Raw genomic sequence first — 72089 nt, forward strand, 5'->3', positions numbered from 1 at the left:
TTTCCTTCATGGCATCCTTTTATCTTGAACTATTTTGTACTGTGTTCTGTACTTACTACCCATTGTAAGGAGTTGGATTAAGACATCAGAACTAAAGTCCCATTCCTAGTCAGAATTTAGCATTTGACATATGCTATACTGTGGTTTACAGATGTGAGAAAGCTAACATTCACAATTGGGTCTGCTTTTCCACTTTGCCCTTCCAGAGGGCAAAGGAAATGGAAACAGCTTTGGAAACCTTGTCTAATTCATCATATGACTCTTCTTGGCTGGTCTCACCCTTTTAGCTGCTGACTCAGGAAAAGACACATTTTAAGACTTGTTTTCTGTATAATTAAAAAAAAAAGTCTCATTATAGTCAAAACACATTACAAGTATGTTTATGATTCCATTAATTTTGTTTTATACTTCTTAAAGTAGTATATTCATCTTGAGAAAATTGCAAAAAAAAGTTCTATGCAGGTTTCTGTTCTGGTTCCACAAAAGCATATCCTAACTTGTGTGAAGACCTATTTCTATTACTATATATATATATATATATATATTATATAATATATATATAATCTCTCTGAACGAGCTAATAGAGTTCCCCCTGCTTTTTTTTTCCTTTTAGGGTCATACCCAGCAATGTTGTACAGAGGTTACTCCTGGCTCATGCACTCAGGAATTACTCCTGGCGGTGCTTGAGGGACCATATGGGATGTTGGGAATCGAACCCGGGTTGGCTTTGTGCAAGACAAGCGCCCTACCCGCTGTGCTATCTCTCCAGTCCCCCCTTGCTTTTAAGGGTAGTTTGTGACAATGCATTCTGGAAACTTCTCTGTGTAATCTTGTTGAGCTTCACATCCACACTTCTAGAAATTGGGAAAATGGAATTCAATACTTTTATACAGAAGGTTTAGGTAATGAAATTTTATAATTTTTATTTTATTTGTTTCCCTCTTTTAATCAATGGATGTGGACAATGTGCCTGAGTTACATTGTAAGCTATCTTTATCTACTTGAGTAATATTTTTGTTTTGTGTTTGGGACATACCCAGCAGTGCTCAGGGGATCATCCTGGTGAGTCCCAGAGAACCACATGTGATGTTGGGAATTAAGCCCACATCAGCCATGTGTAAGGCTGACCTTACCTTTCATACTGTCTCTCGGGAGCTTGAGGAATTTTTGCTTATGTTCTCTTACACTTGATGCACAAATACTGGCCCTCAATTACAACATCTTGCCCTTAGAGTTAGTCGAGTTTTTCTCCTTAATGACAATATTGGGGGCCTTCTCAGACTTGTTTTTTAAATGTTGTTTGACTGGTTTAACAAGTCATTGGAGTTTCTAACTAAATTCCTTAAGTCATTTTTTATATGAATTCATGCTTCATTTTTTTGTACAATGGCCCTTCTGAGGAAAGCAGCCAACAGTAGATTGGCAGTGAAAGTCAGGAAGTCATGAAAACCAAGAAATGTTTGGAAACCATTCTGTCACTAGTGCAAGGCTCAAGACTGATGATCATTCCAACTAAAAACCTAAGTTTAGGACCCATCCAGAGGGCACATCAAGGGTAAACGATCACTGTACAAGTGAAATGCAAACACAAAAGTTCGTAAGTTTGTAACTGTACATCACAGTGTTCTCTAATAAAAAATTTTTTTTAAAAAAAGGGCACACAAGGAACACATGCTTTGCATGCCAGGAAAGTCCTGTGACTCCTGAGCCCATAGGATGAGCACATCACCCCTGGAAAAAAAAATTCACCAGAAATAGTGGTCTTAAAAAGACTGGACACCGCCATAATTCTAAGTCCTTTTCTTTTTCTTGAAAATATTCTAGACTCTTCCGCGCTCCCCTGAGATATAACCCTGGCAGCCGCACATGTGTGGCCTCTCTGCTGCTGCACGACCATGGCTCCGGAGGCCAGCTAAACTACTTTGGGCACCAGCAGCTTTTTGCAGAAATGTCTCTAGACTGTGAACTGAGCCCCGGCCGCCATCTTATGATGACCACAAAAGGGAGGTATGAGCTTGCAGTGATGCAATTTCTGGCAGAAATTTCCCTGGACTTAGTTACTAAAATGCAAAAATCCAAAACGACCTCATATCTCTTCATTGTCAGCAATGGAAAACAAATTATCAAATGCTTCCTCTTCAACAGGTCTGACTTTCGGGTGGGGGTGGGGGAACTCCAAACAATAATAGTGAGTTTTTTGTTGAAATATTGAATGTAATCAAAGTAAAGAGAAAAGTAAACTGAAATTTATCAGCCACAAAGGCAAGGGGTGGGGGCTGGGGTGGGGGGAGGTATACGGGGGTTCCTGGTGGTGGAATATGTGCACTGGTGAAGGGATGGGTGTTTGAGCATTGTATAATTGAGACTTAAGCGTGAAAGCTTTGTAACTTTCCACATAGTGATTCAATAAAAAAAATTTTTTAAAAAAACATTCTAGACTCTTCGTTTTTGGTTTTGGGCCACACCTGGCTGTATCAGAGCTTATTCCTGAGTCTGTGGTTAGGAACCACTCCTGGCAGAGCTCCGGGGAGCTGGGTATCAGACCCAGGTTGGCTGTGTAAGTTCAAGGCAAGCGCCCTACCAGTGGCTCTGTCACTCCAGGCCCCAGTTATTGTAGAGTCTTAACTGTGTTAGAGACCTGGGGATGCTAAGGCATCCTGGGACTTTCTTAGGCATTGCAAAACCAGGCTGGCTGCCCCCTTCTGGAGTTGCTGCACATCCTACCTCAGGGCACACAATTTCTTCCTTTACAGGAATCTCCTCTCATATTTCCTAAATAAATTAATTTTATTACATTTGTCATCACCGCCTGAAATTCCTATATACTTGAATGAACAAAGGACCTAATCTGGGTGGGAACTGGGACTCACTTCCTTTCCCTGCAAAGAGCTTAAACCTCACCTCAGTCTAGCACTGCCCCAACCCTGAAAATTCATGGGATAGAAACTGGCTCCCATGGCACATAGATCAAGTGGGTCACAAGTGTCACAATGTGACAGCTGCTTAGCTTGGCTGGCAACATGCAGGAGCTGGAAAGGACTTATGGTCCTGACCATCCTCCCCCACTTTGGGAGTTTTAGATGCTAATTTTACATACAAACTTCAAGGACCCACCTAGACTGCCAGTTTCACATAGCAGTTGGATCAGGCTCAATTCCTGCTAATGAAAATAAAAATTTGGTAAGGTGCCAAGAAGACTTCAAGGAGGAAAACACACCAAAGTGATCCAACATACATTCAAGTCTGATCATGTTCCTTTGCTTACAACCTCTCAGTGTTTTCCCCCACTGTTTTTAAGATATAAATTTGACATCAAAGGGAAACCATTTTCTGGCTTTCCTCTCCTACTCTCATCTTCTTTATATTCGAAACGAAACTCACCTCTTAACTCGCACACAATAGATCCACACTTTCTTAGAAACATATTGGCAGCAAAATAATGAAGAGCCTAGAGGCGTAGCTGGGCTTCCTGGGTTCAGATTTTCAGGTCTGTTCTTCCCTAGCTATGTGGGACTCTGAGATACAAATGTTATGGAGAACTGCAGAGTAGCAAGATGGAAAGATTTGCCTGGACCCATACCCGTTGGCACTTACTGGGTTTTAGAAATAGCATGCCTTGTGAGCTTTTAGTTTTCTCTGATGCTTCGGGTGGAAGAGGCAGGGGGGTGACATTTGAGCCACATTTGGCAAGACGTAGTGCCCAGGAATCAACCCTGGCATTGCTTGGGGACCACCAGGTGATGCCAGGGATCAAAACAGGACTAAAGGCACGTGCCTTAACCCATGACTATCTCAGCCTTTTCTCATTATGCCCTTTATTTTCATTAACTGGAAAAGATAAGACAGGATTACCTTCTAGACTGTGATATTAAATATTTCTTTTAGGGGGCTAGAGAGCAAATTCAGTGGGCAAGGTACTTGCTTGCCTGCGGCTTAACCTAGGTTTCTCCCCGGCACCCTGTATGGCCCCCCAAGTCCACCATAAGTAATCCCTGAGCAGAGAGCTAGGAGTAAGCCCCATGCACTGCTGGTTGTAGCCCCAGTGCTAAATTTATCTTTATAAATAAAGATAAAAACTTCTCTTTTCACCTCCCTCTCTATAAGATACCTTTTTTTTTCTTTTTGGGTCACACCTGGCAATGCCCAGGGGTTACTCCTGGCTTTTCATTCAGGAATCACCCTTGGCGGTGCTCAGGGGACCATATGGAATGCTGGCAATCGAACCCGGGTCGGCTGCATGCAAGGCAAACGCCCTACCCGCTGTGCTATTACTCCAGCCCCTCTATGAGATATCTTTAAATTTGACCCAACTTTCTTGTTTCAACCATTTTTATGAGTGAAATTTTAAGGCTTTTTTACAGGACTTCAAATTCGGTTCTCTCATCTGAATTGGTGCATTTGATTCTTAAACGTACTTCCTTTCCCCCACTTTATAAAGTGACCTTTTCAGAGTCAAGAAAATAACCTCAGTGGACTGAGCACATGCCTTGCATATGGAAGGGTCATGTTTGATCTCTAGCACCCCACACATTGTCCACACACCCGCATCACCACCAAGCACTGCCAGGAGTGACACCCAAGTATAAAGCTGGGAAGTAGTTTTCAAGCATCGCCCAGTGTAGTTCCAAAGCCAGAAAAATAAAATGATCGTTTCAGACACAAGACACAGTCTTCTCATTTGTTTTCCAAAAACTTTTTAAATAGCCATGTCACCATGAAGGTCCAGGCCTGTACTCGGGACCATTTCATTGAAAGGATCCAGAAAGAGCTTTTTCCCTGGGACAAACCTGAAAGTTAGAAGATGACAAATTCCTGAACTCTCAGTTACTATCTTGTCTTCATTGTCACAAGGAGTGTTTTTTTTTTTTTATGTGTGTGTGGTGGAAAAGAGATTAGGTTTCTGGGTCACCCCCCTGAAGTGCTCAGGAGCTACTCCCATCTCTGTGCTTGGTGATTGCTTCTAATGATATTCAGGGGACTATGTACTGCCAAGGATAAAACCAGGGTCTCCTACATGCAAAGCCTTAATTCTTATATTAACTCCCAGTCCCCAAATTTTGTTCATGTTTTGCTTTGTTTTAGGACTGCACCTGGAAGTGCTCAAAGGCTACTCCCAGTTCTATGCTCAGAAGATTACTCCTGGGGACCATGAGGTTGGAACCCAGGCCTCCTGCATGCAAAGCATATACTCAGCTCATTAAGCTGTATCTCTCGCCTAAGAAGCAGTTTCTACAGGAAGTAAATAAAGAAAGACAGTTTAGACAAAGACAGTTTGGGCTTTGGCAATCTCCATCATTCCTGCAAAATCTAGATAAAGGTCCTCATTTTGGGCTGGGGGGTGGGAGAGCACAAGATAAGGGTGGTTGTGCCTACCCACAGTCGTTTTCTGGATTTTGAGTTTGACTAATTTCATCATGATAGTTTCAATTCCCTCTATCAGTTGTTCATTTTCACAGGCTTGTGAGAAACAGGGTGACTGCTTACTGGTGAACAGAATGTCTTGGGGGGAAGGAACAGAATAAAACATACTAACATGGTGAGGAACTAACCCTCCACAGGTAATATCTATTATGTCTGGAGGGCCCTTCCTGGGAAAGTGACCTTTTACCCAAGACTTAGGTAGAGGATGGCAGGTTTTGCTGCTCAGTGAGGCAGTCATGTAGGGTGGGGCCCTGGAATGAATTTCTGAAAGCCATAAAACCAAGGAGTATTTCAGTTGCCACCAGTCTGCAAACACTAACTCAAACCCTGAAGGCTTGGGCCCATTAGGAGACCCGGCAGGAACAAAGACCTGAAAAGACTGAATGAGTGGGCAGAGCAAGGCACAGTAGACAGGAAGCTGACTTCGACACATCAACCCAGGTGCCATCCCAGCACCTCTTATGGTCCCCCAAGCACCATCAGGAGTCATCCCTGAGCACAGAAGAGGAATAAGCCCTGAGCACAGCCAGATGTGGCCCCCAAAACAAAACAAGTCCCCAAAATCCACCCCTCCCCCCCGCAAAAGAGACTGAATGAAGATGAGCAGAGTTCAAAGTCCCTTTCTTTGACTGTGTGCTAAGTCATGACTTCTCTGCACAGAGAACTTCCAAGTTCTGGTGGCCTAGAAAGACCCCTCTGTGGTCAGTTTTGCTATGCCACCCTGACACTTCTTTCAGGACTCACCTGCATCCCTGCTATGGATATGCCAAGGCCTCAAGACTGTAATATCTGGAGAAGCCCATGTTCTATCTTGGATGTGTTTTTATATCTCTTTTTTTTTTCTCTTTGGGTCACACCTGGCAATGCCCAGGGGTTACTCCTGGCTCTGCACTCAGAAATTACCCCTGGCGGTGCTCAGGGGACCATACGGGATGCTGGGGATCGAACCTGGGTCGGCCGCGTGCAAGGCAAACGCCCTCCCCGCTGTGCTATCGCTCTAACCTGTTTTTATATCTCTTTAATAGACTTTTCACTTTGTAATCCAGCTTCTGAAATTCCTTTCTGCAAGAGACAGAAACCTAGTATTGTAGATGACTTTTATGAGTGGAGAGTGATAGAAATAACCTCGACAAGAGTGCTAGCACCTTCCACCTCAGGCACTTGGGAAGATGCCTGGGAGAATGAGGACCGATAATATCTGCCATGAGTACCAACATGGCACAGAAACTCGCCTCCCACAGATCCACTAGTCAGAAGTCTACTTGATCTGAAGTCTACTTGATCTACATGATGTTCCCAGGGTGTGTTGGTTCAGGCTGAAGCAAAGAAGTTCTCTCCACAGGAAAAGGAAAGCCAGACCTAATGTCTTCCCAGGTTATCCAGGGTCACTCTCTTCTCTCTCAGAAAAGAATTTCAGGAGGAGACGAATAGTGAAGTAAAATAGTTTCATTTTTGTTTGAGCTGGCTGACGGGGTAAGTCTGGCTCTCTACCTCAGGCTGATGCAAGATTTCAGATCGTTCCTTATCTCTCCAAGCATGTCTTACTTTGTATGGCTTCCTAGAATTCATTGCCCAGAACACACATCCTTCTCCTAGATGACTGTTCTTACCTCATTTCTTAAAACAGAAAAGACATAAGACAGCCAGGATGCCAGAGTACATAAAGCTGTGAGGCAATCATGAAAACCTCTCTACTGGATTCACAGACAAACCTGAGGATCACAGCATGAAACAGAACACGCCTGAAACACAGGACAGGAGAAAACATTAAAAATAAGGTCTCAAGCACATGAAAAAAATGCTCTATATCACTAATCATCAGGCAGATGCAAGTCAAAACAACAATGAGATATCATCTCACACCACAGAGACTGGCATACATCAAAAAGAACAAGAACAACCAGTACTGACACAGATGTGGGGAGTAGGGGACTCTCTTTCATTGCTGGTGGGAATGCTGATTGGTCCAGCCATTCTGGAAAATAATATGGACATTCCTTCAAAAACTAGAAATTGAGCTTCCATATGACCCCACAATACCACTTCTGGAAATATATCCTGAGGGTGCAAAAAAGCACAATAGAAATGACATCTGCACCTGTATGTTCATTGCAGCTCTGTTCATAATAGTCAGAATCTGGAAACAACCTGAGTGCCCAAGAACAGACAACTGGTTAAAGAAATTTTGGTACATCTACACAATGGAATACTATGCAGCTGTTAGGAAAGATGAAGTTTGCTTGTAAGTAGATGGTCATGAAGAGTAACAGTTTGATTGAAATGAGTCAGAAAGAGAGGGACAGACAGAATAACTGCACTCATTTGTGGAATATAAAATAACATAATATGAGACTGACACCCAAGGACAGTAGAGACAAGGACCAGGAGTATTACTCCATAGTTTGCACCCTGTCTCATGAGCTTGGGAAGAACACAGCTGGAATAGAGAATGAATCACTAAGTCAATGTTGGTTGGAGGAATTGTTCGGGATAAGAGATGTGTGCTTAAAGTAGAAAAAGGACCAAAGTATCCTCTCAGTATCTGTATTGCAAACCATAATGCCCAAAAGGAGAGAGAGAGTATGGGGGAACTTATTTGCCATAGAGGCAGGGGGAGCAATGGGATGGGGGAGGATACTGGACATTGGTGGTGGAAAATATGCACCGGTGGAGGGATGGGTGTTCAATCATTGTATGATTGAGACTCAAACATGAAAGCTTTGTAACTGTATCTTACGGTGATTCAATTAAAAAAAATTAAAAAATTAAAAATAAGGTCTCAAAATGACTGAAAGAAAAACACCAACAGAGCACCCAGGCGGCCTCATGCCACGATGTGGGAAGTAACATGGTAAAGAGAGCTCATCAAATTTTTCCTCTTGAAGGCATTCTGAGTTTCCCCACACTGTTAGCTAGTCACCAGACTCTGTTACTCTGGTCTCCAGCAATGACTCAGCCCGTCTATTGTTGGTTAAAACAGTTCAACCAGATTAAGTAAGCATGATAAATTTTACTTCAGACTATGGCAAGACCTCAAACTTCCAAGAGTCTCACAGGGTGATGAAGAAGTACTTTTTCAGATCAGAATTTCCCTTCCTAACTCTCCCTCCAGCACCAGAAAGCAACAGACTGAGAAATGGCCACACGGAGATGAATCAATTCACAGATCCCAGGAAAAGTAGTGTACCTCTGCCTATTCCAAGAGAGCACTTGCAGACGGATTGCTCCATGTCCCAAGGGCAGGGGACCACAGCGAAAGGAGAAGGCAGTTCTCAGGAATGAACCCAAGGTCACATTCCTCACTGGCACAGAAGTGGACACATACTTTACCCTTGGCCTCTGGAGTGGCTCATGTAAGAGGTGGACAGTATTAGAACAGCAGAGAGTAGGGACAGTACCGAGAGCAAAGACAGCACGTCTGCATAGGGATTTAATGTAATAGGCTAGTCCCCCAAATTATATTCCATTTTCATCTGTAAAAAAAAATAAATAAACGAAGCTTTCTGAGTAAGGTTTTAGCCTGTCCTTATTATCTTAAGCTTTTGGAAGAAAGACAAATTGTTTCTGCCCACACAAATTTAAATTTGCTGGCTTTCAATTTTGAATTGAGCTCTTAATTTCTTTTGGACTGATTTTACCCACAAATCACTAGTAAAAATAATGCAGCATCTGATTATAGATAAGGTACTTCTAATCCAGGCCTGGAAAAATCATCTAATCTTAAGCATTCCACAGAATTACTTTCAGGGGTCTGCAAGCACTGAATTTTGAAATTAAAATTTAAATTATATTTGAACTATTCTAGTAAGGCTAGTATGACCATGTGTACAGTGAATTGTGATATTTTTAATAAAAATGTTATCGATTTATCAATGATTTGCAATAGCTTTATTGCACCATAGTTTTGTACTTCAATATGTATATATAGCTCCTTGCACCTACCACTGAAGTTTTAGCACTATTTTCATTATCAAATTGACTGCCTCCATGCCATTATATTCAGCTCTCTTCCACTTTCCTTCTGGTAACCACTATATTTATATGAGTCTACAAGTTATTTTTGGTGTATTTTGTCACTTTGTTTGCCTTGTTTATTTATATGCCACATGAGTGAAACCACCCAGTATTTATTTTTCACTTTCTGACTTTATTTTAGCACAATGCCTTCAATGTCCATTCCCTGCCAACAGCAAGGTTTTCTTCTTTCTTGTTGCTGAATATTTCATTATGAGTGTATGTATTTAGATATGTGTGTGTATATATACTATGACCTGGAGTGATAGCACAGCGGGTTGGGCATTTGCCTTGCATGACGCTAACCCATGTTTGATTCCTCTGTCCCTCTCGGAGGGCCCAGTAAGCTAACGAGAGTATCCCACCCACATAACAGAGCCTGGCAAGCTACCCTTGGTATATTCAATATGCCAAAAACAGTAGCAACAATTTTCACAATGGAGACACTACTGGTGCCTGCTTGAGCAAATTGATGAACAATGGGACGACAATGCTACAGTGCTATATATACTATATTTTCTTAATCAAATACTCCATGCATGCTCTGCATGCAAGAAACCTAGATTTGTTTCCTGCCACTACATTAATGGTTCACCAAGCACCCAAAAGAGTGACCCTTGAGCCTTGAGCACAGAGCTGGAGTAGCCCCTGAGCACTTCTGAGTATGGCCTAAAAACCCAAAACAAACATTTCTCCCTGCATGAACTTATGCTGCTTCCATATTTTGATGCTCACAAATAATGCTACAATGAATATATAAGTGAATATACCTTTTATAGTTATTTTTCATTTTCTTCAGGTAAAGACCCAGAGGTAGAATTTCTGAATCATATGGTAGTCTTATTTTTAGTTCTTTGTGGAATCTCTTTAGTGTTTTCTACTGTAGAGTATATCAGTTTATCTTCCCAGTAGCAGTGCAAGAATGGTCCTTTCTCTACATTCTCACCAATATTTGTTATTTTCTTGCTGTTGAGAATAGCAAGTCTAATAGATATGAGATGATTTTCATTGTAGTTTGGATTTGCATTTCGAATCAAATGATGAGTAGTGATAATGAACATTTCTATCTGTGTGTCTTCTTTGGAAACATCTACATAGATCCTTTGTCCATCTTGTTTTGGGCCACATTCATGCTTTTGTTTCTTTCTCTCTTTTTTTTTTTTTTGGTGGGGGTGGATTTGGGTTTGGGGACCACATCCAGCAGTGCTCAGGGCTTAAACCAGGCTCTGTACTTAGGGTCACTCTTGGCAGTGCTTGGGGGAACCATACATGGTGACAGGTAGCATACCAGAGCCAGCCTCATGCAAGGCAGCAGGCAGCACCATAATTCCTGTCCTATCTCTTTGTCCTGCCTCTTTAAAATAAGTTATTGTTTGTTTTGGAGCTGGAGAGATAGTAGCCTCTAGGGCACTTATCATGCATATGACCCATGTTTAATCTCAGTACTTCACAGCAAAGAAACCCAGGTATATGGGACCCGGGGCTGAGATCTCCAAGCCTGCTCGGATCAGGACTGGGCATCTACCACCCAGATCTCCCATTTTCCAGTAGCTTGGAAGTCACACCCACAAACTGCCCCTGGCGCCATGTAATCCCATCAATGGCCAACATCCAGAGACTATAAAACCAAGCTTCCAGAAGAGAGCGATGCAGTCTCTTCCCCTCACGCCTGGCTGTCTTCACTGGGGTTCCTCGGAGGGGAGCAGGTTGAGTTTCCCTCCCCACCCCGAGAAGAGCCCTGGCAGCCAAAGATCTCCAGGACCCAGTCACAGTCATGTTCAAGGCCACTGTCCATATGCTTGGACGAGCCTCATGCATGAAGGAACCGGCAGAAAAATCCAGATGTGTGGGACCCAGGGCCGAGATCTCCAAGCCTACTTGGATCAGGACTGGGTCTCTTCCACCCAGATCCCCTGTTTTCCAGTAGCTAGGCAATCACACCCATAAACTGCCCCCTGCGCCATGTAATCTCATCAACGGCCAAAATCCAGAAACTATAAAACCAAGTTCCCGGATATAACTAGACATCTTATAGCCTGGTTCTCCCTCTCGGAGAACCTGGCAAGTTACCGAGAGTTTCCTGCCCACAGGGGAGAGCCTGTCAAGCTCCCTGTGGCACATTCATATGCCAAAAACAGTAACAATGATGGGTCTCATTCCCCTGACCCTGAAGATCCTCTAATGAGGCACCTTTGGGAAGGACGAGTAAAGAGAGGCTGCTAAAATCTCAGGGTTAAGATGAATGGAGATATTACTGGGCCCACTCAAACAAGTCAATGATCAACAGGATGACAGTAATGATGGTGATGATAATGACTTCACATGTAGCCGCCAGCCCTGCCAGGAGGAATCCCTGTATCAAAGCCAGGAGTAAGCCCTGAGCAGTATCAGGTGTGACCCTTCAAACAAAACAAAACAAAATATTCTTAGATCTTGCTATTGAGTTATATGAGTTCTTTATAATTGTTGGAATATTAACTCATTATATATATGCATAAATATATATGATTTGCAAATTTGTTCTCTTTGGTAGGTTGACTTTTTGTTGTATTGACAGTTCCATCACTGAAGCTTTAGAGTTTGCTTTAATCCCACTTGCTTATTTTATTTTTATTGCCTTTTCTTTTGGTGTTAAGTAAAGAAAAGAATAGTCAAATATGCTGTTATTTCCTACCTACCACCTATGTTTTTAGCAGTTTTATGCTTTCAGATCAAAATGGATTCAAATTTAATCCATTTTGAGTAAATATAGTATATTGTATAAGATAGTGGTCCTGTCTCAATCATTTGCATGAGATTTTCTAGTTTTCCCAGCAGCATTTATTAAAGAGGTAAGTCTTTTCTAATCAATATATCTGTGTGCCTTTACTGTAAATTAATATACCATATATGCCTTGGCTATTTCTGGGTCTTTAATTCTATTCACGGATCTATGTATTTGTTTTATGACTGTAATGAAATTTAACTAAGGCCTTTAAATTTGCCATCTTGCTGAAATGGTTAAAGATTATCATTTTTAACCATTCCTCTTTCACTTGGAAATCTCCATTATGATAAACAATCACATCAAAGGTGATGCACCTTTCTTTTTTTTCTTCATAAACGCCTTTGTAATATTATGCCTCTGAGCTTTCTATCAGTTTTAGTGTCAAAGTCTCCCAGTTTGCAAAGTGCTCTTTTGTGCACAGTAAACTCTTAGTAAATAGAATTTTACTGATCTGGTTTATAAGTGTTTCTATTTCTGGATGCTTAAAACTCTTGAGCCTAGCACTCCTTTTATTGTACTTAAAGCTCAGAAAATGTTTTCACAGTGCTTTGAAAAATAGAAAATCGTCCTCTGAACCCCAGACATCTCAAGAAATTGAGTCAGTTTCTTTAGTTCTGTTTTCAGGAACTCTGACATGACCAATGATTCAAGCATCTAGATTGTGATCTCAGAATTGTGCTTGTTAGTTTTGGCATTCCCGGTGTCTTGGAATTAATTATGATAAATGGTTTTTGTTTTGTTTGGATTTGGTCTGGTTTTTGGATTCTGGATCACATCTGGCTGTGCTCAGGCCTTACTCCTGGGCCTATGCTCAGCAATTCACTCCTGAAGTGCTCTGGGGACTGTATGTGGTACTGGAAATTGAACCCAAATCAGGTGCATGCAAGGCAAGCAAGGTGCATGCAACCTTACCCATGCTACTATCTCTCTGACCTCAATGTGTATTTTCTATTTTTTTCTTTTTGGGTCACACCCGGCAATGCACAGGGGTTACTCCTAGCTCTGCACTCAGGAATTACCCCTGGCGGTGCTCAGGGGACCATATGGGGTGCTGGGAATCAAACCCGGGTCAGCCGCGTGCAAGGCAAATGCCCCACCCACTGTGCTATTGCTCCAGCCCTCAATGTGTATTTTCAATGCTTGTTTGGGGGCAGGGATATGATTCCAAGTGATAGAACATATTCCTGGTATGTGTGAGGTACGAGGTCCCATCTCCATTATCACATGCCCTCCGGCACTGCAGGTTGCACTGAAGGTCGTAACTCTTGAGACTCACAGACCACCAAGCCCCAACCACAGAGCACTGCAGCTCTGGTCAGAGCCTGTGTTGTTGGGAGTGTGCCCTGGGCACCACCAACACCCTAGATACAGCCACCCTCAAGCAATACTTGATTGAACTGAGTTGCCCTTTCCTCTGTTCAAATACTAACCATGGTCTTCGATGTGTTCTTCATTTAGAGTGAATACTTTCTCCCAAGTCATGGGATGGTAATAATTATTTACATGTGCTGGGCTGGAGACACACGATAGTAGATAGGATGTTTGCCTTGTCCCTGGGTTGGCTCCTGGCACCATATCTTGTCCCCCAAACAATGGCAGGAATAACCCCTGAGCACAGAGTCAAGAGTAATCCCTTGCTGACTGGTCCAGCCTTTTTTGAAAGCAATTTGGACATTCCTCAAAAACTAGAAATTGAGCTTCCTTTTGACCCAGTAATATCACTTCTGGGAATATACCCTGGGGGTCAAAAAACACACAGCAGAAACACCACCTGCACTTCTATGGTTATGGCACTATTCACAAAAGCCAAAATCTGGAAACAACCTGAGTGCCCTAGCACAGACAAATTGATAAAGAAACTATGGTACATCTATGCAGTAGAATACTACACAGCCGTTAGGAAAAATGAGGTGATGAAAGTTGCCTATAAATAGATGGACTTGGAGAATATTGTGTTGAGTGAAATGAGTCAGAAGGAGAGGGACACAGGTATAGAATGACTGCATTTATTTGTGAGATATAATAAATAAATAAATATATAAAAACTAGTATGAAACTTATATCCAAAAGCAGAGAAAATGGGCCAGGAGGACTGGTCACTGGTTGGGAATTGCCACAAGAGTATGGGGATGGAGGGTAGTTAAGATAGAGGATGATCAGGGCTGGAGCAAGGGCAAAGCAGGTAGGGCATTTGCCTTGCATATGGCCGACCCGGGTTCGATTCCCAGCATCCTATATGGTCCCCTGAGCAATGCCAGGAGTAATTCCTGAGTGTATGAGCCAGGAGTAACCCCTGTGCATCGCTGGGTGTGACCCAAAAAGAAAAAAAAATATAGAAGATGATCCATTATGATAATACTAGTTGGAAATGATCACTCTGGACAAGAACTGAGTGTTGAAAGTAGGTGAAGGGATACACATGATATCCTGCTTCAGCATCTTTTTCAGATGATGAAGATGCAGCATCTTCAGCATCTGTATTGTATGCTACAATGCCTAAAGTGAGAGAGAGAGAGAAAGAGAAAGAGAGAAGAGCAGTGCCTGCCATAGAGGCAGGCATCAGTAAGGGGTGACTTGAAGGGGTTGGGTCGGAGAGAAACAGGGAACCCTGGTGCTGGGAGATTACACTGGTGGAGGATTAGATGAAACGCAATCATGACTGGCTTTGTAATGCTCTATCTCACAGTGATTCAATTAAAAAAAGAGAAAAAAAGTAATCCCTGAGCACCACTGGGTATAGCCCCAAACCCAAAGTGTTGTTTACAGTTGCATTCTCTTTTATCGATGTGTTGTGCTTATCACCACCCCTTAGCCTTTCTTCACTCAGAGCTTCCAAGGGAGTGGTCTTTTTGGTTTGGTTTGGTTTGGTGTTGGTTTTGGTTTTTCTGTTGTTTGTTTTTGTGGTACCAGGTTTCAAAACCAGGATCACACCACATGCAAGGTATGTGCTTTACCATGGAGCATGTCCAGGTCTATAGTCCTGGACATGCTAAATATAGTTCAATACTCACCTGTGCCACCAGTGTCCTTTTTAATCCACAGATAATATAAGATTGAAAGAATTGAAGAAGGGCTGGAGCGATAGCACAACGGGTAGGGCCTTTGCCTTGCATGCGGCCGACCCAGGTTCAATTCCCAGCATCCCATGAGCACCGCCAGGGGTAGTTCCTGAGTGCAGAGCCAGGAGTGACCTCTGTGCATCACCGGGTATGACCCAAAAAGCAAAAAAGAAAGAAAGAAAGAAAGAAAGAAAGAAAGAAAGAAAGAAAGAAAGAAAGAAAGAAAGAAAGAAAGAAAGAATGAAAGAAAGAAAGAGAAAGAATTGAATATAGTGATCATAAGTTGGTGAAAATAAATTATAAATTATTTCATACTGTCCTTTGTTCCAAAACTTTCCCTATTTTCATTTCTTTATTATTTCCTTCACTTCTTACATGTATTCTGTTTGGCCAGTCTCTTTCACAAGGAAGTAACCCAAACCAAGAGTGTTTATTTTGCAGCATAATCGCATTAGACATGCTCTAAACTAACCATTAATACTACAATAATATTTTCCATGGAAAATGTTGCAAAGAGATTCCAGTATCCTTTATTTTTATGTCCTAGTCCACATTTAATTTTGCTGCTCAGTAGGGTACAAGTCAGAGTGAGTTATGCATAGGAAAATGATTAATTATACTATAATATATCATTTTGAAAGACTTCTGTTACTACAGAGAAATTAAAATATTAAGATTGTGTGGACATGTTTAGAGCAAGTGTAACAGGTAAACTCAAATTGTATTCTAGAGTGATCTTAAAGTATGTTACCTATTTTCACATAAGGCCCCAAGACAAAAAACCCCACCCCCACACGTATATGATGTAGGCAAGACTGTCCTTTGCTTTCAAGGTTAAAACCATTCTACCATCTTTAACGTTGTAAAGCACTATGCATATAATTTGAAGTAGAAATTTGTATGCTCCAGAACATGCATGAATTACAAATAATGAAAAATCATAAAGATCACAGAATATTAGTGTATAACCAATCTTCTCCTAAGGTTCTTACTCAGAAAGGAGAACAAAACCTATCTTTTAAAATCTACTTTGTCTTGGGGGGTAGTTCAGAGAGCATATGTGCTTTTGTATGTGGTAGGTCAGGTTTAATCCCTGACACTGCTCTGAACACTGTCATGCACGACCCCTGAGGGACCAGCCAGGACCAGTCCCTGAGTTCTGCTGGATGTGACCTAACACACTCCATATACACTACTCTATGCCAGTCATATATCTACCACCGTCCTATTTCTCCCAGTGATTTTCCAAGCTCAGTCCAGTGACAAGCACCTCCATGGATTCCTTTTTGGACTGGCCATGCCATTAGATTAATCTATCAATCAATCTATCATCTTTGCACTCAGGAATGTTTTGTTTGCTAACACCAAGTGGAGACGCAGAGCAAATAGACATTCTACAGATTTAGATAAGACTGGAGAAGAGCAAAGTTCCAAGTCATGGCTCCTGTGCTGGGGTCTGGATGGTGTCTATTAGTGATTTACAAGAGGAGAGATGTTTATCGTGTTGATTCTTCTTTTATCTTCCAACATAGTAGCTTCCTCTCACAGAAGATTGCTACCTTCATATATAAGTACGTGTTGGGAGATGATCACCGCTATTTTCTTTCGGGCAATTAAAGAAAATATCTAGTGACACAGCATTTTTCTCCTGAAACACTGCTTTGGATTCACAGATTCAAACTGGAGAAGACAAAAGTTGGCAATCAAATTTGAAATATACATATAGCCCTCTATATTTTTATTTATTTATTTATTTGCTTTTAGGGTCACACCCAGTGATGCACAGGCGTTACTCCTGGCTCATGCACTCAGGAATTACTCCTGGCGGAACTTGGGATACCATATGGGATGCTGGAAATCGAACCCGGGTCAGCTGCATGCAAGGCAAACGCCCTGCCCATTATGCTATTACACCAACCCCAGTATGTATATTTAATATGAGGTTTACCCCAACATTTTTAACTTTGTGATACAGTATTGTAAACTATTGGCACTGCATTGAAAACGGACATCTAGAATTTGTTTATCATGGATAACTGAAATTTTTTATGTATTGAATAGCAATCTTTGCCCCTTTAGCCCATGGCAAATATCATTCTCCACTTGAATGATTTTATCTATTTTAAAGACTTCACAATAGGTGGTCTTGCGCAGTATTTAACCTTCTGTGATTAGGTTTATTAACTCAGCATAATATTCTCAAGGTTTATTCCTATTGTCTCATATGGCAGGATTTCCTTACAGTTCTTTTTTTTTTAACAATTTGTGTAAAACCATAGAAAAAATCTTTTTAAAAAAGGTTTTTGAAAGCTAGCCTTGTTTTTGCCATATGTCTCCGATGAGTCATTCAAGGAAGTTCACATAGTCCAACTTAACAAAGCCTATATATCTTTCCAGTACTTCATTCATCCATGGAAGGACATTCAGTCTCCTTCCACAACCTGGTTATTGTAAATAATGATGCAATGAATGTGAGAGTACACATTCAGCTTTCAGATCCTGTTATGTGTGGCTTGAATGCTCACACTCAAATTATACATAGTCTTTTAAAAGTTAATTAAAGGTTGTAGAATAGTTTAAACCTTGAAGGCAAAGTACAGACTTACCTACACCATATATATGTATGCAGGTAGTTTCTTTCAGCTTGGGACCATATATAAAAATAAGTAACATACTTATGAATATTTTAGAATACAATTTGAGTTCCACCTTTTACACTTTTGCTCTAAACATTTCCACAGTCTTAATTTTTTAATTTCATGGTAGTGACATAAGTCTTTCAAAATGATTATATTATAGTATAATCAATCATTTTCCTATGACTGCATATCTCACTCTGTCTTGTACCCTACTAACCAGCAAAATTAAATGTGGACTAGAACATAAAAATAAATGGTACCAAAATTTCTTAGCAGCGATAGCACAGTGGTAGGACGTTTGCCTTGCACGCGGCTGACCCAGGTTCAAATCCTCCGCCCCTCTTGGAGAGCCCGACAAGCTACCAAGAGTATCTAGCCCGCATGCCAGAGCCAGGCAAGCTACCCATGGTGTATTAGATATGCCAAAAACAGTAACAACAAGTCTCAAATGGAGACATTACTGGTGCCCGCTCGAGCAAATCGATGAGCAATGAGATGACAGTGATACAGTGATTTTTCTTGAAACATATTGTTAACTTCAAAAACACTCTGGAATTCAAACATCAAAGAATTTATTCAATAAAAAAGAAAACAGAAAAAAAGGGTCAACTGGGGAGTTCATAGTGAGACATTGGAGCACTTCCCAAATTCTAAGCTAGCAATCTTCGTATTACCCTAAGAACCTCCCCTTACTTCTGAATGAGAGGGAACCCATAACTTCTACTGAGAAATGTAGGCCATGTTGGGTCCTGATGCTTGCTCATTGATACAACTGTGGACATTTAAATATATACTTATCTACATATCCAGATAAATACATTTTGGTGTTGTACCTTAGATGTAGCATGTGTGTGTCTCTAAGTTTCTTTGTATAGCAAATTTTTAATAGGGAATATATTTATATGTGTAAAATAAGCTATATATCTATTTTTATAAGTAAATATAGCCATTTTAAAGCAGTAACAAAAATAATATTAAATATGTTAATAGGGATTTGATCTAGAAACATATGCTACATAGTTTATTAACTTTTTTGCTTTATTTAAGCACCATTATTCATAAAGTTGATCATAATACAGTTGCAAATGGGCTTTTGATTATATGCTGCATCATTAGTCTATGGACTTCGTTGGTCTATTAGCTAATCTGTGGATGAATCATTAGGTGTTTTCTCCTATGTGTCACTATTCTAAGAATCAGAGGTTCAGTGGTGAATAAGACAGATATGATCTTAGATGTTGTGTAGTTTAATTTTTGTCAGGAGTTTTAAACTGTAAACAGAAATACTTGCATCCTGTTCATATATTTTTAATGAGAACTAGAGTGTTAATTAACCCATGTATAATAGACTGACATAAGTGAGAAAAGGGTGTCCTGAAAGACTTTTTGTAGAAATTATTTTAAAATAAGAACCTTGAGGATCAGTAGAAGATATATGTTGAAGGGGAATCAGTGTAGTTCTTAAGAATATCTACTAAAGTACTAGGGAGATGAGAAATGAGATCCAGAATGAGTAAGTGAAGATGGAGTTGATTGTGTATGGTTTTTAAAAGTTTGCTAGGAATTGTAGTCTTGGTGCTATTTTGCCCTCTAGAGAAGCCCATCTTACCATCTTATCTCTTGAACATCTCTCTTTCTCTCTCTCTCTCTCTCTCTCTCTCTCGCTCTCTCTCTCTCCCTCTCTCTCTCCACACACATCTCTAAATTTACTTCAATAAGAACTAATTTGTTTCACTAAAAAATTAATAATAATAGAATAATTGTGATCCTGAGATCACTCAAAGGGCTGAGTATGTGCTTTGTATGCAATAGGTGAGGCTTTGGTTTGGCCAGCACATTATTCAAGCCCAAGCACCAACTGGAGCAAACCCTGAGCATAGCACTGGAACTATCTTTCAAGCATCACTGGGTATAGTCCAATCACTTCCCTGAAAAAAAAGAATTGTGGTCCATTTCCTAAAGGCAAAAAGAAGCCATTGAAAATGTGAATAAGGGATAAAATGATACAATATGAACTTATGAAATATTACTTCAGTTGAGTGTAAAGAATTTATAGTTATAAGTCTTATTTTTTTATTTAATATCATTAAATGATCTTGAAGGTGTACCACTCCGCTCTCTTCCTCCTGCGCAGTTCTGGCACCAAGAAGTTCCTCATGTTGAGTTCTCGACCCAGGTACACATAGCTGCTGCATTCGGAGATGTTCATTCCACTGAGAGCCAATGGACCATCAGGGACTAATTCATTTTTCGTGAGCATCGTCTTGTTGAGGTTCGGCTGCAGTCCTACCTTTCCACACTCGTGGTTGGAGTCGGCCAGCATATTTTGTGCTGCTTGGCTAATGTTTGGTGTTATGAGAACGATGTCATCAGCGAAGCGGAGGTGGAGTAGTTGCCGACCGTCTATCTTCACTCCCATTCCTTCCCATTCCATTCGTTGCATGACATTTTCAAGGGTGGCACTGAAGAGTTTCGGTGAAATGGTCTCACCCTGCCGCATCCTTCTCTTTACGTCAACGATCACTTCCTTGTAGAATGGTGAGATCTTGGTGGTGAATCCACAATACAGCTCTCGGAGGATCTTGATGTACTGAGTTTGAACACCCTGTTTGGCCAGGGCTTCGATGACCGCCTTAGTCTCAACAGAATTGAAGACCATCTCTAAGTCAATGAACGTTAGACAGAGCGCCATCTTGAACTCTCGTGAAACTTCAATGAGTTTGGTCACTGTGTGGATATGGTTGATCGTGCTGAATCCTTTTCGGAACCTGGCTTGCTCACATGGTTGTCCTTCATTTAGTGTTCTGCCTATTCTATTCAGGATAGACACGAGTGAACAACTTGTAGAAGACAGACAGCAGGCAGATTGGGCGATAGTTGCCGATGTGGATGTCTCTCTTCTTGTACAACAGAACAGTCCTGCTGGTTTTCCACTGGGACGGAACGTTGCATTAGGATAGGTAGCGTGTGAAGAGCTGAGCCAGTGCATTGACGAGTACTGGCAGCAGATTCTTCACGTGTTCCGGTCTGACCTTGTCTGGACCGGGAGCTGTACGCGTGTTTACCAATGAAATGGCGTGTCGAATTTCGGAAGGAAGGACGTTGGGAACGACATATCCATCCTGCGGAATTTGGTATGTGGGCAGGTAGACGTGGCTGTCAAAGAGATCTGAGTAGAAGTCGTGAATAATCATCTCCATTGCCTTTCTGGAAGATGTGATAGATCCATCAGGATGTTGGAGGGCAGTCATCTTGGTCTTGTAGTTGGCGAAGGATAGGTGAGCGTTGCAAATACTTTTCCCAGCTTCTGCCGCATCGGCCAACACTGCTTCTCTTCTCTCTTTGAGGTCTTCCTTTATCGCTTCTCTGCACAGATTTGCAAGCTCAGACATTAGATTGTGGTTGTCTGAGGCTCCCACCAAACTATGTTGACGAATGAGCTTGAGAGTTTCCAAAAACAGGCCTTCAAGAGCTTTGAAGAAGTGGTTAGGAGGACGAAGGACCTCCGACTCTGGACACATCTTTTCGATTCCACCGTTCTTCCTGCGCTAACATACTCCCTCAGAGACCCGGGCCCTATGCAAACAGGATGGGAACACTATTCGGGTATCCCAAAGAGGAATCTAAAGAGCTATGCTAGGAGTATCACGTCTCACTCAAGTGAGAGAAGGAATCCGGAGTTTCAACCTCCATTGACAATCAAGAATCAGGGATGCTGTCTCGTTTGCCAAGGCATCATAAATCAGATGGGCCGGACATGTAATGAGATTCAGAGACGACCACTGGACTAGAGCTGTTACTGACTGGATTCCACGGGATGTCAAAAGACCGCATGACCACCCACCAACGAGATGGTCAGACGTCTTCGTCAAAACCCTGAATGAATGGTTTGAGGCTCTTCCTGTTTCTGGAGTGAGCAGATGTCATCGGGCTACACTAGCAATCGACAGAGACAAATGGAGATGTTACTGGTGCCCGCTCAAGCAAATCGAAGATCAATGGGAAGACAAGTGATACAAGTGACTAAATGACCTATATTTATTGACACAAAAAATTGTTTACTATTTAATGTGGAGTGGGGAAAAAAAGTCAAAAATGTAACTATCATACCTGTAGAGATAGTACAGTAGGTAAGACACTTGCCTTGCACATCACCATCCCAGCTTCAGTCTCTGGTACCACATACAGTTACTCAGTCAGCTCCAGGAGTGATCTCTGAGCACAGAGCCAGGATCAAGACCTGAGCACAGCTGGGTGTGCCTAGAGAGCAAAATCAAAATCAAACATATATATGTATATCTATATACATATAATACCATGTGTCTATGTAAGTAGAACTATCAAGATGTGTGTATATATGAAAAAAGAAATGTAAAGATGAGTTTAAAGGCATTTAAATGTAGGGGCTGGAGTGATAGCACAGTGGGTAGGGCATTTGCCTTGCACACAACTGACCTGGGTTCAATTCCCAGCATCCCATATGGTCCCCTGAGCACAGCCAGGAGTAATTCCTGAGTGCATGAGCTAGGAGTAACCCCTGAGCATCACCAGGTGTGACCCAAAAACCAAAAAAATAAAAAATAAAATAAAAAATAAAAGCATTTAATGTATACATGATATATTTGTGGTATGTTTATCATATATACATATGCCAAATATTAATCATTCACTATTTGTTAGTGATTGGACATTGGGTGAAATTTGCATTCCTTTGTACATTAGTGAAGTATTACATTTTGAGGACTCATTTTATAAAATCAACAGCTCTTTTTCTCTACCCAAATACATTAAATAGAGTAGGAACAATGTCTTTTCTGTATCTCTTCAAACTCATCTGACCTTTAATGTAGTTCTTAGGCTTCACTAGGAGTCATGCAGACCAAACTTCAGGGTAAGAAAGTAGAATTAACTTGTCAAGAAGTACTTTTGGATCTGTTTTTGGTAAAGCAATAGGTTAAGAGTTCATCATTTGTGGGACTGGAGTGATAGCACAGCTGGTAGGGCGTTTGCCTTACACGCGTCGAACCCAGGTTCGATCCCTGGCATCCCATATGGTCTCCCAGCACTGCCAGGAGTAATTCCTGAGTGCAGAGCCAGGAGTAACCCCTGCACATAGCTAGGTGTGACCCAAAAAATAAAAAAGGGTTCATCATTTGTATGAATAGATGCTGGTTTGTAGAAAATAAAACTCAAGAATTCAGCTAATGCATCTGCCATAGACCATAGAGGTGGGGTGGGGGTTTGATGAGAGGGAACCTAGATCACTGGGATGGGAAATGTACTCTGGTGGAGGGATGGGTGTTGGAATACTGTATGACTGAACTCCAATCATGAACAGCTTTGTAATGGTCTATTTCACAGTCATTCAATAAAAAAGTTAAAAAAATTAAGAAGAATTCAGCTAATGACTTTGTACTTAGAATATCCTGGGAGGGGGCCAGAAAAAGTACAGAAGTGAAGACACATGCTTTGCATGAGGTCACATGTTCCCCCAAGCATCATGGGGTAGAGCTTTGGAGGCCTATCCATAGTGCCACTGGGGTGACCGGTGTAATCCCCAGCACCACAGGGCCTGAGTGTCACCACATCCTTGGACCCTCACATTGAACATTGAACCATCTGCTTGGTTGACTGAGAATTTCTGGGAAAAGTGGGGACATATGTGGGGGCTCACAACCATCATTTGGCCCACCCTCCAAAAAAGAACACTTAGGACACCTAATTGAGACACAGATATAAAATAACAAATAAAAAAGTATGTTATTATGATCTGAACTACTTTGTTGTGGCACCAGGAGGATCCTGCTCAGCCCAGATGAGCCACCTGGATCTAGAACATTCTACCTTCAAGGTCATTAGCCACTGAACTCTCCCTGGACCCCTAGAAATCAGTTTTTGTAATATCTATCTTGGCAGTTACCTACAAGAGCAAGAATCTAATTATTTGGAAACAAGAATGACATTCTTCGTATTCAATTTTTTTTTCCTTTTGGGTCATACCCAGCAATGCACAGGGGTTACCTCCTGGCTTTGCACTCAGGAGCTACTCCTGGCGGTGCTCAGGGGACCATATGTGATGCTGGGAATCAAACCCGGGTCGGCCGCGTGCAAGGCAAACGCCCTACCCACTGTGCTATTGCTCCAGCCCCTCAATTCATTTTTAATTAAAAAAATTTTTATGGGAGCCATACTTAGTGTTGCTTGTTTGCAACACCCAACGTTAGCCTGGTGGTATTTGGGCCTTTCTGTGCTAGGGTCCAGGAATTCAAATAAATGTGCACACATAACAGAGTCCTTCCTTGCATCTTATGAATTCAAAATGGATCAGATTTAAGTGTAAATTGTACTAAACCATAAAACTCTTAGACGATAAGGATAATTTTTGAGGTGATAGATTTTGATGTAACTCATCTTCAATATGATATAAAAAGAAAAAGTAGGATATCAGCAAGAAAGTGAAGTCACTCCTTGTACACTAAGAGAAAAATGGCAAACTTCATTTCTCATAAGGGATTTTATAAAACCACTATTAGAAATATATAATTTTATAAAACCACTATTAGAAATGTTATTCATAAATACATATGAATAACAATATAACAATGTTATAATACAAAGATAAAAACATAAAGATATAAAATATAAAGAACTAATATCAGTAATATATTTATACTAATTTATTTATTTACTGGAAATCCACCTGAAATGCAGTAAGATACCACTTCATATTCTCTAGAATGACAAGAATAAAAGCGTCAAATGATAACAAGTGAGTTATTTTTCCTTTCTTTGTTTTGATTAAATGGGGCGCCATATCTGGCAATCCAGAGCATCCCCTTATCTTTGGGTTCTGGGCTCAATCCTAGTGAAGTTCAGGGGAACATACGTGGTGCTGTTGATCAAAGCAGGGTCAGCTGCATGCAAAGATGCAAAGCTCTTAACTTATCAATGAAATATCTTTCCACCCCTACAAATCTTGAAGATGCTGTTAAAAATCATACCCTTCAAGATAAGGAACAAACAAAAAACAAAAAACAAACAAACAAAAACAACAAAAAAAATAATAAATAAAAAATTTTAAAAAACCAAAAAAAAATCATACCCTTCATATACTACTGGTAGGAAAGCAAAATGCCATATTCTCTCTGGAAAACAATCTGGCATTTCCTTATTTAAACATAGATTTGCCATATGGCACAGCAATTTAAGTCATATCCAAAAGAAATGAAAACATATGGTTCTATAAAACTTGTACAAGAATGTTAGTAGTTACAATCCATAATAGCCAAAGGTGAAAATATCCCAAATGGCCAACAATTGTTGTACAATAAACAAAATATGGTATAGCCAAATAATATATGACTTGTAAAGCAGTAAGTTCTGGTGCATCTCACAGATGTGGTTGAAACTGAAAGCAGGTTCTTTAGTCATGAATATGTTCTAAAACGTCTTGTAAGAATTAACAAAGTTAAAATAAGATATTGAAAGTTAGATTGTTTTGCAAAAATATTCCACATGTAATGAGATTTTTATTTTGTTCTGGGGGCCACACTGAGCATTGCTGGGGTTAGGAGTAACCTCCTCCAATCTGAGTATTAGGAACTATGCATGCCTTCCAGGGCTCCTATTGCAAAGTACATCCTCCAGCCTGTTTGACTAGGGATTTTTCACTTTAAAGAGGAGATGGTGACCGCTGAGATGTGATCCCGGGGGCCACACGTGTATGCGGCCTCTCCGCAGCTGCAAGAGCGTGAATCCAGACCCAACAAAACCTCTTTCGGCATGGGCAACTCGCAGAATGTCTCCAGCCTGAGAACTAAGCCTCGGCCCTGTGCCCGCCCAGGAGGGGAAAGAAGGTATTTCTCTCTCTCTCTCTCTCTCTCTCTCTCTCTCTCTCTCTCTCTCTCTCTCTCCTCTTTCTCTCTGGGGATGAAGGGCGCGGTGTCTGCCATATTAAGATGACCACAGATTGGGTTTTCAAGCTTGCAATGATCCAATATCTGGAAGAAATCTCCCTGGACTTAGTTGTTAAAGTACAGAAATTCAAAACCGCGCGGCCGCAGACCTCATTTGTCTTCACAGTATGTCTGAATCTAGTGGGGTACTCCTAACAACAGTAGTGAGGTTTGTGTTGAAATATTGAATGTAACCAAAGTAAACAGAAAGTAAAATGAAACTTATCAGTTACAGGGCGGGGGGGTGGGGGGGGCGGGATGGGAGGTGTACTGTGTGTTTTTTTCTTTTTTTGGTGGTGGTATATGGGCACTGGTGAAGGGATGGTTGGTTCAGCATTCTATAACTGAGACCTAAGCCTGAAAGCATTATAATCTTCCACATGGTGTTTTAATAAAATAAAATTTTTATTTAAAAAAAATAAAGAGGAGATGGTATTGTAATAAAACATAAAGAGATTTGATATTGTTTTTTTTGCTCATTTGTTTTGTTTTGGGGTCACACCCAGCAAGGCTCAGGGGTTACTCCTTGCTAGATAACATTGGGTTGTCTGTGCTCCTCCCGCAGGGAGTTTAGGTTTATTGGATTACTCCCACAACAGTGCCCCTGAGTCCATCCATCAGACACTAATTATCCTATACTGCTTTTCTCTTTCCTTTATGTTATTTGCATGATTTATTTAGTAATGTCCTTTTTGTATAGACACAGGAAGACAGTTGGTGCTATGCTTTTTTAACATGGGAGTTAATTGACTCCAAGTAATATTTAGTCCTGGGCATTCATTATATTTACTTGATTTAAGCCTCAGTTACCCTTAGTTTCTAGCACTCCAAAAGTAGGGTCCCGGCAAAGGGACTGGATGGACCCAGGGCAAAGCTGTAAGCTACCCTAGCATCTAAAGGAGACAAGCTAAGCTCCATAAATATAATAAGTTAAGAATATGGTCATTGGGGGCTGGAGAGATAGCACAGCGGGTAGGGCGTTTGCCTTGCACGCGGCCGACCCGAGTTCGATTCCCAGCATCCCATATGGTCCCCTGAGCACCGCCAGGGGTAATTCCTGAGTGCAGAGCCAGGAGTGGCCCCTGTGCATTGCCAGGTGTGACCCCAAAAAAGCAAAAAAAAAAAAAAAAACAGGACGAGAACATTATAAAAAAAAAAAAAAAGAATATGGTCATGGACAAATTCTGTCATGAACTAAAAGTAACTGACTAAAACCCCTGCTGGGGTTAGGAAAGACTGAAGACTGAAGTCTGAGATGTCTCCAGGAAGAGCCAAACCTTTAAGATTAATATATCTCTTACTGTGTTCATATATAATGACTAAGAATACAAGGAGTAAATTTACTATGATTGTTTAAATGGATTACTAGCTGAGGAAAGGAGAAAGCAATACACCCTGGATAGAATTCCACCCTTGAACGGATCTTCTAGTAATCTGGAGTGTTGGATCCTCAGAGTGGGTTTGTCCTTGAGTTAATCTCCTGAAGGAGTGACTTTACATCTGTTTGTTGTTATAATAATGTTCCACCCCACCCTTCATGGTTTCTATATGACTATGCTATAAGGGGTAAGAGGGGACTAGAAAGTCGGGGACTAGAAGATTAGAAGGAGAACTAGATGGTGATGATGACTGGAAGTAGAGAACTATGAGACTATGAAAAGACCAGGAAGAAAATGTAATGAGGTAGAGGACTTTGAGGTCTATAAAGAGACTAGGATGATGGAACTATGATGACGGGACTAAGACCAAAACTACGACTATTATTGTACTGTAAAGGGAGAGATTGGACTACACTGGGGAGGAGAAAGAGATAAACTGACTACCGACCAGCCTGGGGCCCAGGCCCAGTTTCTCCATTCCTCTGGTCCTTTTTCTGTCTGTCACTACCATGGACCGGCGTTGGGAAGTGGCTCTCTGACACAGAACACTTGAGTCCCACGCACACCTATGCTTTTTCCTTGGAAAGTCACAATTCCTGGCTCACTACTGAGAGTCTGACAAGCTACTGAGATTATCCCACCCGCACGGCAGAGCCTGGCAAGCTACCCTTGGCATACTTAATATGCCAAAAACAGTAACAAGTCTCACAATGGAGATGTTACTGGTGCCTGCTCAAACAAATCGATGAACAAAGGGATGACAGCGGTGATACAGTCATCTTACGGTCTAATTTTGTTTCTGTCTGTCAGAAACCAACAGAAAAATAATGCACAGGCACTCTAGGAGAGATAATTCCTTGCTTCTTCCAGTTTCTAGAGGTTACTCACAATTCTTGACTCATGGAGAGAGAAACCCCACTTCCTGATCTTCTAAGTCAACAACTGAACACCAAACCCATTAATATTGTATACTCAAGGAATCATCCCTAGGGCACTCAGTCTGCCGTAATGGAGCTCACAGTCTGAGGAAAGACACCAGAAGAAGCCAACTACAACTGAGACAAGTGCCAAGCAGCATGAAGGACTGAGCTCAGTTTACTGCCAAACTATGTGGCAATATTGTTATACAAAAGATTAAAAATGAATACAGAGCTAGAAAAAAACAGGGGCCAGGAGGGCTGGTCCATGTTTGGAAGCTTGCCACAAGTGTGTTGTGGGTGAAGGACAGTTAGGATAGGGAAGAGACCAGTATGACAATAATAGTCACTCTGGACAAGAAATGAGTGTTGAAAGTAGATAAAGGGATATGCATGATAACCTTTCAGTATCTGTATTGCAAACCATAATGCCCAGTATGAGAGAGAGAAAGAAAGAGAGAGAGATGAGAGAGAAAAAGAGAAAGAGAAAGAGAGAGAGAGAGAGAGAGAGAGAGAGAGAGAGAAGAAAAGTGCTTGCCATAGAGGTAGGTAGGGGTGGGGGCAGGAGGGCAGGCGGGAGGGAAACTCGGGACTTGGTAGATGATGGGAAATGTACACAGAAGAGGTGATTGTGGAAACATTGTATGACTGAGACCTGAAACGCAAACATGAACAACTTTTTTACTGTGTAAAAAAAAATTTTTAAGGGAAAAAATTTAATTGAACACAGGGCAGAAAAACACTCTTTGAAGATTAATTGGGTTTTGTGGAGTGGAAGGATGAGGAGCTCAGTGTTGTTTCAGGTGATCAGTCATGAGAAAGAGACCAGAGGGAGCTAAGATGATGGGAAAATTTCACCCAGGAGTTCATTAGATCAAAGATCCGTTATGGTGTAGAATCATGAGAGAACTGTGAAGCACATAGATACAGTCAGAGATTGAATGCTGGGGTATAGAATGACTGAGGTCCACAGCCAGATTGCTCTTCTACCATAGCATGGGGGCAATTTTATGATTAAGGCAGAGTTTTAGGTGAAGACAAAGTAAGTAACCCATAATTGCCTGAAGGTGAGGGAGGGAAATGAAGGCCAGTAGAGTGAAGGGAGTTATATGATTACAGAATATAAGTATCAGCAGATGAACTGAGTGATAATATTCGAGTGTCCCTGAGGTAAGTATACATTTTGAGGTAGTAGGACATTTATTAACAATGAAACCAAAGTTCCCAGATGCATTATGGGAAAATGTGGGAGGAAGATGACTGTAGCAAGAATCTTTTTGTTTGTTTGTTTGTTTTTTGGGTCACACCTGGCGATGCACGGGGGTTCCTGGCTCTGCACTCAGGAATTACTCCTGGCAGTGGTCAGAGGACCATATGGGATGCTGGGAATTGAACTCAGGTCAGTTGCGTGCAACTGCCCTACCCACTGTGCTATCACTCCAGCCCCTGTAGCAAGACTCTTATATAGGATGTTCAAAATAGTAAGGGTGATGATCTTGAAAGTAAATTGAAGATCATAGGGCTACCCTTCTCTGAGGCAAAAAAACAGAGGGATATGAAATGTAATACTGACCTCAAATTATTTAATCTGGAAATAAGATTTTGGGGGGTGAGAGTTCTGGGACACATCCAGTAATACTTTGGAATCCCCCTGGAAGTGCTCGGGGAACCATATATGGTGCCAAGGATGAAGCTGGATCAGCTGTATGCCAGGCAAGCCCTTACCCTGTGTACAATCTCTCTAGCCTCTAGACAAAACATTTGGGGGTAAGTAAAGTAAACTATATTTTCCAGAACCAATTTATTATAGTCAATAAAGAATGGGAAGAGAATAGTCTTGATTGAATATAAAAACAAGAAGTTTATTAAAGAATAGCACACTTTGTTTCCACATTTTCATGTCTGTTAATTTTTATCAATAAGCTGAAAAGAAAAAACTACAGCAGCTAAACTATGTACCTGGCCAAAGTACACTAAAATAATTATTTTAATCTTCAAAGTTAATATAACTAACATTATCCGATTGAGTGGGGAGAACTTTGACTTTAAAGATTAAATATTTAATGAAATGAAATGATGGATTTTCTTATTAACAAGAACAAAGTTATGTCATGATGGTTTTGGACTTGAATCTTGACTGAATGAATGACCAATCCATGTATATTTTCTCTTTGAAATATTTGTCTCATCATGCCTATCTCCCCTCCTCACTTAAACTAACATATTGGTTTAGATTCCATTTCTTTCTCTCAGTCTGTCTCTGTCTATCTCAACCTCTGTGTTTGTGTCTGTCTGTCTGTCTGTCTCTCTTCCTGCCTCTCTCTCTCTCTCTCTCTCTCTCCCTCTCCCCCTTCTCATCCCTGGATTACTGTAAGAGTCTCCAAATTAATCTTTCTTCCTTACATGTTCATGCTTCTCATCACCAATATATTAGAAATCTAAACAAATCATTAGCTTGAAAACCATTTTGGAGTCTCACTCCACTATCAACAGGAGACCATTCAAACTCTTCTCCATGGCATCCCAAAAGCTCCCTAATATGTCCCTTATCCCATTTCCCGTTTGGCTTACTGATACCAGTAGGTTTCCATGTAATCATATCCAGAACACAAAATATTTTAGCTTTTATTTATTTATTTATTTTAATTTTTGGACTACATGCTGCGATGTTCAGCAACTATTCTTGGTTCTGTGCTCGGATCCTTGGTGGTGCTGAGCGACCATTTTTTAAAAAAAAAATTTTATTTTTTTTATTTTTTTGCTTTTTGGGTCACACCCAGCATTGCACAGGGGTTACTCCTGGTTCATGCACTCAAGAACTACTCCCAGCAGTGCTCAGGGGAACCATATGGGATGCTGGGAATCGAAACCAGGCTGGCCACGTGCAAGGCAAATGCCCTACCCCCGCTGTGCTATCACTCCAGTCCCTGTGCGACCATTTTTAATGCTTGGGATTTTGAACTGGAATTGGCTGCCTGCAAGGCAAGCTTCTTACTTCCTCTGCTTTGTCTCTGGCTCATATTCTAGTTTTTAAAAGAACCATTCATTTCCCCCAATTTACTAGATACCCACCTAAAGTACATGTTTGTACTTAGCTAATTCCAAATCTAGTATCAAATAAATGAATTTTAAGTGAGAGGTAAGATCTCACATGACCATCCCACTGTTGATAATTGTTCTTTCAGTAATTATATATATGCATACATATATTTAGGAATTATTTATATATATAACATTGGGCTGGAGCGATAGCATAGCAGGGCGCTTGCCTTGCATGCGGCTGACCCAGATTCCTCTTCCCCTCTCAGAGAGCCCAGCAAGCTACCAAGAATATCTCACCCTCCTGGCAGTGCCTGGCAAACTACCCGTGGCATATTCAATATGCCAAAACCAGTAACAACAAGTCTTACACTGGAGACGTTACTGGTGCCCGCTCGAGCAAATTGATGAGCAATAGCATGACAGTGACAGTGACAGTGTGTGAAAGCATTGGTCTTCAGATTTATGAGTAGGAATTACTCAGACTAAATTTAAGTGCTCAATATAGTAAGCATTCTTTCTTTAAAAGTAATTTGATTCAAATGTATTTTATGTTTGATGTAATTGTTTCTCATGTTTTTCTTAATGGTTTATAGTATGTCCACAGAGATGTGCCACCCATACCACAGTCAATTTTAGTATATTTTTGTTACCTCAAAAAGAAGCCTCTTACCCTTCACTCCAAATACTCCTGAAGTCTAGACCACCACTGTGGAGTGAGTACTTACTAATATGGACTCATATAATATATTAATCATCTTTTGTACATGACTTATTTTACATAGCATGTTTATTGACTCGTGTCTGGCACATGTTGGTATGCCATTCCTTTTTTAAGTCTAAGTAAATTTCTGTTGTGGGCTTATATTACATTTTGTTTATCAGTTAATAGACATTAAATTGTTTCTACCTTTTGATGATTATAAATAATGCTGCCTTGAAGATTTTTGAGAAAAATTCTGTGTGGACCTTTATTTGAATATTCCTTGCATATGTTCCTAGGAATAGAATTGATGGGTCATATAATTACTCTATGCTTACTCCTTTATTTTTGTTTTTGTTTTGGGGCCACACCCAGCGATGCTCAGGGCCTATTCTGGCTCTTCATTCTGGAATCACTCCTCTCAGTGCTCCAGGGACTATATGGGATGCTGGGGATCAAACCCAGGTTGACCCAGTGTGAGGCAAATACCCTGCCCACTACTCTTCTATCACTCTACCAATGCCCTACTGTACTATCACTCCAGTCCCTTTATGCTTCCTTTATTGAGGAATTGACAAACTACCTTTTTTTAAAAAAAGTTACATGTTTTGAATTTCCCCTTCATCATTGTGCTAGGATTCTAATTTCTTCACATTCGTTTTTACTTGTTTTTTTGTTTTAGGGCCACACCCACGGTGCTCAGAGCCAGAAGTGCTCCAGAGACAATATGGGGTGCTGAGGATCAAACCTGAATGGGCTACGTGTCAGTCAAAGGCCTTTCTCACTATCCTCTCTCCAGCCCCCTAATTTCTTCACATTCTTGACAACCCTTTATTATCTAGTTTTAAATTATGTTGTTTCATTTTTATTCTGTTGGGGCTCAGGAGGCCATTCGTGGTGCTGGGATGGAACAGGGCTGGGCCACGTAGAGGGCAGGCACCTTAACCTTTGTACTGTCTCTCCAGCCCCGACAGTGACTGTCTTAACCAGTTACATTAGTTAAAGGGTTTAAGTTTTATTTTGATTTAGATAAATTATTTTTTAAATAAATTTTTCTTATTTAATAGCCAGAATTAAATCTGAGTTGGGCTGTTGCAATAGCACAGCGTTCTGGCATTCGCCTTGCATGTCGCTGACCTGGATTCGATTCCTCCGTCCCTCTCGGAGAGCCCGGCAAGCTACCGAGAGTATCGCGCCCCACGGCAGAGCCTGGCAAGCTCCCTGTGGTGTATTCGATATGCCGAAAACAGTAACAAGTCTCACAACGGAGGCGTTACTGGTGCCCGCTCGAGCAAATCGTTGAGCAATGGGATGACAGTGACAGCCATATGTACTTCATATTTTCTTAATGACCAATGAGTAAGTTGCTTGTTTTGTACCCTGCTGACCCTGTTCAAAACCCAACACCACTCATGTTACTCTGAGTCCTGCCAAGTTGATCCCTGAGCACAAAGCCAGGAGTAAGCTCTGTGCACTGTCAGGGGTGACTCCAAATGTCACCCTTCTGAAATTTGCAAATATTTTGCCATGACTTGACTCTTTTTCTTTCTTTCTTTCTTTTTTTTTTTTTTTTGGTTTGGGGTCCCAACAACTAGGGCTTGGCCATCCAAATTCAAAGCATGACTCAAGCATTTGAGCCATCTGCCAGGGCCAACGTTTCACTTTCTCCTTCTTGTTATTTTAGTTTTTGGGTCACAATCTGCCTGTTCTCAGGGGCCCCTCTTGGTGGCACTGGAGGACCCATGAGTGGGCATAGAACCTGGGTCAGACACAAGCAAGGCAAGGGCCTTATCCACTGTACAGTCTCTCTAGCCCACTTTTCACTTTCATAATGGTGTGTTTTGAAGCACTGAAGATCTCAATATTAAGTACAATTTATCTTTTATGTCTTTCATGTTGCTGTTCATTGGGGTTTTAAGGTAACATTTCTAAGGAACTTTGCACTATTATTTCTTCAAATATTCTTTCTATCCCTTTTCCGTCTTTTCCTATTCTAAGAATGCATAATGTTTATGTTGCTATGTTTGAAAACGTCCCATACGTTCCTGAGGTTCTGTTCATTTCTCAATTTTTTTTCTTCTTCTTTGACTGTGTAGAATCAGTTAACTTCTCTTAAAATTTTCCAAATATTCTTGTCCTTACTCAAATTTTCCTTTAAGGCCCTCTAGTGAAATTTCCCTTCAGGTATTGTAGTTTTGCACTACAGATTTTATACTTGTTTTTCATTTGAACATTTGTCAAGCCGGTGATATACCTCATTAGTCTTAGTGCATGCAGGTCATGAGTTTCTGCATGCAGAGAGTTCAAGGTTTGAATTCTGTCACCTAATAGTCCTCTGAGCCAGAGAAATCCCTGAGCATAGAGGCAGGAGCATTACCACATGTTACCAATTTTGCTCAAGCGGGCACCAGTAACGTCTCCTTTGTGACACTTGTTGTTACTGTTTTTGGCATATCCAATATGCCACGGGTAGCTTGCCAGGCTCTGCCGTGTGGGCGGGATACTCTTGGTAGTTTGCTGGGCTCTCTGAGAGGGACGGAGGAATCAAACCCGGGTCAGTCTCATGCAAAGCAAACACCCTACCTGCTGTACTATCGCTCCAGCCCCGTGTGTAGAAAAAAAAAATCAAAATTTCTTTTCCTGTTGGAACTGAAAATGTAACTGAAGAACAGAAACCCAAATGAAATTACTAGAACCAGGTCTCTCACCCATTGTCTATTCTGCCTTGCAGTTGACTCTGTCCTGAGAGAGGTTTTCCATAGTTGGATAAAATGCTGCCAGTCAGGGCTTGGTTTCCATCCTCAACACCACATATGATTCCACATGCCCCACCAGGAGTGACCCTTGAGCACAGAGCCACAATTAAGCCCAGAGCACCACTGGTTGTAACTCTGTCCCTGCAAAACCACCAATCAGCACTGGGATCCCAGTTTCACAACTAGAAATCTATCATAAAAGAAGAAAATTTCTTTTTTGTTTTCAAAATAATGATAATTTTTTATAAAATAAATTTTCTAATTTAATAGCCAGAATTAAATCTGAGTTGGGCTGGAGCGATAGCACAGCGGGTAGGGCGTCTGCCTTGCACGTGGCCGACCCAGGTTTGATTCCTCCACCCTTCTTGGAGAGCCTGGCAAGCTACCAAGAGTATCTCACCCTCACAGCAGAGCCTGGCAAGCTACCCGTGGCGTATAGGATATGCCAAAAGTAGTAACAACAAATCTCGCAGTGGAGGCGTTACTGGTGCCCGCTTAAGCAAATTGATGAGCAATGGGATGACAGTGACAGTGAAATCTGAGTAAGCTTATGCTCTGGGTAAAGCTTATGACATATTTTTAAATTTTAAGATTTTTTTTTCCAAATGAGCATTAAGTTAAAGCAAAACTCTTCTATTGCCCAGATTTTCTCATTGAGAGATCAGTGAAACTCCTCCACCAATCTACTTCTCATATGGATTTGAGTGAATCCATAAACATCTTTTCCACTACCAAGTAGCTCTTGGTAGAAACCCATTGGATATTTTTGATATCTTTCTTTTTGATCTCTCATGGAAAATACCTGTCACAATGTCCTATTGTTCCCTTTCTATTATTCTTTGAAGTAATCTCTTCTCTTCATGTCTACTTTCCTTATTCTCACAAGAATACTGTTTCTCCATAAGAGAACTTGTCACCCAATTCAACCATCTAATGCTCTTTCACACTTCTGCCATTCTAATCTCTTAAGAGAATGAGATTCACAGAATACAGTGGAATCATACCACTCTCTTGACTTTTGTTCCACCTAAGAGATTCTCGACAACCATTAGCGTGACATTATAGGGTATGTCTGATCTGTCCCAACTAGCCTATGTCCATGGTCTAGTGAAATTATTTTATTATGAGCAACCGCAATTGACTGCTGCTAGTGTTATTATGATCAAGAAGACATTGAGCAATCAATACGCAGACCAGTGGAGAAATTAGGCAGTTTCTGGAGAGGTGATGTTCTCTCTGGTGAATTTGTCACTCTAGATTGTTGACATTTATGTGATTAGTTACCTATCTGCTCATCTCTTCAGTGTTTCAAAGTAATAAGAGAGAAGAAAGAATTGGTCTGGCTTCTGTCATATATTTACCTGGGATCTGTTATCAACCCTTTGATCTGTCTCCACAAAAGCAGGCTTGTCTTGTTTATCACCAAATAATCTTTATATTACCATGTAATCTGTGCCTGGAACACTGTAGGTGCTCATTAAATACAGACACAGCCAGAAGAAGGATTAATTAATGTAAGCATGACTGATGGGGGATCACCCCAGGCTCAGGTTCATTTCCACGATGCTGTCTGAAGAATTCACCTCAATATACTTAAATATATATGGATTTATTATTGAATCACTGTGAGATACAAGGTTGCAAAGCTGTGCATGATTTTATTTCAGCCATACAATGCTCCAACATCCATCTTTCACCAGTGTAATTTCTCCCCAAACCTGCCTCTATAGTAGACACTTTCCCTCTCCTCTCTCCTCCTCTCTCCCCGCTCCCCTCTCCCCTCTCCCTTTTCCCCCATTCCCTCTCCTGTCTCTCTTTCTCCACCCCACTCCCCGCACCCCCCAACACACACACACATACACACTCACACTCCACCTTATGGGCTTTACGGTTTTGATCCTTATCTTAATGCACCAGAACTAAGCCTTTGGCCTTTTTTTCATTGCTCAAATAGCCAAAGCTGATGTTAAGCCTTGTCAGTAGAGGGAGCTGGAGAGACATTGCAGGAGAGGAAGTTCTTGGTTCTAAAGGCCTTGGCTGACTCCTGCAGCCTGGGAGGGTATCATGTCTGGCGTGAAATTCTTGCCATATGTGCAACTTCCCTGGCATTTCTCCAGTGTGGGCATGACAGTAGCTGCCTCTGGCACCCACTTTTGGCAGTTTTGTAACAGAGTGCTTCTTGTTGGTGCAGGTACCTAATTTCTGACTGTCTCAACTAAGTAGATGATTAGGGTGAAGGGGGACAAAGAGAGTACTCATTTGGACAGAGAGCCAAAACACTTTCCTCCTTAAACCACCTTGGTTTCCCTGGGGAAGTTCCAAGGGTTTTCAGACTGGTAAGGTCTGACAAAAGCAACATCCTGCAAGGACACTTGTGTCCCATCTGCCACTCTGGAAAGCTAGCAAGTTGTACTTGATTTTCACTGAGTAGGAGCTGGTTTCCACAATCCAGCACAACCCAGTTTCAAGGATCTTGACCTCAGGGTTGACGAAGGGTTGGCTTTTCTCAGAAAAAGAAGGACAATCCTGACCTCCACCCAGATTTCCAGGCCGAGCACCTCCTCACAGAATTTAATTTCAGGAAAGAGACAAATCATAAAGTGAAATATCTTTATTCAGGAAATATGAGGGGAGATAAAGAAAGAGAAACATGTTTAAGAGAGAATGCAGATTTCTCTGCTGGGGAGAGAATGGGTAATACACATCCCAAGTTCAGAAGTAAAAATGCAGGTGAATTCCAAGATAGGGAATATATTCCTCTTGCTTTTGTTAAGTTGGTTGTGCTATAGATTTTTATCCAAACTGCCCTGGATTTCGACTTCCTTTATAGAGAAGAGTCTGTTGCAAGGATTTTGTAAAGGGGAAGGGCTTGACACTTTTAACTGGGTTCTTTCACATTCTTATCAAGGGCTTTTGTTGGCTGGACTTCTCTCAGAGGGTGCGGTTCAGCCTTCTCTAGACCTTCCTTTCTACATCCCAGTGGGTTTCCAGTCTTCACGCTTTGAGACTACATTGAAATAGAAACAAATGACTTTTTGAACCCACATCTTCGGACTCATTTCTGGGCCTGCTCCATTCTCCATCCACCCTCAGCAGCACTGTGATAAATCACTCCATGAACACTTTTCCTTGGAGGGCGGATTTCTACAATGTTCCTGAGTGTTGAATTCTAGCAAGTTCCACTCAAGTAAACTACTATTACTTTCCTGCTAACAACAGCCATGGCATAAGCTTCGGAGCTTTGCCTCAGAGGCAATGCTTACTTCTTATAACTGTCACTCCTCTTCCTTAGCTCTTTCTTACTCCTTTTTTTTTTTCTTTTTGGGTCACACCCAGCGATGCACAAGAGTTATTCCTGGCTCGTGCACTCAAGAATTACTCCTGGCGGTGCTGGGGGACCACATGGGACACTGGGAATCGAACCCAGGTCGGCCGCATGCAAGGCAAACACCCTACCCTCTGTGCTGTCACTCCAGCCCCTCTTTCTTACTTCTTACTAGCAAGTTCATCATGACTTCAACCTCTTTCTATAGCCAGTAATTTTTTATATCAGACTTTCCCTATCCAAATCACCATATGGTTTTTTTCTTCTATTGATTGTATCAGACGAATACATTGATACATAACCCCTCACACACTCTCTTTCTGCTTTCTGATAATTTAATTCATTCTTTAGGTGTAATATTATTTCTTCTGAAAAGTTTTTTCTGATACCAAAAAAAAAATACTCTACTTTTCCATCTGCTCCAATTTTAAACTTATGTATATATTTGCATTATTGCCATGTGTCTGCCAACACCACCCCACCCACTTCATAATAAGTTCTAGTAGAACAGTAATCATGTTTATTTCACTTATTCCTGATGTAGGCAGGTAGGCAGGGAAAGGCCCTTGGCAACAAAACTTAGGTCAACAGAACTTCTGAGAGGAAAATCCTAAGACTGATCCACCCTGTGGATACAGAAAACAGACCTGGTAAGACCTTCAGTGAACCCTGAGGATGTTGGACTCCTCCCCATGAAGTTCCTCAAACCCTCAGACCGCTCCCTTAATCTAATTAAAATGTGATCCAGCCCTGAGAAGACTCCAGGACTTCCAGATCAAGACAACTCGAGAAGAGCCTATAAAAGACACCTTGAACAAAAAAAGGGTGCGCATATGCTGCCTGAGCCCATGTGCTGCTTGCGCCCTTGTGGCCGAGTACATGTGGTGCCTGAGCACATGTATTGCCGCATCTCCCCTCTTGAGATGCATATTTTCATGCTTTCGTGTCTAATGCTGGGATGTATATAGGGGCTCTCTCTGCCCTTGGAAAAGGCTGTGTTTTCTCTTGAGTGCATTTCTCTCTCTCTCTCTCTCTCTCTCTCTCTCTCTCTCTCTCTCACATACACACACACACACACACACACACACACACACACACACACACTCCTTCACACATTAAAAATCCTCCAAATAGGGGCTGGAGCAATAGCACAGCGGGTAGGGCGTTTGCTTGCACGCGGCCGACCTGGGTTCGATTCCCAGCATCCCATATGGTACCCTGAGCACCGCCAGGGGTAATTCCTGAGTGTAGAGCCAGGAGTAACCCCTGTGCATCGCCAGGTATGACCCAAAAAGCAAAAAAAAAAAAAAAATCCTCCAAATAAAAACTATTTATTTCACTGCTTGTCTACTCCTGAAATTCCTTTCTGCGAGGTGAGACAAGAACCCAGTAACCCTGGGTCCTGGGTGGCAGAGGCTGGTGGGGAGAAAGTGACCGTCTTTCTCCTCCCCACTTCACATAAGTCACCCATGGGGTCCAATGACATCACTACTACGACCCAAAGTCCATCAAAATATCTAATACTGTGGGTCATCAAAACAAAAGTATTTGTTTTAAATAGATTCCCACTCTATGCACACTGCTGCTGATAACAACAACAAAATGCTTAATCCCTCTTATCATGAATTGACAAATTTTTGACAAAGTAAGGTCTACATGAAGATATTAAGCAATAGAGGAATAGTCCCAAAAGAATGGTACAAGTATACAAAGTGACAGTAATTCAGAGATAGTTAAGAAGTTCATGTTATTTATTTGTGGTAGCAGAATCAAAGAGCTAGAGCGATAGCACAGCTGTAGGGCGTTTGCCTTGCATTGGGCCGACCCAGGTTTGATTCCTCCGCCCCTCTCAGAGAGCCCGGCAAGCTACCGAGAGTATCCTGCCCACACGCCAGAGCCTGGCAAGCTACCCGTGGCGTATTCGATATGCCAAAAATAGTAACAACAAGTCTCACAGTGGAGACGTTACTGGTGCCCACTCAAGCAAATCGATGAGCAATGGGATGACGGTGACAGTGACAGCAGAATCAAAACCAGAATCTCTTATATGCAGTAAGTGTTCACTGCTAAACTATAGCCTCTGCCCCAAGAATTGTGTTCTTAAAAGATTTTGCGTACTTTGTGAACACTCTTAGAAATCAATTGTTTCTTTCCTTTTAATTATGTTCATCATTATCAGAGGGAGGAAAATGGCACACATGAGTAAATTGCTTATGTTTTGAAGAGAATTTCATAGGATTATAAAGAGTCATTGATTTCTCTGAGAAGCTTGACAAGTCTAGTACATTTTTTTTTATTCAATTCATCTATTTATTTTCTGGGAGGTGAAAGATTTTGGGCCACACCTGACTGTGCTCAGGGCTTACTCTTCATTCTGTGCTTAGGAATCACTCTTGGTGATGCTTGGGTGTTCATACGTGGTGCCAGAATCAAACGGTGGACTCTATGGAAGGCAAGCACTTACCCCTATAGTTTCTCTCTGGCCCCTGATTTATCTGTTTTTGAAAGTGAACATAACTAAATGTAAATTTTGAGGGAAATACTCATATTTATTTCTCCAGATCAGAAATTTTTTGATTTCATGCATTTTCTTTAGGATAGACTGGTAAGGGTTCGCTACTATCTCTTTATACATATGATGAAACACTGATTCGCAGTGCTAACTATTGTTGACAAATAGCAGAATCATGTATTCTAGAGTATGGAGAAGTTAATACTCACAACCTTCCCAGTTTCTTCTTGAAGTGAGCTGAACCTCATGCTCTTAGATCTCTTCCTAGACACGCACACTTAAATATCAGTCGAGCAATGATTCCCAGGGTCAAGTATGATGCCTGCTAAAGTCTGTGATTGTTCAACATATCGCCGGATACGTAAATTTTATTGAATATATATGCTTAGGTTTAGCATTTTGACATGAGAAATGCTTATTAAGATTTTGATATTTAGACTATCTTGGCCACATAATTAAACTTTCCTGTATTGTAGCTACCTGATAAAAGAATACTATATTGACAATCTGGGGTTTTGTTTAACTGCTAAACATATTCCAAATGCTCTGTGTTAGGCACTGTGAGAGGCACTAAGAACTAATAGATCATTCCTGTACCCTGCAAATTAAGGGAAGTAGAAACTGATACTACAATGGTCAGTAAGAAAAGCATTGTGGGAGCTGGAGCTATAGTACAGCAGGTAGGGTATGCCTTGCATATGGCTGACCTGAATTCGATTCCCGGAATCCCATATGTCTCCCGAGCACCACGAGGAGTAATTCCTGAGTGCAGAGACAGGAGTAACCCCTGAGCACCGCCAGGTGTGACCCAAAAAAACAAACAAACAAAAAAAAAAGAAAAACATTGTGGTCAATCACTTACAAATTTAACACACTAGTAGTTTTTTACTTCTTGCAGTAAATAAAAAACTACCATTCAGAAAAACTAAGGAAAAATGGAGCTTATTCAAGAGGTATGGGGTCAAACAAAACACACAAACAAACTGAGGGGCTGGGGAAATAGTGCAGCGACTAGGGAGCTTGCCTTGCACATGGCCTTAGCTGGATTCTGTCCCCAATACCACATAAACTCCTTTGAGCACTGTCAGGAGTGATTCCTGAATACTGAGTACTGCTGGGTGTGCCCCCCAAGCGCCCCCACCAAAATAAACCGAAAGAAAAGAGCAACGACCAATACGACAACAACAAAAAACAAAACTCCCACAAACTGAAAAAACTGAGCCACAGATTTGCCTGACCCAAGGCGAAAGAAAACAGTAGAGGAATGCAAAGGGGGGGAAAGTAGGTTTGTTGACTAAGCTCTGAAGTAGAGTGAGTTTGAGAAGATCAAATTTATAAATAAATTGTCTTTGTCAGATATATGGCAACAGGAAATCGTTTTGTAAAGCAGCTTTCTGGTGTTACTGGAGATATTTTATGTACTTTAACTGCGATGTAGCCAATTCAGATCAGAAACAAACTCAGCTCCCGAAACCAAGGTTTAGGAAAGGTATCCTTAGATACAGACTGGGAATTCTCACTAGCAACTCCCCATCCAGCCGCTCAGTTGGATGGTTCAGAAGGGGAATCGGATGGTTCAGAAGGGGAATCGGATGATTCAGAAGGGGAAGTCGGCCAGATTTGACGTTCCTGATCAGGAGATTTTACTTATTTTAGGAGGACGCCTCACTACCAGGCCAAAGAGTACCATCTGCCTTCCTGCTACTTTCCAGCTCAACAGCAGCGCCACAGCGGGGCTGGGCTAGAGGAGCAGAGGCGGGAGTTAGAGGGGCCAGAAAATAGGGGGTGGAGGGTGGGACGGCGAGGTTGTGCTCCTGCCAGCCAATCGTCGTCGCTGTCTCTCCGCAGGCGACACTATGGAGAAAGGTAGGTTTCCATTGGCTAATGTGTGGGGCATGGTCTGCTTCCAATTGGCTTAAAGAAGGGGGCGGGAGAAAGGCGTGTCCTGACGTCACGCCCGCCCTAAAGTCTCCTTGCACCTCGGGATCACGGGAGGGTGGGGAAGTAGCGGCGGAAGAAAATAAACCCTAACGACCTTGCGAGCCTGGGCGGACCCCGTTCCAGAGCTGGGGGGGGGTCTCTTCTCCGCTCGCCGGGCGAGCTCCACCCAGCTCCCCTCCGGCTCCGAGGGATCAGGTGACCGGCGGGCGGCGCGGTCACGTGACGGGCGCGCCCGCCACTTGTGGCCATGGCGGCCGCAGGCTCGGCTGTGGTGAAGCGGGTGGAGGAGCTCGGGGACCTGGCTCAGGCCCACATCCAGCAGCTCAGCGAAGCCGCCGGCGAAGACGGTGAGGGAGAGGCGGAGGGGGAGGCGGGCGGGCGTGAGAGGGGTGGGCGCTGCAGGGCCGGAGGGGGCTCGCGGCGATCCCCAGCCCCCCCTCCCTCCTCCCGCCCGAGCCCCGCCGCGCCCCGCCGCGCCGCGCCGCGGACGCCCGCCTGCCGCCGCGCGTCCGCTGCGAAGCCGCTCGGGCTTTGGTTTTTGTTGGTTTGTCTTTTTCTCGTTATCTTTGAAAACCGTTTGCATCTCAGTCCCATCGCGGGGGCTCTCCTTGTCTCGAGTCGTGATTGTGGAAAAGGGCCAAATCTGGGCCAAAAAAAATAATAATAATTAATAATGCACCGGCACGTTCGAGCCGAGCCCCGGGTGGAAGCGGGACTGCTCGGACGCAGAGGGGCGGCGGGGGTTTTGCACAGACCGGAACGTGCTTCCGGGGTTCTGAACTTCACCCTGAAACCGTTCGCTGGGAGAGGCTCCGCGAGTTTGTCGCGCTGTTGGAAAGCTGCTTTCGAGAACACGGCCAAGACGCGTCACGAGCCCCCCCAGCTTGTGATTTTAAGTCCCGTTTCTTTTTAACTTTGCACCTGCCCTTGTAGGTTCTACAGTATTTGAGTGTTTCTTCACCCCCGCCCCGGCAGATAAACTGACCGACTCTTGTGCACTGATTCATAGTAGTTGTACTTTGCAAGGTTTTAAGTAGTTTTGGTGAATGTTTAAAAATTGGATCCACGGTGACATGGCTGTAGTTCTAGTAAAGAATATTTGCTGAATTATCTGATTTTTAGGAGTGTGTTCTGAAAAATCCCAGACTAACATGAATCCGGTTGCGGTGAGTGAATTCCAGAATTCACATGCAGTTACTCAACCTGGAAATGCATCCCAGTTACCTGTGAACTATTCAGTGGTCCCACCCCCATCTCTGTTTGAACCAATCAAAAGAGATCAAAGAATTTTTTTAATTTATTACTGTATCTAAAACACACTCCTCCCTCCCCGAACTTTTTTATTATGTTTAAAATGTGTTGTATGCATTTGGAAGGAACGTGGTTTTTATTTTTCTTCTTCTTCTTCTTCTTTTGCTTTTTGGGTCACACCCAGCGCTGCTCAGGGGTTACTTACTCCTGGCTCTGCACTCAGGAATTACTCCTGGCGGTGCTCGTGAACCATATGAGATGTTGGGGACAGAACCCAGGCTAGCTGCATGCAAGGCAAACGCCCTACTTGCAGTATTATCACTCTGGCACTGAAACTTGGCATTTTTAACAGTAAAAACAATACAAATTAAAAATGTATTGATAGTTCCCGATGTCTTCATCAAGGTTATATACAGCACATGTTCCATCTGAAAATGTTCTCCTTTTTATTTCTGGTGAATTTTTATTCGTTTCTTACTGTGTAAGCACGATATGTTTGCTGTATGGTAATATTCCATGAGATGGATACACATTTTTCCAGGGATTATGTAAGACATAAGAGTCACTTTTATCTTTTTTTTTTTTTTTTGGTTGTCCACACCTGGTGATGCTCAGGGGTTACTCCTGGCTCTGCACTCAGGAATCACTTCTGCCTCTGTCACTCCTGACTGTTGCGTGGGTGACCGTATGGGATGCCTGGGATGCAGCGTGGGTGACCATATGGGATTCCTGGGATCTACACAGGTTGGGTACATGCAAGGCAAGCACTCGACTGGCTGTACTGTTGCCCAGTCCTGAGTCATTTTTATCTTTGTGTTGCCAGTCGTTGCTTACACACACACACACACACACACACACACACACACACACACACACACACACATACAGTCTGTTCTTTCACTCTGCCCAATAATATGTCGTGAGTTTATGTGTGACAGTCCTTTACTAGTGGTTTAAATGGTCTAGTGAATTCAATGCAAGTACATAATAGGGATAGGTAGGTATATATGTACATCTATAATATATATGAGTATTATCTCACCCTGCCCCTAATAATTATATCATGAGTTCATGTGAAATAGTGCACCACAATTCAGTGCAAGAATATATATATGTATATATGTTTGTGTGTATGTATATACATGTGCAAACACATATATATGTAGAAAGAGAAAGCACTATAATCTCACTCTTCCCCCAATAATTATCTCAGGAGTTCATGTGAGATAGTCCTTCAGAGTGGTTTAAATGATCTCGTGAATTTAGTGCAAGTGTTTGGATTTAAAATAATTCTTTAGATTTTCATAAAAGTATCAACTCGGTCTCTTAAGAAGCACTTCATGCCATCTTCCATGTACAATTTCAGTTCACAGTAGAACCCTTTTTTTTCTGAGTTCTATGGACACCTCTGGGCTGAGGAGAGGTTGGAGGGCACAAACTACAGAAGAAGCTTTTCGGGGCTGGAGTGATAGCACAGCGGGTAGGGCGTTTGCCTTGCACGCGGCCGACCCGGGTTCAAATCCCAGCATCCCATATGGTCCCCTCAGCACCGCCAGGGGTGATTCATGAGTGCATGAGCCAGGAGTGACCCCTGTGCATTGCTGGGGGTGACCCAAAAAGCAAAAAAAAAAAACAAAACAGAAGAAGCTTTTCATTCAAGTGAACAGTAGACCTCACAAAAGTCAGAATGTGACCTAGATACAGGTGAGGCTTCTCTTGGGGAAACTTGAGCTCCTCTTATTGTGATTGACAACAGACATAACTTAAACTGGTGCTGCTTTTGTTCCAGATACTTACCTCTTTGTTAGATCAAGTGGATCTGCAACAATACTAAAGTTTCTTTTCATATGCAATAGGGGGAGTTTATATCTATCTATCTATCTATCTATCTATCTATCTATCTATCTATCTATCTATCTATCTATCTATCTATCTATATTTAAATCTACATACATATATAGATAGAGAGGGAAAATACACAAGAAAAAGTGAAATTATAGACGCAAAGGGTAGAGAAGGGGAAGATGTTACCAGCCTCTGTAGTATGGGGAAGGAGGGCGAGTTATTTTTAGAAGGTACATGATAAGTATGTATTCATTTTTTCCCAGATTTTGGAGGAATGTGGTTTGCATTTCTTGGTTTCTAAAGAAATGAAATATGTTGAAGAGTTTTAACAGCTGTTTCCACACAAATACATAAATATAATTACCATTTTTTATAATTGTTCAGTGCGTATATTTTATGAGACAGTAGATTTGACCAATTGTGTTATGAAAAATACATTTATGAAGTTTCAAGTTTTCAGTTGAAACTCTTGGTTTATGTATATCATTGGAACTGTTATAATAAAAGTTGTAAGTTTATATTTGTTTATAAGTATCATCATTATAAATAAAGCATTATTGGGGCTTGGAGAGCAATACAGTGGTTGAGCACATGATTTACATGTATGAGGCCTTGGATTTAATCATAATGTGTTTGTATCCAAGAAAAGAAGCAGTAGCACTATAAAAGCATGGATTTCACTTAAGAACTAACAAGTGAATGTAGAACACTTCTGGTCTAGCTTTCTGAAGTACATTTTATATGATACATTTGCTAAAGTATGATTTAGCATTATGGTATGTTTTATATTGTACAAAAGATATTACTATGATGCTGTTTCTCCAATAGTATAACATTAATTTCATCATTTCAGACAAATTTCTTTTTGTTTTAATAGCATTTTGGAACTATACAAAGTAGTTACTGGGTTTCTCTCTTTTACAGATCACTTTTTAATTCGGGCCTCTGCAGCGCTAGAAAAATTGAAACTTTTGTGTGGAGGAGATAAAGAATGTTCAAGTCCTTCAGATCTTCTAGAACTTTATACACAGGTATGAAGTGTGTGATTTCTGATATTATATGGACAAGATTGCTTATTGAGGTGATTACTCCAAAGTTTAGGTATGCTGAAATCTATATATTCTCTAAAGTATTTTACTTTCATCTTAAAAAGCTGATGGTTTAAGGCATATAGACTTGAAACACTGAGACAATATGCAGAGATTTGGATCTACTGATCTTTAAAAGGATCAAGGAAACCATCTTCCAGCTGACAGAATTGTTTCCTTTATATGCAGTTAGACAAAATATTAATGCTTGTACTTCCTGAACTCTTGAAGATTATTAAGAGTTGGCAAGGAGGACTTGATAGTACGCTGATTATTTTTTCTCCCTGAAATTCATTAGGATTTTCAACATGACTCCTTTTGTTGGTGCCTTGCAGATGTAAAGGATTTTCTATTCCCCCTTTTCCTTTTCATTCAAAATCAGGTCTCATGATAAAGCATATTCTTGACTTTACAAAACCCTGAGTGAGGGAAGCTGACATTAAAAGAATAAGACATCATATTTGTTTTTAATTTTTATTATTTACTTTAACCATTTTTATTGAAGTACTTTAATCACTTTCTATGCATACAGCTTTCCAATACCAGACCCATCCCCAGAGATCCCGCTTTCTATCACCAGTGTCCTATGGAGCCCCTCCTACCCCTCCAGCCCATGTAAGCTTATTTTGCTAAACAGACTCTTCACTTCCAATGACTTGAACTATTTCTTTATTGCAGTTAACATTCATACCAGATTCTGTAGTTAACTGAGTGCTTCATATATCCTCACTTCATTACTAAGGGGTAATAAAGAGACTTTAGGAAGTAAATGTAGTTAAGTTTCTGAAACATATGTTGATAGCACTCTGGCATTGTACTTTCTATTACAAATCTGTGAAAACAGTTCTGCTATCAGAGAAAACAGCTCTGCTGTCAGATGTCAGGGTTGACTGGGCTTATGATATCTTATCTCAAAACTGGAAGGACTATTGTAATTTGGCAGAATATTCCAGACTTTCTTTCAGAAAGCTCCCACCTGCTCCTATCATTTTTTGTTATATAAAAGTTAAAAACATTTAATTTATTTTCGAGAAGATAGCAAAACACCAAGAAAGAGATTCAAAATCCTGGGACGTTGACCTGGGCTTATGAATTTATAGATTCATCTATGGATTTCTGAATCCATATTTCTTGTCCTATCTGGCCTTCACCTTCCATACATGAGCATTTATCACTTAAGTATCTCTAACTATGTGTTAGATAATGTTTTCAGCACCTAATACACGTTGATTCATTTTAACCTCTAAGTGGGGAACTTTGAAAGGCATTTAGTCCAGTTTCTTAATTTTGCCAATGAACAGTTGAAACTCAGAAAGGATAGAATTCACTTGTTTCTGGTTAATTTGGTGGCTAGTGATAGAAGTGATACTAGTACCCGTTTTCTTTTGTCTAATAGATGGGGAGGAGGATGGTGAGGATAGAGAGGCTCTAGAAATAGCTCAGTGGGCAAGAGCGCCTGGTGTGCATGCTGGGGGCCTGGTTCGATTTTTATCCCTCACGGAATAGGAACCCCTGAACATCTAAGGATTGGATAATTGTAGGGTACTAAAACAGGAATGTTGGGTACTTGGGTGTTTGAATTACTTAATGCTGGTAGAATGCTACTTTTATTGGTTGCTAGGCTACATTGCTACATATGCTGAATTTGTATTTGTGAAGCAAATTCTTTGAACGTTCATTATACAAAACTAGAGGTAATGAGATTAACTTGATATAGCAGGTATTTAGGAAATATTCAGGGATTCTGTATGTAATCATAGCAAAGACTAACAATTATGCTTTGTGTGACTATATTGTATATAATTAACTTAAAGCATCTTTTTTTAGAAAAACAAGATTATCAGTTTTTAATAAAGCAGTTATAAAACTTTATAAAATTGATGATTATGTTTTAAAATAGATGAAATTTATCTGATTGTATTTAGTTATTTTCTCTGCTTTTCAAATTTAAAGACTGCTAGAAGATATAATTATCTAATACAACATGTGAATGTCTAGTAAAATACATAATAAAACTTATTAGAGTTTAATGCTATAAATTTTTTTTTTCTTTTTGGGTCACACCTGGCAATACACAGGGGTTACTCCTGGCTCTGCACTCAGGAATCACCCTGGCAGTGCTCAGAGGACCATATGGGATGCTGGGAATCAAACCCGGGTCAGCTGCGTGCAAGGCAAATGCCCTACTACCCACTGTACTATTGCTCCAGCCCCAGTGCTATAAATTCTTGTTGCTTTTATTTCAGGCTATTTTGGACATGACATATTTTGAAGAGAACAAGCTAGTAGATGAAGATTTTCCTGAAGATTCATCTCCAAAAGTAAAAGAGCTGATCAATTTTCTTTCAGAACCAGAAGTACTAGTTAAAGAAAATAACATGCATCAAAAAGTAAGTTTTGCCGAAGAATAGTTGACTGGATAAAGAAATTAAACTACATCTACACAATGGAATACTATGCCGCCATTAGGAACAATGAAGTCATGAAATTTGCTTATTCATGGATGAACATGGGAAGTATATTGAGTGAAATGAAACAGAGGGAGAGGGACAGACATAAAATGACTGCACTCACTTGTGGGATAACCACAACAAAAACATAGTATGAGAATAATACTCAAAGGCAGTAGAAATGAGGGCCAGGAAGACCTGTCTGTGATAGGAAGCTTGTCACAAGTTGTGGTGGAGTGCAGTTAATACAGAAAAGGGACCACTGTGACAGTGATAATTGGAAATGATCACTCTGGACAAGAAAGGAGGTAAAGTGATATACAATGATAACCTGTCAGTAATAGTATTGCAAACCACAGTGCCTAAAAGGAGGGAGGGAGGGAAAGACAGGGTGGGAGGGAGACAGGAGAGGGGAGGAGAGAGAGGGGAAAAGGGAAAGAAAGTGTCTACTATAGAGGCAGGTTTTGGGGGTGCCAGAGGAGGACCAGGTGGGAAACAGAGGCCTTGGTGGCATAAGATGTACACTGGTGAAGGGATGAGTGTTGGAACATTGTATGAGTGCAGTCCAATCATAAACAACTTTGTAATTGTATCTTGTGGTGATTCAGTTAAAAACAATTAAAAACTAAGTTTTAGGCCAAGTATTTTGGTGGAATGGTATGAAGTCTTCTACACTATTCTGTAGACTCTATAGTAATCCTTTTAAAGGTATCTTTGTCTCTTTAAATGGAATGAAGTTGGGGGCCTGAGTGATAGTACAATAGGTAAGGCGCTTGCCTTGCACACTGCTGACCTAGTTGGATCCCTGGTATGAGTGCAGAGCCAGGAGTAACACCTAAGAATTGCTAGGTGTGGCCCCAAAAGCAAAATATATAAATTTGAAATTGTGAGATTTGGAGTTTTAAGTGATTATCATAACTGATTTTATTTGCCTAAGTAGTTTTAGAATATTTGCGCAATAGAATTATGTTTATAGATTTTAACTATTCTCTATGCACAGATGTTATTTCTGCTCCCTTGACTTTCGCAGATGCTTTATTTCCTTGATAGACCTCAGCAATCTAATTACCGTATTTCCCTCTTTTTATGGTCCTCCTAGACATTTGCTGCCATGTTCTTGTTTCTCATTGTTCTGAGGCTTTGCATTTTCCTTCTCGTCTTCATTTCTAGAAGCCCTGCTATCTCTTTCCTAGAATGCCCACCCCCAGTCTCCTATTTCCCCTTTCTGGAAACATTGACTTTCCCTAAGGTTACCTTCTTAATTTTCTGCTAAGTGTCTATTCCACGTTTGTATGACAAACTATGGAAACAAATAATCTCATAATTTAAATGTACAATGTTTGATTTGCTAAAATTGTCTGTGTATATCTTTGCATTATTCCATTCTAGTAGTAGTAGAAGTTTTAAGAAACATTTCTGAAAATATTTTTGTTTTGAGGCCACTCCTGGTGGTGCTCCCAGGGTACTCCAGGCTTCGAGGTGGCGCTGGGGACCAAACCCCCTGCATGCAAAGCATGCACTTCAGTCCTTTGAGCTGTCTCTGGGGCTTCTGAAAACTTACGTTTTTAATCAGATTATAGAGTACTTATATTTCAGATATATTACGAGGATTAATTACTAAAATATTTGTTTTCTAAAAATGAATCTGTAAATTGGCATAACAAATTGTAATGTGATATATATTTTATTTCTTTTTGCTTGTTTTATTGTTTGGGACCACACCTGGTAGTACTCATTGATGACTCCTGAAAGGGATATGGGTCCATACCTGCACTGGGATTGAACCCAGGTCAGCTGCATGCAAGGCTGTTTCCCACTGTACTATCTCTCTGACTCAGTTCTATATTTCTAATTGACTCAAAGTTAAGACTTTCCTGTGTACGTAGTTAAAGCGCGGCTTTTGTGAAATGCATGTTTTTAATTGCAATATAGTTTGGAAGGCACATCCAGCAGTGCTCGAGAGCCACTCCCAGGTCTGTGCTCATGGGGAACTCCCAGTGATTGGGGGATCTTGTGGTGTTGGGGATCAAATGGGGACTCCGGCTTACAGAGCATTTATTCATCCCTTTGAGCTCTGGCCACATATTTTGAAATTTACCTTCTTTTTTTTTTTTTTTTGAGACACCAAGTTTCTCTGCTTAACTCTTTCCTTTTATTTTGTATTTCAGCACTGCAATTTGCTTGGGGACGAACTTCTGGAATGTCTTTCTTGGAGACGAGGAGCCCTGCTGTATATGTATTGTCACTCTCTAACCAAAAGAAGAGAGTGGCTCACAAGAAAATCTAGTTTGCTTAAAAAGGTAAAAGGGTATTGCTGATAGTTTTGATGATTGATATTTGTCAGTTTCAGAGTTCTGTCTTTCATACAGAAGAGTAGTGGAATCAAAGGGTCTCAATTTCATTGCAGGTTTTTTACTTATTATCTGCGTAATCTTAAATTAGAATTATTATGAAGATTAAATGAGAGTGGCTTGAAAACTGGGCTGTATATATATATTTTGCTTTTTGGGTCACACCCAGCGATGCTCAGGGGTTACTCCTGGCATTGTACTCAGGAATAACTCCTGGCAGTGCTCAGGGGACCATATGGAATGCTGGGAATCGAACCTGTGTCGGCCGCATGCAAGGCAAATGCCCTACCGGCTCTGCTATCTCTCCAGCCCCAAAGGGCCGTATGTTATTATAAAAGTTATGCTTTTTAAATTTGGGGTCCACAACCAGCAGTGCTCAGGGCTTACTCCTGGCTCTGCTCAGGGATCACTTTTGGCGGGACACAGGGGAACTCTATATGATGCCAGGGATGGAACCCAGGTTGGCCACATGCAAGGCAAGTACCCTACTCATGGTACTTTGGCCCCCCATTAAAAATGTTTTAAACATATGTTAGAATGTATTTTTAAGCTTTTTTTTTTTCTGCCCGAAGTGAACAAATTTGGTTATGAGTCTTTCAGTTACAGATCACCACTAAAGTGAATTTGTATTTCTTTGCTCCTAAAAACTTGTGTGCCTCTGATTCATCTTAACTCCTCTGACCTAGAAGCGAGTCTAAAGAGCTTGTCTGAAAGCTGTAGCGCTGAGAATTCTGAGTTTGATTGCACATAAGGTTTAGGTGCTTAATGGAAATGAGAGGTCTCAGATATAAAAATTTGATCATAGTGTCTATAAACTATAGTTAGTACATATATATTTTTAAAAATGTTCACAAGCCTTTGTTTTCATCTATGTATACCTCAGATAATCTTTTCAACAGGCATATTGTTGTGTTATATGTTCTTGGGAAATTATTTCTCTTTTCCCCTCATATTTTTACTAATAGAAGTTGTGGGTGTTATAAAGATTTGGGGTAGTGGGTTCTGATACCATCAAAATGAAATGCCCATAAGGTTTATTTACATATTAGCCATTTTTTTTCCTTAAGTAAAGATAGGAAGAAAAAATAAAATTTTAATTTTCTATAGCTAAGCCTATAACACTTTCAATTCTTTGGCTTTGACTTTCATTTAGTACCTTGTTGATGGAATTCGTTACTTGCTACAGATGCTAAATTTTCGATCTCCTGTCCAGTTAAATGAAGAAGTTTCTTTCCAAGACCTAGACACAGCTAAATTACTGAGTGAAGGTAATGTAATGTCTTATTTGAAGAGATTTGTATTTCAAAGGTTTTTAAAATTTGAAATTTTATTAGTTTTTACTCATATAAAAATCTATAAATTATGGGCATAAAATCTTATTTAAAAAATTTCAAAGATATCATATATGTTAAAAAAAATACTGCTAACCCCACTATTTAGTAACTTCGGCCATTATATATCAGGTTTCTTGGGTTAATTTTTTTTTTCTTGTGTGTAGTTCTGATCATATACTTGGTTTGACTACTTATAATAGTAGATTGTGAGTAACTTTGAAGAAAAGTAAAAATCTGGGCAAAGATATGTAGTTCAGGAGGAGATTGCTGGCCTTGCAGGTGTGAGACCTTTGGTTCAATAAATATGGTAAAAATCTTATTCTTTCACGTGAAATGAACTTCGACCTGGATGTGGTAGATTCATAGTGATGGGGACCTGTCTTTTCTGTTTTGTCATCTTTGGAACCATCTTCAGCTTCAGAGCTGGTCACTTTATTGTTTCCACGTAACAATATCTGTTAAGTAAGACACGTAACTGGAACTATATCTTTGAGCCTAGAGTATACCTTCAAGTAAAAATTGTATTCGTGGGTGGAATTTAGGAATCTGTACTGTGAAATTGTATGTAGAGTTTGGGATGTTTGCTATGGTAGAGGTTTTACTGATTAGAGTCTCAAAGAGTTTTTTTAAAGGGAAATCAGAAAAGTCACACAAACGTAAATTAGTCTATTTTTGTTTCTTGCCTTTGTTGTTTTGGCCACACACTTCAGTCCTGCCCCGGCGCCCCTCTCAGCAGTGCGGGGCGCAGTAGCGGTGCTAGAGGGACGCAGGTCTCCCACATGCAAGCAAGCTTCTAGCCCTTGGACCTTTCTCTCGGGTTCTTCTATTCTTATTTGTAAAATATTTCTCTAATGAGATTTTTTAAAGGCCATGGACCAAATTGCCAATTAAATGCGAATTGCATTTGTGATAATTTGTCTTTTCTAAGTTCGACCACTAAAAGAGAGGGGGAAAAACTTGATGACATGAGACATTTATTTGAGTTCTATTAATGAGGCGTTTCTTTTTAAGCTTTTAAATTTTAATCTCTCCATGTTGATGGCTCTCCCAGGAATATTTAGTGACATCCATTTACTGGCGATGATGTACAGTGGAGAAATGTGTTACTGGGGATTGAAACATTGTGCTGACCAGCAGCCAGAAAATAAGGGAATGGATCCTGGGGATTCTGGAGCAAGTGACAGCACACACAAAGAACCCTTGGATTTCCGAGAAGTAGGAGAAAAAATTTTGAAAAAGTACGTATCTGTGTGTGAAGGACCCCTGAAAGAACAAGAATGGAATACGACAAATGCAAAGCAAATTCTAAACTTCTTTTCGGCATCGCACTAAGTAGTAAGTTTATCCAGACCTTTCAGGCAGTAAAATAAAGACCCGTGAATTAGAAAAGTTTCAGAAAAGAAGAATTATTGACATTCTGAATTTAAGAACACTGTTCTTAAATTACACTACATAAAGATACTGAGCATGGTTATACTTTTTAAAATGTCATTGTCATTTTTCATAAAATATTCTTTCTTTTCTTTTTTTGCGGGGAAGGGTTTTGGGCTATACCCAGCAAAACCCAGGTCTTACTCTGGCTCTGTGCTCTGGGGTCGCTCTTGGCAGTGCTCGGGAAACTCTGTGTAGTAATGGGGATCAAATGGGGGTTGTCCATGTCCAAGGCAAGCCCCTTAACCCCTGCACTGTTTTCCCAGCCCCCATTATATATTCTGTAAAGGAACAGATTTTTAATTTTGAAAATGGCATGTATGTTATTCTAAATCAACCTGAACTATAGATAACTTGTCATATCTGAATTTTAAATTTAAGTAACCCAATTTTAGCTTTACAAAGTAATACAGTATGTTAAGAGTATTTTTTATTGTTCTAAAGTATTCAAAACAATATTGAACATTATAAGTTTCTTTAGATTTTTAGAAAATATTCCTGTCTTCAATTTTACTGTGCTTCAAAGATTAAAAACAATGCACCTCACCATTTCAAATCTATGGTATAGATATAAAAATTGGCAAATGGAAAGATTATGACTAATACTTAGGTTCTGTTTTCAGATAAGATAGTGAAACATTTTGCAAAATAATTTTTGCCTAATCTTTACTATGCATTATTAATGGCACTTAAAATTTTTTTAGATGTTTTATAAAAATTAAAAGAATTTCCTATTTTGTTTAAAAGGATACTCATTCAGTTTATCAAATAAGTATTGAAGACAAAACCAAGTTAAGTTAGTTTAGTTGAGCTCACTTGTCTCTATGGCACATGTTTCCATATGTATTACATTTTTCTGTCTTGATTTTTGATAGTAGGGGTGAGTGATAAAGGCCAGAGTGCCTGACTTGCTATCTTGCTTAGTCTTTCTGTCTACCTCAACTCCTATTGCCATTTTGGGTGATCTGTCTTGATATCTTGCCGATATCCTTAACCTTTGTGCCAGTGAATTTATGACATTCCAGGAACTTGCTTCCAGGACTATGCCTTGAACACCACCATTCTGTGGTAATCTTTGAAATCAGAACTTCCAACAACTGGTGACAGTTCTTATCTTCCAAGAGTTTCATCTCTTTATTTTCAGTAATATTTCCTGTCCTTTTAGTCTACCATCTCTTTATCCTCTTCACATATTTCCTGTCCTTTGTATTCTACCATCTCTTTATCCTCTTCACTGCCTGCTCCTTTGACACTTCCCTCTTGGCACAAGGAGAATATCTCTACCCTGCCTGGCCTGGTGTCTCCTTGTAGAACTCTGTGAAAATTTTTATTCAACTTTTTAAGAGATTTCACAGGCTTATCTGAGAACGCAGAGAATGGGTTTTGGACCACCGTAGTGAGATAAGTTGCACAACTCTTTTTTGGTTTCCCAACACATATAAAATTATGTTTATATGATGCTGTTGACATGTGCACTAGAGTTGTGTCTTAAAGAAAATGTAAACATTGTGTCTTCTGTGTATTCCCTAGTTAAGTGTGACACAGAGACACAGGTGAATGTGTGGCTTTTGAAAAATGGAGCCAGTAGACTTGCTCCATGGGGGCTGCCATGGATTTGTTAAAAAACCTTAGATTTATTTAAAACTGCAACTTCTGCAGTGCGTAGTCGAGCGGTGAGCTATAAGAAGGTATGCCCGGACTGTGAAGATACCTTTGTGCTTTCTAATTCTAAAGCTGTAACTCATTTTTCGTATGTGTTTTAGAAACACAGACTACCCACCCCACCTCCCTTTTGGAGCATCATGATCAACTGCAAGTAAATCCCTCCCCAGTGTGCTGGTGTGTTTTTCCCCTTCGCTGCCCTTTGCACATTTCATCACTACTACCTGAAATGCTTTGTCTTCCTTTGTGGTCAAATGATGACCTAGTTAGCTTTTAGGACTCAGCTCAGTGATCCCGCTTCTATGAGGCTTTCTGTTGGTCTTCCCCGTCAAAATGAGATGATTCTTTGCTTGTTCCTTCAATATTACTTTTTTTATGTTACCACTTTGATTCCATTGTATAGTACTTAATTCTTTTATGAGTTGGTAAACTTTATAACTTTTTTTTTTTTGCTTTTTTTGGGTCACACCCGGCAATACACAAGGGTTACTCCTGGGTCTGCACTCAGGAATTACTCCTGGTGGTGCTCAGGGGACCATATGGGATGCTGGGAATTGAACCTGGGTCAGCTGCGTGCAAGGCAAATGCCCTACCTGTTATGCTACCGCTCCAGCCCAAAACTTTATCATTTTTAAAAAATCTTGACACATAGTGTTTAGTGATAGACGCTTAGTGATTTTTTTAAAATAAAAGACATTAATTACAAGTGCCAAACTGGCCAGAAGGGTTGCATCTATTGTACTTTAAACTGCCATGCCCTCTACCATGTTTGAACAGGCAAACGGATTTACTCAAAGGAGTAAAGTGTTATTTTGGTTTAGAACTTGAGAAAACAAGTAAAGTCTCTTTGGAACTTCCATTTTGTCTTTTACACTTTGGTGAATCACTAGGGTCTTTCACTGATTGGTATAATTATGAGGAAAAACTGGGTGCTTTTTGTGCAACTTTTCTATACCTCCTCATCCCCCACTTTTCCCCCACACAATTGGAGAATCATTTATAGACCATAATAACTAATGGTTTTTGTATTACAAAAAGGTTATTACAGCAATGCTAATTACAGCAGTGGTTACTGTGTTACAAAATCATGGCCAACATGTTTTGTACATGCTAAAGCCTGCTAAGTAAATTATTTCATTTAGAATAAAGTAAACTCAAGATAACCAAATTCTCCTCTAGAAGAAAATACTTTAATTCACTCAATTCACAAATGTTCTGTGCCTACTGCAGCCATGTTTTGTCGCAGGCTTTGAGGATATCGCTAAAGCATATTTTTTTTGAGCTTGTGTTCTAGTGGAGCACATTTTAAGAAGTGGAGATTATTAATGTATGTTCAGGTACGAGAGCTTTGAAGAGTGAAGTGGGTGTGTCACCGACAGACGTGTTTCCTACACACTGGCCACACAGTCACTCTGAGCACTTGCCTGCTTTAGTATGTCTTCAAACATACCTTCAGTATATTCAGGAAAGCTCTCTTTGTTCTGGAAGTTGTGTGTGTGTGAGAACCAGGGCTTCTCACATGCATGGCAAGTGATTCAGCATTGAGGTACATCTCTAGTTCCCTTGTAATGTAATGGCGCCTTGTGCTCAGGGCTTGCTCCTGGTTCTGTGCTCAGGGTGGTACTGGGGATCAAACCCCCTTGGCCTCATGCAGGACAAGCATCTTACCTGTACTATTGTTCTGGCCTTGTTACAGAAGTTTTATTACTGAGTTAAGGAGTGAGTTACTACCTGAGGCATTCTCAGTTTGATTACATTTGAAGGGTTTCTCTCCAGAGTGCTTTAGGATGAGCGGTGATGGAAGAGCATTGCTGCATTTATTCAGCTCTGGGCTTCTCTTTTGAGTTATTTGATGGTTGCTCAAACTTCAAGTATTAAAGGAGTCTTCATGCTTAAGTTTCTATGACTCTTTCCAAGTTTCAGTTTTCTGAGGCTAATAAGGCTTTCAGAGTTAAGACCTGGAGCTGGAGAGAGTACAGCAGGTAAGGTACTTGCCTTCTCACGGCTCACCTATTTGATCCCTGGTCCCCAGCATGTCATATGGAAGCTCCCTGACTAGTGCCAGGAGTGACACCTGAGCACAGAGCAGGATTATGCCTCAAGCATAACTGGGCCTGACCTGAATGCCCTCCCCACCAAAAAAATAGACTTAAGGCCTGGCCTGTCTGTTTTGCTATACTTATAGGGTTTTTGGTACAGTCAACTGATGCTGATTAAGGTGCAACTCTCAACTAAAAGTTTTCCTAATCTTTTGCATATAATAGAGTGAGATGAGAGTTTTAGCTAAAATCCCATAATAAAATTCTGTTCCTAGTTGTACAGTCCCACTGTGAGTTCTTTGATGTTCTCTAAAGTCTCCTTATGTCTGAAGGCATTCCTAAATTCACTGGAGTCAAAGATCAAAACCAGGGCTTCTCACATGCATGGCAAGTGATTCAGCATTGAGGTACATCTCTAGTTCCCTTGTAATGTAATGGCATTTAAAATAGCTTGGGGCCTGATCGATGTGCACAGTACATAAAATGCTTGCCTTACACATGACCAATTGCAATTCTATCCCCTGCGTCCCACATGGTCCTTCAAGTACTGCCAGGAGTGATTCCTGAGTGCAGAGCCAGGAATAAGCCTAGAGCATCACTTCGTGTGCCCCCAAATCAAAATAAAACAGAAATTCCAGTACAGCTTAATGAATGAGGTTCCAAACAACATTCCTGGGGGTCAATTCTTGATAACCCATAGTCTACTCCCCCCTCCTCCCTAAAAAAGTTAAATCCAAACTCCACAGGTGGCTGGCTTGTTAGTTTTAGGTTGTCACTTTTCTGTACCTACCAGGGCTCCTCAATTGGTTCCTATAAAGCTATTGCATCTGCCATAGAATCCAGTATTCTGTCATTATTTAGTGTTACTTCCTGTTATTATATATTTTTTACCGCAGTATGAGATGCTATGTTATAGAAGTATTACATTTAAATACATAAACTGTATCTATGATTAAAGTGTACATTATGTATTCACGATGGTGTTCTTTCCTTTTTTTTTCTCCTACTTACAGTAAAAATTCCAAGTAAAATGTTTTGGAGCATAGAAAATAAAAAAAAAAATAAAACCAGTATTCCTTTATAATGTTTCTTGTTTTTTGTTTTCTTTTATCTTTGGTTTGTGTGCCATCATGAAAACCACTACAATTGCACTCTGCTTATTGAGGTCTCAGTGTTCCTTCGGTCCTAGTAACTTCAGATAGAAGTTACTAGGTCACAATGGTCAGAAACTTGGCATTGAGAGCGGAGACTAAACTTGGATCCCAGAGCTTTTATTTCCTAGCTGTGTGACTCTGGAAATTACTTAACCCTGGTGCCTTAATATCTTGTATCTAAATGGGAATAGTAATAGTACCTACCTTACAGGTCATTGAAGACGGAAGGAGTTCCTGTTTCGAGTGCTGAGACAGTGTCTATCACATTTATGAGTGCTGAAGCACCCTAAAGATTAATAGTGAATTGCTGCCTTTATCTTTTATTTTGAAGAGTGTAAGTAAAAATGAAATTAATTTTTAGCAGGTTATTTGGATATATGTGAAAAAAATTTGATAATATTGGTGCACAGTTGTTGATTATGGGATTTAGATTTTACATATTTGAGTGTCTTCACAATATTAGAAGTTGCTTGATTATGGGGATTGTAAGTAATTACCAGCTGAGATGAGTTTAAGCCATGGTATGTAGAATCTAACTCTGTTCTCAAGAGTGGAATATTAAAGTGCAGTGTGGAGAATTTTTTTCTAATTGCACGGTATGGAATAAAGCTCCATTATATATTTAATATAACATTGGATCGATTCCTTTCTTTCAGGAGTAGAACTGTAGTACTGGAGTAGGAATCACTGGGATAAATGTGGTGTGGTCATCATTTGAAAATGACTGATATCAGTGTTAATTTAGTATTTGGATCCTAATTAGTCCAGACCCAGTTCAGCATTCTAGATCCCCTTGTACTATGGTGTGTGGTTCTTAAAGCCTTATATAGTCTTTATTTCTTTCTTTACCATTTTTTATTGAGCTATCCCAATTTCCAGTGCTGTTAATGATACTTTTCATCTTAAGGCTCTTTTAAAGTCATGCTGGACAGCGGTGGAGAGTACAGTGAATAAAGCTCTAGTCTTTCATGTGCGCCCCCACCCCCACCAAACAACACACACACACACACACACACACACATCACACTCCCAGCACCTCCAGGGATTTCTGAGCATAGACACACACACACACACACACACACACACACACACACAGTCTCAGCACCCCCAGGATTTCTGAGTATAGACACACAGTCTCAGCACCTCCAGGTTTTCTGAGTATACACACACACATACACACACACACACACACACACACACACACACACTCACACAGTCTCAGCACCCCCAGGATTTCTAAGTATACACACACAGTCTCAGCACCTCCAGGATTTCTGAGTATACACACAAACACACACAGTCTCAGCATCTCCAGGATTTCTGAGTACACACACACAGTCTCAGCACCTCCAGGATTTCTGAGTATAGACACACACAGACTCAGCACCTCCAGGATTTCTGAGTACACACACACACACACACACACACTGGGTGACCCATAAACCAAATTTCATGCTAGACAAAGGACGTACGAGCAGTACTGGAGAGGGGAGAACAGCCCCTTGGGATCCCTAGGGTATCAGATCTCACAGTCTGTTGTTTGGGGTCACCGCCTGCAAAGCTCAGAGGCTGCTCCTGGCTGTGCGCTCAGGACTCCTCGGGATGCCCGGATGGAACCCGGGCCGGCCGCGTGCCCGGCAAGAGCCCGCCCGCTCTAACTCTCCCCGGCCCGGCCCCTCTCTTTGTTACTGGCGCTTCCACGGGGAATTCAGGGGATCGAAATGTGCAGCGCGCGTGGAGACCCCTCCTCAGGACCGGCCTCCGGGGCGCCCGCCGGGACTGGCGGCGAGTCCTGACCGACAGAGCCTCCCCGGAGCCCCCGCGGGCGGGCGGGGGCGGGCGGGGCGGGGGGCGGGGGGCGGCGGGGGCCCCGCGGGGTCCCGGCGCGGAGCGGCCGGCGCCGACGTGGCGGGCCGTGCGGGCTCGGGGGCGGCGCCGCGGCCGGGGCGGGGCGGCGCGGGGCGGGGCGGGCGGCGCCCGCGTCACTCGCGGCGCCCGCGGCCATGGCTGGGAGCGAGCGGGGCCCGGCGAGCGGCTCCCCGCCGGCGCCGCACAGCGACTGGGGCCGCCTGGAGGCCGCCATCCTCAGCGGCTGGAGGAGCTTCTGGCAGTCGGTGGGCAAGGAGCGGCCGGCGGCGCGCGGCGCGCGGGAGGACGCGGACGAGGAGGCCACCGCCCTGTCGCGGCTGCCGGTGAGCGGCGGGAGGGCCGGCCGGCGGGCCGGGCGCGGGCGGCGGGTCCCCCGGGAGCGCCCCCCGGAGCCCCCCGCGGGGCCGCAAACGCGCCGCCGCCTCGCAGCCTGGAGACTTCCTTCCTTCCTTCCTTCCTTCCTTCCTTCCTTCCTTCCTTCCTTCCTTCCTTCCTTCCTTCCTTCCTTCCTTCCTTCCTTCCGTCCTTCCTCCCTTCCTTCCTTTTCTTTCCTTCCTTCCTTCCTTCCTTCCTTCCTTCCTTCCTTCCTTCCTTCCTTCCTTCCTTCCTTCCTTCCTCCCTCCCTCCCCTCCTTCCTTTTCTTTTCTTCCCTCCCTCCCTCCTCCCTCTTCCTTTCTTTCTTTCTTTCTTTCTTTCTTTCTTTCTTTCTTTCTTTCTTTCTTTCTTTCTTTCTTTCTTTCTTTCTTTCTTTCTTTCTTTCTTCCCCCTCACTCCCCACAGTCTTGTCTAGGGAGTGCATGATCTGGAATATTTTCTAATCTGGATTATAGACACCGCCCCCCTCCCCGCCCCTCATCCCTTGGCTGTCTGCTGAGATTGCTGAAGCATCATCAGGCATCATGTTCTTCACATCTTTGATCCCGCCCCAGAGCAGACTTCCTGGGGTCCCCTCCAGACACACACTCCCCAGAGATGCATTGGCTTTTGCCTTTCCGCATATTTGAAGTAACAAAACTTTCCCTGCATGGAAATCAGTTCCCGCCACACCGCAGGATGAGACTGGGGTGCTGCGAAGGCAGAGAGGCCATTCACAGACAGCCTGGAGAGTTTGGCGTGCCCTCTGGGGCTCACTGGCAGAAACTGCAAACTGCAGACTAGAGGATCCCACAGGTGACACCATAACTGCTCCCAGGACTGAGATGCCAGGCCTCGCCTCTGATTGGGTTTAATACCAGACTCATCAACTTGTCCACTCTGAGGGTTTTTATGGGGGTGGGTGGGAAATGATTTCTTAAGATATAATTCATTCTCAACTACACAGCTGCAAGGAGCGATGAAATCCTGCAGTTTGCTGCAATATGGTTGAAACGGGAAGATGCCCTGTTGAGCAAAGTCAGCCAGAGGAAAGAGGAGCCCAGGATGGTCTCACTGTGGGTGGCGTATAGGTTACTGGGTGCGGAGCTGGAGAAATGGAGAGATGCCTAAATCACCCTTGGCCCCAGTGTTCAGGGAGGAGGATGGAGAAGGAAAGAAGTGAAGGGGTGGGGAAGAAGAGAAGAAGTCCTGGGTGAACAGGCATCGGGGCTTCGGTTACCAGTGATAGGGGTGAGGGGTACAGCCATAGACCCCGAACACAGGTTCTACAAAACTGGAAACACGGGACCTCGGCAGCAGCCCCACTGAAACTTTGTCATGTGCCTGTCAAGTTGACATGCCGGGGTGGAGTGGGAGTTGGGGTGGACTGGAATCTGGGAACATGGGTGGAGGGAAGTTGACACTGGGGGAGGGACTGGTGTTGAATTATTGAATATTTAAATTATTGAATGCCTAAAACTCAACTCTCAGTAACTTTGTAAATCATGATTCTTTAATAAAAATTAAAAAAAATAAATTTAAAAAATATAATTCATTCTCATAAAGGGTATGTCCAAGCATCTAGGAGATAAAAGTAAGCTAACTGATTGCTTGAAAATTGTACAGTGCTTGGGCTTTTTTCTCCAGGAGTGTTTCAAACTGTCAAAAAATTAAGTTTTTGGTTATGATTCTCTTGTTAATTGTAATAGAGTTTACAAGTTGAATCACTCCAGAGATTTAATTAATAACAACCTTGTTAAGTTGTTCTTTGGTTATTGCATGTAATAATTCTTTATTGATTTTTGTAATATATCACAATAGATTTAATTATTAACAAGCCATTCAGTTAACCTTTGCTTTTGTGGTATAATATTATATTATTATATTATAAAATGACAAGTCATTTTGTAGCTTATCGAAAACCAATTTTTGTATGAGAAATTATTTATCCCATTTTTCCACTTGCCTCTTTTTATTTCAGATTGATGTCCAGCTACATATTTTATCATTTCTCACCCCACATGATCTTTGTCAGTTAGGAAGTACTAGTAGATACTGGAATGAAACTGTCCGAGATCCAATTCTGTGGAGGTATTTTCTGTTGCGAGATCTTCCTTTATGGTCTTCTGTTGATTGGAAGTCTCTTCCTGATCTTGGAATCCTAAAAAGTCCTGTATCTGAAGTCACTGATGGAACATTGTTTGACTACATGTCAGTGTAAGTACTGTTCTACGAATTTTGAAAAAATGTCAACTTTCACGGCATTATAAATCAGTAGTACTCCTGGCAGTGTTGAGACTACTTTCATTAATATCAAGTGCGGGCTGGAGCCATAGCACAGAGGGTAGGGAATTTGCCTTGCACGCAGCTGACACGGGTTCCATTCCTCCGCCCCTCTCGGAGAGCCTGGCAAGCTACCAAAAGTAGCCCGGCTGCACGGCAGAGCCTGGCAAGCTACCCTGGGTGTATTCGATATGCCAAAAACAGTAACGACATTTCCCACAATGGAGACGTTACTGGTGCCTGCTTGAGCAAATTCATGAACAATGGGATGACAGTGCTGCAGTATCAAGTACATCTGATGCTGTGGCACGAAATTTTCATTTATAAATATTAGTGATTGTATTAACTATCATTTGTGATCATAGGTAAATTATGATCCTACAATCTTATAGATCATTGTTCTAGTTTTAATAATTGCAGATAAAAAAAATGAACTAAAAATTTTGGGGACATATAATTAAAGTAAAGTTTGGCCAGATGTACCTAGCTCTCAAGCTAATGTTTTTTTCTTCTTGAATGATAAGGTTTCTAAATAAAGATGATTACCTTATTAGGGAGTGACTGTCTTTTCATGGGGAACAGGACTTGGGGTCACACGTAGCTGTATTCAGGGCTCACTTGGTTCTGTACTTAGGGGTCACTTCTGTTGGGGCTCAGGGGACCATATGTGGTGCTGGGGATGGAAGAGGGTTGGGCCACATGGGCGGCAGGCACCGTAACCTTTGTACTGTCCCTCCAGCCCCGGCAGTGACTGTCTTAACTAGCTACATTAGTTAAAGGGTTCAGGTTTTATTTGGATTTAGATAACGTTATTTGAATGTCTGATGATATGTAGAATTACTAGTTTGAATCCGTGGAAGAAAACTGAGTTGTTTCTTTCGCATAATTCTTAGTTAGCTCTGTTAGCTAGAGAAGATCTGAACCTGGGGCCAGAGAGGTAGGATAGCTGGTAGAGCACTGGCCTTGCTCTGGGCCGACTTGGGTTCCGTTCCTAACCTTCCATGTGGTCCCCTGACATTCCCCGGAGTGACTTCTGAGAGCTGTCCAACTCAGGAGTGAGCCCTGTGCACCTCTGGGTGTGGCCTCAGAACCAAAAAGAAAAAAAAAAGGAAAAGAAAATATGAATTTGCCTGTATATTTATACCGAAGTGTTAATTGGAGCACCTCAGAAATTTGGTTACATTGGTGGTTGAAGAGTTTCTTGAGACTGTTATTAGAAGCACCTAAAAAGTTTGGTTAACAGGTGGGCAGAGTGTTTTGAGAATCGCGTCTGTAGTAAATTTTATTTTATTTATTTTTTGCTTTTTGGGTCACACCTGGCGATGCACAGGGGTTACTCCTGGCTCTGCACTCAGGAATTACTCCTGGCAGTGCTCAGGGGACCATATGGGATGCTGGGATTTGAACCCGGGTCTGCTGCATGCAAGGCAAATGCCCTACCCACTATGCTATCACTCCAGCCCCATGTAGTAAATTTTAATCACTGAAACAAGAATAAACATTTAGACCAAATGCTCCTTGCAGAATCTAAGTGAAAGATTAGAAATACGGAGCAGCTTCCTGGGGGCGACTTCCTCAGATCACCACTACTCCCATAGCGCTGTGTGGTTTTTCCCCATCCTGGCCTCAGCGGGCGTAATATATGGTGTCTGTTCTTCATTGCCTTTTCTGCATGGAGGGGGAATATAATCATTATGATTTTTGTGTCTAACAGGTACTCAAATCAGTTATCTATTGTTGAATGAACTACTGTCTTTTTTTTTTCTGTGATAATTTTCTAATTGTGATAATTTTATGCAGCTATAAAATGTGCTCTCCATGTACCAGAAAATCTTTGAAGTCTAACCGTCCTGTGTATGGAGCTGTCACTTCCTTTTTACACTCCCTGATCATTCAGAATGAGCCAAGATTTGCTATGTTTGGACCAGGTTTGGAAGAACTGAATACATCTTTAGTGTTGAGCTTGATGTCTTGTCGGGAACTTTGCCCAACAGCTGGTTTACCTCAGAGGCAGATTGATGGTAATTTTTATTTTCTTGGTAGTACATAATAATTCACTCTGAGCTTAACACTGATTTAAAATAGAAAGGCATATATATTGAAAACAAAGAACAGCAAGGAAATTTTCTATTGAAAGTAAGCTATTAACTTGCTAGGCTGTTGTATTTGTGTAGTGGATATAATATTTGCTGTGTTTGAAAAATAATGCTAACAGTGAAAACCTTGTATCTAACAGGTGGAAAGTTACTTTGGTATATATTTGAATTATTTATGTTTGTGGTTGGGAGGTCACACTTAGCAGTGTTCAGGAATTACTCCCAACTTTGTGCTTTGGAGTTGGTTCTAATGATGCTCAAGAGACTGTGTATTGCCAGCGATTGAACCCTGGACCTCCTACATGCAAAGCATGCGCTCAGCCTGTTAACTATCTCTCAGGCCCCATACTGGAATTTTTTTGTTGTTTTGGGACCACACTAGTTGGTGCTCAAGGCTTACTCTTGGCACTGTGCTCAGGGATCACTCATAGCAGTGCTCGGGAAACCATATGTGGTTCCTGTGATCAAATCCAGAGCAGCTGTGTGTAAGACAAGTGCCCTACCCACTGTACTTATATCTCTGGCTCTGGAATTTTTCAGATGAATTAAATTATCATTTTCCTTTTCTTTCTTTGAAAAAAAACACATGTAGGTAGTTGGTAAACAAGATGTTTAATATATATGAAAGCAAGTGTAATCTAGTTTATTTTTCATTAACTTATTGAGAGCAGCTATTGGATGCGAGATATAGATAGTATGTACGTTCGTGTGCGTGCATGTGCGTGCGTGTGTATGTGTTGCCATACCTGGTGGTACTTGGGGCTACGCTCGGCTCTGTGCATAGAGTTACTGCCAGTGGTGGCTAGGATTGAACTGGGGTTGACTGAATGCAGGGAAAATACCTTGTGCCCTGTACTTTCTTTGGACCCAAGAGATACAGAGATTTAAAACAAATATAATCTGTCTGCCTTGAAGACACTTGATCTAGGTGAGGGCAAAACTAAAAAGAGTGTAGGTAATTAGGACATAGTTTAATTAGTTCCTAGGTACAAAGGTAATTATTGAAGAATGCGCCACATTGAACTCAAATGATACGTCTCATGAGTCATTAGGATGAGTAGGAATAGGCCATTATAAAAAGACAGTAAGGATATTCTGGGCAGTGAGAATCACATTTTTAAAAGCACAGATGGGGCTGGAGTGATAGCACAGTGGGTTAGGGCCTTTGCTTGCATGCAGCCGACCTGGGTTCGATTCCCAGCATCCCATATGGTCCCCTGAGCACCGCCAGGGGTAATTCCTGAGTGCAGAGCCAGGAGTAACTGAGCATTGCCAGGTGTGACCAAAAAAGAAAAAAAAAACACAGAACTTTAAGTGTGCATTTTTTATTTTATTTTATTTTTTTTATTGAATCACCATGTGGAAAGTTACAAAAGTTTCAGGTTTAAGTCTCAGTTATACAATGTTCAAACACCCATCCCTTCACCAGTGCACATATTCAGTGTGCATTTTTGAAGTAGCTCTGAAGTAGATTCAGAGTGGATTTAGACAAGAAGCAGTTTGTATGCCATGTTTCACAATTAATAGCATTTGGGAGCTATTGGAGGATTTTTGAGCAGAGCAATGGAATAGATTGACTGCGTTTTAGAACCACAACTGACTTCTGAATAAAGAACTGTTAAGAAAGGACTCAAAAGACTAGCAATCCAGTAAGAAGCCACTATAATACTGTGAAGAGAATACAGTGGATATGGAATTATGAAAGTGTATTAGCATTAGTAAGGATTACTAGGATTCAGGTGTGGTTTTTATATTGAATGATGGTGCCATTTGCTAGTATAAGAGAACATTAGAGGAGGAAGATAAGCTTTGTTTTAGGAGTTTGCATAGGAAGAATAGCAGCTCTTCTTTGCACTATATTGAAATGTGTGATATACAATGAGATAAGCATCTTTGACTTTAATAACTAGAAGATACAAGATGGAAGGTTCTAATGAAATAAGCATAGTTAAACATTTGTCTGGGGACCAAGAGAATTTACTTGTCTTGTAAATACCCGATTTTAATCCCTGACACTTTTTGTTTTTAAACTTTTTTATTGAATCACTGTGAGATAGACCCTTACAAAGCTGTTCATGATTGGATTTCAGTCATACAGTGTTCCAACACCCGTCCCTCCACCAGTGTACATTTGCCAGCACCAGTGTCCCCAGGTTCACTTCATCATCTACCATTCCCTACTGCCTGCCTCTGTGGCAGGCGCTTTTCTAGCGTGTCTCCCTCTCCCCTCTCCCCATTTGGACATTGTGGTTTGCAATATTGATAGTGAAAGGGTATCAAGAATATGCCTCTACCTACTTTTAACACTCGCTTCCTGTCCAGCATGATTTGCGGTTTGCAGTATTGACACTGAAAGACTATCAAGATATCCCTTTACCTATGTTTTTTTTCTTTTTTTTTTTCCTTTTTGGGTCACACCCGGTGATGCACAGGGGTTACTCCTGGCTCTGCACTCAGGAATTACTCCTGGCAGTGCTCAGGGGACCATATGGGATACTGGGAATCGAACTCAGGTTGGCCACGTGCAAGGCAAAGGCCCTACCCGCTGTGCTATTGCTCCAGCCCCCCTTTACTTACTATTAACACTCCTTGTCCAGCGTGGTCATTCCCAGCTATTGTCATAGCGGTCTCTTCTCTATCTTACTTACCCTCAGCCCCCCACACACTTGTGGTTTAGATCCAACCATTGACCAGTCCTCCTAACCTGTTTTCCCTGGTTCCTGGTATTCTCTGTGGTCTTCTGAGCCTTGCCTGGTGTGATTCCTGAGCTCAGAGCCAGGAGTAAACCCTGAGCATCACTGGTTGGCTCCCCTTTCAAAAAATATTTCAGCTTTGCTTATCTGAACAATAATGGTTTTTTTTTTTTGCTTTTGTGCCATACCCAGCTGTGCTCAGACTTACTCCTGATTCTGTGCTCAGGGATTGTTCTTGGTGTGTTACCCAGCTTAGTCGCACTCAAGGCTAGCATCTCACCCACTATACTATCTTCCAGTCCTTGAACAGTAGCAGTGAGGCAACAGAAGACAAAGTAGACAGACTCATTTTTAAGTAGTTTTCCGGCTGCCATGGCAAAAAGTCCATGTAAGGGATTGGTTTTCCAGATCAGAGATGATGATAATGAGACTGAAAGGTGTATGTGAGGATGGAGGGAAGTGGACAGATGTAGAGGACTTTAATATAACAATAGAGAAGTAGAGCCATGAAAGAAAAGGATTTTTCCTAGGAAGGAAAAAAGGGGGAAAGTCCCTGAGTATTAGTAAGCCAAAGAAGGAAGAGGTTAAAAGGACAAATAACACAGTTTGTTTAATCAGGTTAAAAGGACAAATGCACAGTTCATCTAATCATCATTATATAAAGTTGTAAGAGGCTAATAATTAGCTCTTATTATTTATCACTGTACTAAGAATTATATGTATGGTATTTTTTTTAATTCTTAATATAACTATTAAGAAGTTTGTATTTTTCTGTATTTTAAATGTCAAACTAAGGTTCACAATAACACAAGTTTTGGTGTCATTTAGGATTCTAGACTAAGTCTAATTCCAAATCTCATTATTTGTCGTGTTTCCTCACCGTTTCAAAGTGATATTGATGATTATCCATCAATTTAAAAACAGTTTTTGGAGGGAGGAAAAAACTATTTCTTTGAATGTATACATGAAATTTAAGACCAGTGTGAGACATAAAAAAATATAAAAATGAGGGGGGCAAGGAAAAAATATATATAAAAATGAGTATTAGTTTTGAGGATAAGTAGTAGTAGCTATTATGGTATATTTGCTACAATATGATAATAACCTGATGATAATGGTGGTGAAACGAATGCTATAAACCTCACCGTTCTTTGTATTTCATTTATATTTTCATTACCATGAATGAAAATTGCATACAACATATTTTCTTCAGCACAAACATTTTGTTTTCCTCTTAGCTTATGTAAATTGCTATAGGATTTTCTTTTTTCTATTTTACTTATTCTGGGTAATTATTATTGTTATTATTATTATTATAATCATTTTGCTTTTTGGGTCAAACTCAGTGATGCTCAGGGGTTACTCCTGACTCTGCATTCAGGAATTTCTCCTGATGGTGCTTGGAGGACCATGTGGGATGCTGGGGATCGAACCCGGGTTGGCTGCATGTGAGGCAAACGCCCTACCCTCTGAACTGGCCCCACTTTGGGTAATTATTTTTTAGTGTGGTTTATTTTCGCTTTACTTAATGACTTGTTCTTATACTTGTTAATTTTCCTTTAGGGATCGGATCAGGAGTCAGTTTTCAATTGAACAGCCAACATAAATTTAACATCCTGATATTATATTCTACTACTAGGTAAGGATACTTATTTGGTGGCCTAAATGAGACATCAGTATAAGAATGTGTTGAGGGATGAAGCCAGTTTGATGTCTGTTACTTTTTTTTATTTTTGTAGGAAGGAAAGAGATAGAGCAAGGGAAGAACAAACAAGTGCAGTGAACAAGATGTTTAGTTTACAGAATGAAGGGGACGATCAGCAGGGGAGCCGATACAGTGTCATTCCACAAATTCAGAAGGTGTGTGAAGTTGTAGATGGGTTCATCTACGTTGCGAATGCTGAGGCTCATAAAAGTAAGCATTTTATTTTATTTTATTTTAATTTTTTAATTTTTGATATTGGGGCAGTATGTAGGGCTTATTTCTGACTATGTGTGCTTAGGATCCCTCATAGCAGTGAGAACCATATGTGTGGTGGGGATTAAACTGGGATTGGCCGTGTGCAAGGCAGGTTCCTTAAACCCAGTACTATCACTCTGGTCTCATATTTTTATTTTAAAAAGCATTCTAAATGACACAAAGCTTATAAGAACCTATCTTTTAAATCTTTACTATGGATTCTGAGAATATTGGTGGTTTTATCAGTGTGATTCTGTGAATGGAATTCTGATCCATATCAATGTTTGATACAGTAATATTTGATGCTGTTATACACACACACACAGACACACGCATATTTCTGCACTTTGTGTCATTGATGTCTGCTTCTAGCTTATTCAGATAGTTCATGTAAATAACTGAACAATTTTTACCTTTTTCAAATTACCCAGATAATAGATATGTGGAGTAGACTGTTTAAGTAGTGGTAGTTAGAGACTTTATGCCAGTGAATCATATTAAAACATTTAAAGACATCTGAATGGTAATACTGGGTTTACCCCCTAGAGGATTTCATCTAAGTTTCTATTCTTTAAAATCTCGTGAATTTAATTTTATGACAGAACAGCAAATGAACACAGCAATAACATGAAGTATTCTTTGGATCTCCTGTTAATTTGCGCTCTCCTTATTTTATAAGTTTTGAATTTTATTTGCATTCCTTAGGACACGAATGGCATGATGAGTTTTCTCGAATTATGGCAATGACAGATCCAGCTTTTGGATCTGCAGGAAGACCGATGCTGGTTTTATCTTGTATTTCTCAATCAAATGTAAAAAGAATGCCCTGTTTTTATTTGGCTCATGAGCTGCGTCTGAATCATCTAAATCACCCATGGATGGTAGGTTCTATCTTTTCTGACGAGAAATACATTGTTTTATTTTTCACTATGTTTTCTATTTGATTTTATTTTCTATTTGTTGCTTTTAGTAAAATAATGGGCTGGAGCGATAGCACAGTGGTTGGGCTTTCGCCTTTCGCGGCCGACCCGAGTTCGATTCCTCCGCCCCTCTCGGAGAGCCCGGCAAGCTACCAAGAGTATCGAGCCCTCACGGCAGAGCCTGGCAAGCTACCCGTGCGTATTGGATATGCCAAAAACAGTAACAATGAGTCTCTCAATGAGAGACGTTACTGGTGCCCGCTCGAACAAATCGATGAGCAACGGGATGATAGTGACAGTGACAGTAAAATAATATTCTAACTTAGTTTTAATAACTTCTCCTATAGGAGATAATTGACTGGTGTCAGTAGTCTTTCCTACAGATCAGTCACTCTTATTTTGCCTCTCCTGTCCTGAATGTGGTAAGATAGTACTTGGGGAATTGCCTTATATCTGTAGGAGCCACTATCATGTGTTGTTGTTGTTTATCCAGCATTGAAGTATTATGTATTAAGGGCTATCAGAATGCATAGATTTATTTTAATAGCTTATTGCTTTTCAAATTTTATTTTACTTATGGAATTCTTTCATCAAAGGAAGTCAAACAGAAAAACCCGAGGTAAAAATAATAGAGAAATTGAAATTCGAGATGCTCATTTTTTACAGAAAAACTTTCAGAAACTTCTTTTCTCCTCCCATGTTCTTTTTCATGGAACCCTGTAGCGTCTTTGGAATGTATCTTTGGATCTTCCTGAGTGCTGGGAGTTTTAGCATACCATTAGGAGGAGTGGCAGTCTTAAAGACAAAGTTTTGCAACAAGTTGTCATATTTATTAGCAGACTAGTTGGGTTCATCCAGACGTATTTTGGGTACCAGAGTGAA

At 41.1% G+C, this 72089-nt stretch overlaps 2 protein-coding genes across 3 annotated transcripts in view; both read left to right on the forward strand.

Annotated features, from left to right (window-relative positions):
• The first annotated feature begins 42482 nt into the window (after positions 1-42482).
• RIMOC1 (RAB7A interacting MON1-CCZ1 complex subunit 1) lies at positions 42483-58962 on the forward strand. 2 transcript variants are annotated; one of them, XM_055142511.1, is made up of 6 exons: positions 42483-42774; positions 46448-46554; positions 48858-49001; positions 51230-51361; positions 52566-52680; positions 53798-58962. In XM_055142511.1, the coding sequence occupies exons 1-6, from the start codon at positions 42675-42677 to the stop codon at positions 54076-54078; spliced, it is 879 nt and encodes a 292-aa protein (XP_054998486.1). In that variant the 5' UTR covers positions 42483-42674; the 3' UTR covers positions 54079-58962. The 2 variants fall into 2 exon arrangements, with proteins under 2 accessions (XP_054998486.1, XP_054998493.1); XM_055142518.1 differs by having other exon boundaries at positions 52599-52680.
• Positions 58963-60999: 2037 nt separating this feature from the next.
• The window catches only part of FBXO4 (F-box protein 4), a 12370-nt gene continuing 1280 nt past the window's right edge, over positions 61000-72089 (forward strand). Inside the window, exons 1-6 of the mRNA XM_055140337.1 lie at positions 61000-61224; positions 63237-63472; positions 65339-65559; positions 69891-69966; positions 70067-70242; positions 70993-71168. Coding sequence (XP_054996312.1) covers positions 61036-61224; positions 63237-63472; positions 65339-65559; positions 69891-69966; positions 70067-70242; positions 70993-71168 — 1074 coding nt within the window. The 5' untranslated portion in view covers positions 61000-61035. The remainder of the gene's footprint in view (positions 61225-63236; positions 63473-65338; positions 65560-69890; positions 69967-70066; positions 70243-70992; positions 71169-72089) is intronic.

This window comes from Sorex araneus, chromosome 1 (assembly GCF_027595985.1).
Source record: "Sorex araneus isolate mSorAra2 chromosome 1, mSorAra2.pri, whole genome shotgun sequence".
NCBI classification, from domain to species: Eukaryota; Metazoa; Chordata; class Mammalia; order Eulipotyphla; family Soricidae; genus Sorex; species Sorex araneus.

Bases quoted from the DNA above. Each gene is read 5' to 3' on its own strand.
- RIMOC1 (XM_055142511.1), top strand. From the start codon at position 42,675: ATGGCGGCCGCAGGCTCGGCTGTGGTGAAGCGGGTGGAGGAGCTCGGG. The intron at 42,775-46,447 runs GTGAGGGAGAGG...TCTCTTTTACAG, and splicing joins CGAAGCCGCCGGCGAAGACG to ATCACTTTTTAATTCGGGCC. The intron at 49,002-51,229 runs GTAAGTTTTGCC...TTTGTATTTCAG, and splicing joins AAAATAACATGCATCAAAAA to CACTGCAATTTGCTTGGGGA.